General features: G+C 42.7%; 1 protein-coding gene across 1 annotated transcript; it reads right to left on the reverse strand.

The window, feature by feature from the left end:
* Window positions 1–33,880: 33,880 nt before the first annotated feature.
* si:dkeyp-59c12.1 (Ras-related and estrogen-regulated growth inhibitor-like protein) lies at window positions 33,881–39,822 on the reverse strand. The gene is made up of 4 exons (XM_063066543.1): window positions 39,642–39,822; window positions 39,511–39,564; window positions 39,338–39,414; window positions 33,881–37,520 (listed from the first exon to the last, which is right to left on the reverse strand). Exons 1-4 carry the CDS (start codon window positions 39,787–39,789, stop codon window positions 37,092–37,094), a joined length of 708 nt encoding a protein of 235 aa, XP_062922613.1. The 5' UTR covers window positions 39,790–39,822; the 3' UTR covers window positions 33,881–37,091.
* Between the last annotated feature and the right edge of the window lie 32,267 nt (window positions 39,823–72,089).

A 72,089-nucleotide genomic window follows, 5' to 3' on the forward strand; every position in this document is an offset into this window, starting at 1 on the left:
GACTAAGACTTCTGCAAATGAAAGAGTCATAAAAGAGAAATGCTACACCAATTGCAGTCAATAGACCACCCTGGAGCCCACATTCATCTCTTGGTGGTTCCCTGCTTTGCTCACAGCACCTCCTTTATCAACTTTATATTAAGTGGGCCCAGTCACAGTCAATAATGGAAATGTAAATTCAGTCTCAGTGATGGTGACCCTGAAACTATCTGATTAATCCAAAACCCACTTGGTTTATTAGCACTTTTCACAGAAGGAAATCTGTCCTTACACTGTTGTCTAAAAGTGGCCCCAGATCCATCCACACTACTGTGCAAAAGTTAGGGACATATATATGGCTAGCTTGCCTAAGACTTTTGCACAGTACTGTGAGAATTTTATGTATTGCACTGTACAGATGCCACAACAAAGACATGACATATGTGAGTGATGATAAACCTGATTCAGATATGGGTCTCTATTATGGACTGAGAGCTGGAAATGGACAGGGGATGGGAAATCATGGTTGGGTAAAGGGGAAGAGATAGTGGAAGGTGCAGGAAGCACCAGAGAGACATTCTGTACTGATGAATAAACCAATTGTTTGGAATCAAATGACCTTGCTTGGTGTCCCAGGGCTAGGTGTGTCTCCACCTATGCCACCCCTACACCTGGCACTCCTTCTCTGCCACCTGTCCCACACCTTCACACCCTCGTCATTCCCAGCATCTTTTGCTCCTGCCAGATTTACAAACTCGCTGTCTGCTCCACATTGTCAGAAAAAAGCATTGTGTAAAAGTCCTAGGCACATATTAGAACACATGGGTCAGTGACCTTAGCGCATAAAATATAGAACAGTACAGGACAGTACAGGCCCTTTGGCCTGCAGTGTTGTGTCAAACTAATTAAACTAGTAATCAAATGCCTAAGTAAATGAAGCCCTTCTGCTTATACAGTGTCCATATTCTTCCCTTCTCTGTACATTCATGTACATGTCTAAGAGCCTCTTAGACGCTGCTATCATATATGACTTCAGCACCATCCTGGGAGTGCCTTTCAAGTACCCATCATTCTCTGTGAAAAAAGTTTATCCCCTTTGAATTCTCCCAAGTCACGAAATGCATGCCATCCTGTATTAGACATTTCAAACCTGGATAAAAGATTCGGCTGGAAGTCCTGTCCATGCCTCCCATGATTTTATAAACACCTGTCAGAGCTCCCCTCAGCCTCTGTCGCTCCAGAGAAAACAACCCATGTTTTCCCAACCAGTCACACTCTTTAATCCAGACAGCATCCGGGTAAATCCCTTCCACACCCTCTTCAAAGTCTCCATATGCTTCCCATCATGGTGTGACCAGAATTAAATACAATTCTCTGGATGCGGCGTAACCAGAGATTTAAAAAGCTGCAACATAATTTTCTGACGCTGTGTTGATGCGACGAAGCTCATGTGTTGTGGAAGTTCCATTTGCCCCCTCATTGAAATGTTCTCAGATCCAATGGACTCACTTCCAAGGACTCTTCATCTCATATTCTCGATATTTATTGTCTATTTATTTATTATTATTACTTATTTATTTTTGTATTTGCACAGTTTGTTGTCTCTGCACTCTGGTTGGACGCCCAAGTAGGGTGGCCTTTCATTGATTCAATTATGTTTGTTGTTTTATAGATTTATTGAGTGTGCCCACGATAAAATGAATCTCACGGTTACATATGATGACACATCAGTACTTTGTTGATAAATTTTCTTTGAACTTTGGATGCTGCCCATTGCCATACTCCAGGCTGCAGAGTAGATACTGAGGGATGCGATGAAACTCGGTTCAGCCAATGCCAAGGCTCAGTGTGGAAGACGAGAGTCTGGGGTCCTTCCGCCACTGGACATGAAGAGGGCTGAGTCTGATGGGGAAAGCCCCTCATACAATGGAAAGCTGTACCACCCGAGGGGGTTGGGCACTATGTAAAAACCAGTAGGTGAGTTAGTCTGAGTCTGAGGCCTCCGGCGGTCGGAGTTGATCATGGACATTGCGTCCTAACTGTCTAGATACCAAGCCTGGGTAGTACAATATGGAGACCAAGCTGTTACCTATGTAGCAAGCTCTTCCTCTCCACGCAGCTGATGAACCAAAAGGTATAGCTTAGTACCAGCGGCATCGCAGAATTTGCCAGTCAGCTTTGAAATCAATATAGGACTGCCTTATGGTCTGCAGCTCCAGATTTTTCCTTCGGGGTTTACTCCCAAAACCTTCCCCATGAGTGGGTATAGCCACAAGGCAGCAGAGATTTGAGATCAGAGTTTTCCTTCTCCTAAATGAGCTGTTAACCACGGCTGACGAGCCCCATCTGCCCAAAGCGACTGGTTTTATGGCAGCAATAATCCGCCTTTGCCCCTTCTCCTGTCAGCAGAAACGGTTCCACCGGGCTTAGTAGCTAAGCCACATGTGAAGTCCAGGAGTTGGACTTGGTTGTCAGAGGCTATTTGAGGAGCCCACCACTGGAAGCATTTAATAGGTAGTGGGAGCTTATCCCCACACCATCTTAAGATGAGTTAACACTACCATATATTGAATCAGCAACACAGTGTACGGACCAAACAACACTAAAGAGTTTTCCACTGTTTTTATAAACTCAAGTGATTCTGCAGATGCTGGAAATTTTAAGCAACACACACAAAATGATGGAGGAAATCAGCAAGTTTGGCAGCATCGATGGAGCAGAATGTTGTTGTTCTTTTTCACGCCCTGTGGCACGTCACACTTTTGCTGTTTCTTTAGCATTTTTGTCTGTTTTTTCACAAGGCTAAGTTGCTGGCTCGATGCTCAACCCACCATGGATGGAAAACATGCTAGCGGCCAGTTGGATTCAAACTCAGGTCCACTTGCCTTGAAGAACTGTGCGGATGCCACTGGCTTGCTAATGAAGAGGAATAAGAAGTCGATATTTGGGTGATGAAGGATCTCGGCCTGAATGATAATTGTTTATTCCACTGCATAGATGCTGCCTGACCTGCTGAGTTCTTCCAACATTTTGTCTGTGTTTCATTTTGATTCGTTTTTTTCCATTATGATTAAAGTATATTCCATTATGTATGTTCTATTATGACTAAAGTTTATTTTTGAAATAAAATGAAAAGCTGGAGATCATCAGTTGATGAAAGGTGCTCTTTGGTCCGCCTGAAATCTGTTGGTCTTCCAGCACAGTAAGATGTCCATAGGGGAATGTTGTTGGCTGGCATAATTCAGATTTGCAGGAGTATGTGCTAAGGCTTGGAGCAGCCAACGTGGAGCATCAGTGCGTGAGACCCACAGTTTTGGGTCCTTCCATTATTGGACATCGAAGGGCTGAGGCCAGCGAGAAAATGCCTCAAACAATGGAAAGGTGTATCACCTCAGGGAGGCACATGAATAGCGATGGCATTATGCCATTCAGGACATAGAACAGTACTGCACAATTCAAGTCTTTCAGCTCATGATGTTGTGCCAACCTTTTAACCTACTCCAAGATGATCCTTTTCTCCCTCATGGCCCTCCATTTCTCCATCATCCAAAGTTCAAAGTAAATTTATTATCGAAGTGCATGCTATGTCACCATATACTACCCTGAGATTCATTTTCTTGTGGGCATGCACAGTAGATACAAAGAAACACAATGGAATCAATGTCAAACCGCACACAACAAGATGGACAAACAACCGAAGAGCAAAATACAACAAACTGTGAAAATATACTTTATACTTTATTGTCGCCAAACAATTGATACTAGAATATACAATCATCATAGTGATATTTGATTCTGTGCTTCCCGCTCCCTGGATTACAAATTGATAGTAAATATTAAAAATTTAACTTATAAATCATAAATAGAAAATAGAAAAATGGAAATTAAAGTATTGTTAAAAAAAACTGAGATGCAGGTCCAGATATTTGGAGGGTGCGGCCCAGATCCGGGTCAGGATCCGTTCAGCAGTCTTATCACAGTTGGAAAGAAGCTGTTTCCAAATCTGGCCATACGAGTCTTCAAGCTCCTGAGCCTTCTCCCGGAAGGAAGAGGGATGAAAAGTGTGTTGGCTGGGTGGGTCGTGTCCTTGATTATCCTGGCGGCACTGCTCCGACAGCGTGCGGTGTAAAGTGAGTCCAAGGATGGAAGATTGGTTTGTGTGATGTGCTGCGCTGTGTTCACAATCTTCTGCAACTTCTTCAGGTCTTGGACAGGACAACTTCCATACCAGGTTGTGATGCACCCTTGAAGAATGCTTTCTATGGTGCATCTATAAAAATTAGTGAGGGTTTTAGGGGACAGGCCAAATTTCTTTAGTTTTCTCAGGAGATAAAGGCGCTGGTGGGCCTTCTTGGCAGAGGACTCTGCTTCATTGGACCAAGTCAGGACATTTGTACAAAATGAAAAGAAAAATAATAAGTAAATAAATAAATAAACAATAAATATCAAGAACATGAAATGAAGAGCCCTTGAAAGTGAGTCCATAGGTTGTGGGAACAGCTCAGTGATGGGGCAAATGAAGTTGAGTGAAGTTATCCCTTCTGATTCAGGACCCTGATTGTTGAGGGGGTGTTCCTGGTGGTGTGGGTCCTGTACCTCCTTTCTGATGGCAGCAGCAAGAAGAAATCAGGACCTGGATGATGGAGGTCCTTAATGATGGATGCTGCTTTCCAGCGACAGTTCTCCTCGTAAATGTGCTCAATGGTGGGAATGGCTTTACCCGTGATGGACTAGGCCTATCCATGGCTTTCTGTAGGATTTTCCATACAAGGGCATTGGTATTTCAATACCCGGCTGTGATGCAACCAGTCAGCATATTCTCCACAGTACATCTATAGAAGTCTGTCAGAGTTTTAGATGACATACTGAATCTTTGCAAACTTCTAAGACAGTAGGGGTATTGTCATGGCACTTACACGCTGGACCCAGGACAGATCCTCTGAAATGAGGACACCAAGGAATTTAAACTTGATGACCCTCTCCATCTCCGATCTGCCGATGAGGACTGGCTCATGGGCCTCTAGTTTCCAACTCCTGAAGTCAATAATTAGCTCCTTGGTCTTGCTGTTATCGAGTGAAAGGTTATTGCTGTGGCATCACTCAGCCAGATTTTCAATCTCCCAAACACGAGGAAATCTGCAGATGCTGGAAATTCAAGCAACACACACAAAATGCTGGGGGATCGCAGCAGGCCAGGCAGCATCTATAGGAAGAAGTACCGTCGACGTTTCAGGCCGAGACCTTTCGTCAGGACTAACTGAAAGAAGGGTCTCGGCCCGAAACGTCGACTGTACTTTTTCCTTTTCAATCTCCCTCCTATATGCTGATCCTTTACCACCTTTGCTTCGTCCAACAACCGTGGTTCTATCATTTAACTTAAATATGGCATTGGAGCTGTGCTTAGCCTCATAGTCATAAGTATAAAGTGAGCAGAGCAGGGGGATAAGCACACATCCCTGTGGTGCACCAGTGCTGATGGCGATTGTGGAGGAGATGTTGTTGCCAATCTGAATGGACTGGGCCACTTTCCACGTTGCTAGCTAAGAGTTTCTTAAATATCCCTAATGGATCTGCTCCTGCGCCACCCCTGACAGTGTATTCCATGCACCTACCACTCCCTGTGTAACAAAACTACCTCTGACTTCCTACCTACAGTTTACTGTCCTCCAATCACCTTAGAAGTATGTCCTTTTGTATTCACCATTTCTGCCCTGGGGAAAAGAGCGCTAGCAGCTTACACTGTCTATGCCTCATTATTGTTTAAGTACACCTCTATCATCCTCCTTTCTTCCATGCTCTCTAATCCAGGTAGCATCCTGGTAAATCTCTTCTGCATCCCTTCTAAACCTCCCACATCCTTCCTATAATGAGGCAACCAGAACTGAACACAATACTCCAAGTGTGGTCCAACCAGAGGTTTATAGAGTTGCAACATTACACGATGGCTCTTAAACTCAATCTTCTGACTAATGAAGGCCAACACACCATGCACCTTCTTAACCACCTTATTAACTTGCACAACAATTTTGAAGGATCTATAGACGTGGACCCCAAGATCGTTTTGTTTCTTCATATTGCTACAAATCCTATCATTAGCCTTGTAAGCTGCCTTCAAGTTTGGCCTTCCAAAGTGTTTCTCTTCACACTTTTCCAGATTGAACTCCATGCACCACTGTTTAGCCCAGCACTGCATCCTATTAATGACCGATTATATCCTACGACGGCTTTGCACGTTATCCAGAATGCCACCAATCTTTATGTCATCTGCAAACTTACTAACCATCCCTTCCACTTCCTCATCTAAGTCATTTATAAAAATCACAAAGAACAAGGGTCCTAGAACAGATCCCCACAGAACAGCATTAGTCACAGGCCTCCAGGGAGAATAAGCTCCATCGACTACCACCCTCTGCCTTCTGTGGGCAAGTCAATTCTGAATCCACACAGCCGGGTTTCTCTGGATTAGATGCCTCCTGACTATCTGAATGAACATACCACGAGGAACCATACCTCTTTCACATCAGATGGTTGAAGTTTGGTATGGACCCCAGATTCCAAGAACTTTCTACAGAGGCATGATTGAGAGCATCCTGACTGGCTGCATCACTGCCTGGTATGGGAACTCTACTTCCCTCAATCACAGGACTCTGCAGAGAGAGGTGTGGACAGCCCAGCACATCTGTAGTTGTGAACCTCCCACTCTTCAGGACATTTACGAAGACAGGTGTGTAAAAAGGGCCCGAAGGATCATAGGAGACCCAGGTCACCCCAATCACAAACTGTTCCAGCTGCTACCATCCAGAAAACGGTACCACAGCATAAAAGCCAGGACCAACAGGCTCCGGGACAGCTTCTTCCACCAGGCCACCAGAATGCTTAATCCATGCTGATGCAACTGTATTTCTGTGGTATATTGACTATCCCGTTGTACATAATATTTATTATAAATGACTATAATTGCACATTGCATATTTAGATGGAGACATAACGTAAGGATTTTTACTCCTCACGTATATGAAGGATGTAAGTAATAAAGTCAATTCAATTCAATTCAACCTTATTAAAATTCATATACATGACATCCACTGCTCTACTTTCATTGATTTGCATTGACGCTTCCTCAAAAAAGTCAATCAGGCTTGTGACACATGACCGACCGTCCCCCCCCCCCCACAAAGTTATGCTGACATCTGCAAACAGTAATCAGCAACACTGATTGTATAGATCAAATAACATTAAAATATAAAGATCTGTGTTCTTCTTCAGTATATGTAGTATATCTATAATTATGAATAAAGTTTTGCTTTAAAATAAAAAAAAGTTTACCCATATGTCAAGTACCTATTCTGTGAACTCTGAGCAAAATATTACTGAAAAGTAATGGTATGTAATTCATGTTGATGTGGGTTTGCTTCAGTACATTGTTATCTCAGAGGTTTCATCAAATAAGAACAAATCTGTAATTCACCATAAGTAGTGAAAATTGCAATGGACAAAGTGATGCTTGATACTGTACAGAAGAAATAGGTACATCGCTGACATTTTCCAAGAATCTTTGTGCTGTACGTTCGAATTCAAAGGAAAAATGTTCCGCATTTCCATTTATCTGTTCTGAGCTGGGATGATTATTGTATCAAACACTACTTTAAAAAGTTATTATTGTTTATTGGTGTATCCAGATATTTCAGTATTAATTCTAAAGTAGCACTATGTTCTTTCTGTCTCACGCTACAAAATCACAAGCCTTGTATTCAGGGAGGGGATTAGCTATCTTATCCTCACTGTCCCTGTTTACTTTGTTGCAAATACACTCAGTGACCTCTTTATTAGGTACATCTGTACACTACTCGTTAATGCAAAAAATGTATTTATTTTATTTATTGAGACACAGTGCAGAATAGGCTCTTCTGGTCCTTTGAGCTGGGCTATCAACCCCTAACGTAATCATGGGACAATTTACAGTGACCAATTAACCTATCAACCGGTAAGTCTTTGTACTGTGGAAGGAAACTGGAACACCCAGAGAAAACCCATGTGCTCATGGGGAGAGCATACAAACACCTTACAGACAGTGGTGGGAATTGAACCTGGTACTGTAAAACGTTGTGCCAGCCACTACATTACTGTGTCTCATCAGCCAATCAGTGTGGCAGCAACTCAATGTGCAAACACAGTCTAGAGGTCCTGTTGTTGTTCAGACCAAAACATCAGAATGGGGAAGAAATGTGATCTAAGTGGCTTTGTACAATGATGGTTGGTGCCAGATGGGGTAGTTTGTGTTTCTCAGAAGCTGCTAATCTCCTGGGATATTAACAGTCTGCAGAGTTTACAGAGAATGGTGTGGAAGACAGAAAAAAGGCATCCAGTGAGTGGCGAGAGTACCTAATAGCGTGAACACTGAGTGTACATCATAGCTCAGTTGAGTTGTATAAAAAGCCTGTGTCTCTAAACTAAACAGGCTTAGCATGTCTGGATACTAATTCTTGTTCTTTCTGAATTTCCTTTTCCAGTAAGCGATGGATTTGTTTACCCTATTAACTTCTTCCTGGTAAAAAAAATCACATTGCTGTGACCTGCCCTAATATGAAAAAAAAATATTTTTATAGACCTTGACAGAGCCATTAATCCTGGAGATGATTAAATTAGTACATTGCTTTCAGATACTTTCTGTGAACCTCTGTTACTAAATACTGCGAGTTAACAGTAATCAGTACCGCAGGCAATTTCTGAGCCTTCTGTGCTGTGAATAAGCTGAGTCTCTGTCCCTGTTATGTCAGTACTGCAATAGTGCTATCAGGTCAAATTAGCGCATAATTCAATTGTCCAGGTTTAAAAGCATCTCAATTGTCAGAGTGGGAAGGTTGGAATATAAGATGCTTCATGTGAACGTCATGGCCTATTGTCAGCTATTTTTTGTGATATCGTGGCATTGGTGATTGTAGAACAAGGTGGAGAAATGGAACTAAAGATTCAGATCAGCCATGGTGTAACTAGTGGAGAAAAGATTAAATGGTGGCAGGTTGGGAGCACATAAGATGTGGTGATATCAACACTATGAACTTAAGAGGTACAGTATCATTATAGGAGAAAGAGAGATAACTAAACTGAGTGGAATCAGTTCAGAACACCATTTGCTTGTGTTTGCATGATTTGTATTTTTTCTCTCTCTGCACACTGCGTGTTGGGCAGTCTTCTCTTTTAATGTTTTTTGGGGGTTTTCTTTGTTTTGTGGCTGCCTGTTAGGAGATGAATCTCAAGATTGTATAATGTAGACATACTTTGATAATAAATGTATTCTGCATTTGAACTTTGAACTTTGAACATGCTTGTTAACTATAGTTCCAAATATCCCAAGAATGGAGTTGCTTTCAGTGTGTAGAATCCCTATTGTATTCAACATCATCAAATCTAAGAGAATATGTGATGCACTGTATTAGCAAACATGGGACTTCAAAGTCATTACAGTGTATAGAGTTTAGTTTTAATTGTCACATGCAGGTCAAAACATACAGTGCATTTTGCATCAACAGTGCGAGGATATGCTGGGGGCAGCCCATAAGTGTCACCATGCTTCCAGTGTCAACATAGTATGCCCTTAACTTATTATCCCTAACCATATGTCCCTGGGATATGGGAGGAACCTGGACCACCCGCAGGAAACCCAAGTGAACACTCTGGATGAGCTTTTGTTTCTATATATTCATTTTTCAGGATCTGACATTACTGACGAGGCCAGTATTCATTTCTCATCTTTATTAAACCTTGAGAGCCTATTGGTGACCTCCCTTCTTGGACCTCCACAGAGATGAAGGTGCTGTTGAAGAGCGAGTTTTAGGAAACAGATCCACTGAAAACATGGGAATAGTGATACAATTCCAAGTCATGATGTTGTGTGACTTGGGGGGGAACCTGGTGGTGAGTCCATATGGTAGCGGGGCCCCAGATTTTTGTGTGTGTTGCAGTGAGTCCGTGTGTTTCTTGTCCTGCTTGACAACAGAGATCATGGGTTAAGGTGATGTTATTGGGCTAGACAAGGTGAGTATTGATGATTACATTTGTTACTTTAATGGCCAGAAGATCCATTTTATTGAACTGGATGGAGACCAAGCCTCCTACTACATTTCAATGGTTTTCCCAAACTATATTATGTTTAAATTTAGAAAAAATCAGAAGTGACATTTTTGATACTTCAGTTAAATTTGAAGAGACTTGAAAACCATTTATTCAACATTTTTATATGACGTAATTTGACCTTTCCGAAACCTTCTTATTAACTTAAAATATATGAATAGAGGAGCGGAGTTGACGACATTACTGAACGTGTTTGATTTAAGATAATGGTCTAGCCTTGTTTTATTCCATTTGCTTTTTTTTGGGGGTTTAGTATTTAGTTTTTTTTGTTTCTTTTTTGGGTTTTCTTGTATTTTTTTCTTTTTGTTTCTTTTTCTCTATGATTAGTTATATCAAGAGTTTGGAAGTCTATTATACTTGTATTATTTGAAATCTTTTTTGTATATGCTTATCAACAATAAGATTATTCCAATCTCTCTGTATCAACATTGTTATTCTGTTTATAATTTTGGAAAATTAATAAAAAGGTTTTTTTAAAAAGTGAGTATTTAATGTAACAGTATTTTAGATGGTACATGCAGCCCCATAATGTTGGAATGAATATATGTTTTGTTGATGTGCTGATAATCAAGAGAAATTGTGACTGCTCCTTTTTGAAGAGGAGCATCTCTAATAGATTTTTTGGTCTTTATTATATAGTTCACGTGGAATTCCTCTGCATAAATTGGTGGCCATAATTATTGCATTATAAATGTGATTATGCTTCCGATATACACTCCCCACTTTATTAGGTACACCTGTACACCTGCTCATTAATGCAAGTATCCAATCAGCCAATCATATGGCAGCAACTCACTACATAAAAGCATGCAGACGTGGCGAGGAGGTTCAGTTATTGTTCAGACCAAACATCAGAATGGGAAAGAAATGTGAAACAAAATAAATTTGTAAAATGATTGCTGGTGCCAGATTGGGTGGTTTGAAGACCTCAGAAACTTCTGATCTGGGCTTTTCACACACAATGATCTCTAGAGTTTACAAAAAATGTTGCAAAACAAACCACAAAAAAATACATCTAGTGAGTGATTCACTGGGCAAAAGCACTTTGTTAATGAGAGAGGTCAGAGGAGAATGGCCAGACTGGTTCAAGCTGTCAGGAAGGTGACAGCAGCTCAAATAACCACACGTTACAACAGTGGTGTGCAGAAGAGCATCTCTGAATGCACAACATGTTGAACCTTGAAGTGGATGAGCCACAGCACAGAGAAGACAATGAATATACACACAGTGGCCATTTTGATAGAAGCATGAGGAAAGTACATAAGTGTGGAATAATCTGTCTGGACACCACACAAGCAAAATATTTGCAGTGTGAATACACGTAGTATATGTGACAATAATAATCCAAACACAGTAATATTTTAAAATCTTCCTCCAATCTAATAACATTTTTCTCCAAAGTGGAGCACTTCAGTTGTTCACTTATAAGGTGCTTTGAAAAAACCTTGAAATTGCTTTATAAAGGCAAGCCTTCCTTCTTTTTAGGGTAGCAGAGTACAGATATGTCTCTACCAAAGGAGGTGTAGGGCACTCCTTCCCTCAGCTGGCCAGCTGGCCACCCTTCGGCAAAGTGTGGCACCTGCTTAGCCCCCCCCCCCACCACACCTGATCAGGGTCACATGAAGCCATCGGACTAAGTGGTGGTCATCTGAGCAGCTTGTGCATATCAGAAATCCTGGTTATGTGACCACTGACACCAAGCAAACAATATCTGAAGAGTATTGATAGTGCCTGGAGTCACCAGTCTTGGAAAGACACTGCCCAGAAGAAGGCAATGGCAAACTACTTCTGTAGAAAAATTTGCCAAGAACAACAATGGTCATGGAAAGACCATTATCGCCCTCTTCATACGACATAGAAACATAGAAACATAGAAAATAGGTGCAGGAGTAGGCCATTCGGCCCTTCGAGCCTGCACCGCCATTTATTATGATCATGGCTGATCATCCAACTCAGAACCCCGCCCCAGCCTTCCCTCCATACCCCCTGACCCCCGTAGCCACAAGGGCCATATCTAACTCCCTCTTAAATATAGCCAATGAACTGGCCTCAACAGTTTCCTGTGGCAGAGAATTCCACAGATTCACCACTCTCTGTGTGAAGAAGTTTTTCCTAATCTCGGTCCTAAAAGGCTTCCCCTCTATCCTCAAACTGTGACCCCTCGTTCTGGACTTCCCCAACATCGGGAACAATCTTCCTGCATCTAGCCTGTCCAATCCCTTTAGGATCTTATACGTTTCAATCAGATCCCCCCTCAATCTTCTAAATTCCAACGAGTACAAGCCCAATTCATCCAGTCTTTCTTCATATGAAAGTCCTGCCATCCCAGGAATCAATCTGGTGAACCTTCTTTGTACTCCCTCTATGGCAAAGATGTCTTTCCTCAGATTAGGGGACCAAAACTGCACACAATACTCCAGGTGTGGTCTCACCAAGGCCTTGTACAACTGCAGTAGTACCTCCCTGCTCCTGTACTCGAATCCTCTCGCTATAAACGCCAGCATACCATTCGCCTTTTTCACCGCCTGCTGTACCTGCATGCCCACTTTCAATGACTGGTGTATAATGACACCCAGGTCTCGTTGCACCTCCCCTTTTCCTAATTGGCCACCATTCAGATAATAATCTGTTTTCCTATTTTTGCCACCAAAGTGGATAACTTCACATTTATCCACATTAAATTGCATCTGCCATGAATTTGCCCACTCACCCAACCTATCCAAGTCACCCTGCATCCTCTTAGCATCCTCCTCACTGCTAACACTGCCACCCAGCTTCGTGTCATCCGCAAACTTGGAGATGCTGCATTTAATTCCCTCATCCAAGTCATTAATATATATTGTAAACAACTGGGGTCCCAGCACTGAGCCTTGCGGTACCCCACTAGTCACCGCCTGCCATTCTGAAAAGGTCCCGTTTATTCCCACTCTTTGCTTCCTGTCTGCTAACCAATTCTCCACCCACACCAATACCTTACCCCCAATACCGTGTGCTTTAAGTTTGCACACTAATCTCCTGTGTGGGACCTTGTCAAAAGCCTTTTGAAAATCCAAATATACCACATCCACTGGTTCTCCCCTATCCACTCTACTAGTTACATCCTCAAAAAATTCTATGAGATTCGTCAGACATGATTTTCCTTTCACAAATCCATGCTGACTTTGTCCGATCATGCTGCATAACAAACGAATGAGTGATCCTGGGCTTAATCAACAATGGCTGGACCACCTGGATGAGAGAGTCCGATGATAAAAGACCTGAAACACCCGATGAGCCCTGGTTATATTACTGATGATGTCTCCTGGTGCACACTAGGATGTATCTCAGCAACATAAATTGGTTGTATGTCCATATAGTGCTGCTAGCTGCAAGAGTGTCTATACGTAAGCTGACTGACCATAGGTGACATAAGAGTGAACGGTGAAATATTTAAGCAGAATCTGAGGGAGATCTTCTTCCCTCAGAGAGCGGTGTGAATGTAGAATGAGCTGCCAGCAGAAGTGGTGGATGCAGGTTCGACTTCAAACATGTCAGAGAAATTTGGATAAGTGCACGAATGTGAGGGTTGAGGGGACCTATAGCCCAGGTGTGGGTCAATGGCACGAGGCAGAACAACAGTTTGGCATGGACTAGATGGGCTGAAGGGCCAGTTTCTGTGCTGTAGGGCTCTATGACTCTAAGATGTGCTCTCTACTCATTGCTATATGAGTAGAGGTCTAGTTTAAATCCATTTGATCCCATTGAGACAGAAAAGTCTGCTTCAGTGTTGTGACAACTTCAAATTCTCATGAAAGGTTTGAGAAAGCATGGCATAAATTACCCAGTTTTAACGTAACTTACATTCCAAATATTGAAGTCTTCTGATTTATTCCTTCTTGTTTGTTTTTTTTTGCCTCTCCGCTCTTCCAAATCCTGAGCAGATGCCCACTTAAATCTCAACCACATAACCCAGTGATCAACAAATTCAGGGACATATTGCTCTGTTTTACTGGCATTATTCTTTCATGCTGATTATAGCTTTTTTCCTTGCATTAACAGTGGAAATCTGATCAAAATTAAGATTCAAGATCTTGACCTTCACCTTGATTATATTTTGTTCTTGCATCAACAATGGAAAACTGCTTTTAAAAGCAATCCATTACTTAATCTTTTACTGTTTTCCTAGATTGTGAGGCCAGATAAGTCACCAAGTAAAACACTGCAGATGATGGAAACAGTTATTGTTGTGAGAGCAATATTTTTCCCTGATAACCACTTCTGATACTTAATCATAGCGCTTGATATCAAAATAGCAATGTTACTAATTTTAGATGATTCTAAAAATGGCACAGAACGCACAATCTTGATGAACAGTCCTGACGAAGGGTCTCGATCCAAATTGCCAAATGTTTATGCTCCTCCATTGATGCTGCCTGACTTGCTGAGTTCCTCCAGCATTTTGTGTGTATTGCACAGTTCTGCTGTTGCAAAACAACAAATTTCACGACATATGTCAGTGATATTTTTTACCTGATGCAGATTCTGAGAACACACTGAGAAATTAATTGTACTTCATAGTCACAGACTAAGTTCTATATAAGTACCTCGATGAATTTAGTCTATCTATCTTCCTTTGTGGGAGAGATAGGTATAGCTCGTGATTATATGGAAGTTTCCAAATATAAAACACGTTAAGAGTGTACTGATCTTCACTTACAAAGGTTCAAGGGTTCATTTATGATCAAAGAATGTATCCATATGTAACTCTGAAATTTGCCTTCTCCAGGTAGCCTCGAAACAAAGAAAGAACGTGAAGGTCATTCATTGAGAAACATGAACCACAAACTTCATCCTCCCCCCACCCTCCTGCACAATAGTCCTACAATAGTCAAAAAAAAATGAGTGGAAAAGCTGAGAGTGGGAAAAAGAATCTAATTTTGCTAAACTACGTAGGCAGCAGGCAGCACACTGAGCAAAGTGTTCAAGAACCGGTTGATCAGAGGTCCTAAGTCCTGCCACATCATGTTGTGGTTAATAATTGGCATGCTAAAAGGAGGAAGATACTCAACACCAATAACAATGATAGCAGGACCCAGCAGCTGAGTATGAATGACAGGGCAAGGATCCCCACCATCCAGCCAGAGTGTCTGGAAGAAAGCTCCAACTCAGCTTCTTCCTGCGTTTGCACCATCACAGAGATCAGTCTCCATGCAATTTGATTCACTTCATGTGATACCAAGAAATAGCTGAGAGCCCTGGACACAGAAAGAGTTATGGAACCAGGAAACATCCCAACTCTACTTAGTACTTAAGAATTGTGCTCCAGAATAAGTTGCACCTCCAGCCAAGCTGAGACATTCATCCAATAATGTGGAAAATTACTCCATTAAAATCCTGAACCAGCATTAATAACTTTACTCACCACAACTCTCAGCCGATTCCACAACCTTCACACTCACTCTCAAGCAATCCAAAACTTATGTTCTCGGTATTCCTTTTTCAATTTGCATAATTTGTCTCCTTTTTTACATTGGTTGTTTGTCAGTCTCTGTTTATCATAAGTTCTGTTGTATTTCTTTATTTTCTTGTAAATGCCTGCAAGAAAAGGAATCTCAATGTAGTATATGGTCGCATGCACTCAGTGGCTACTTTATTATGTACCTCCTGTACCTAATAAAGCGCCACAGGGTGTACGTTTGTGGCCTTCTGCTGCTGTAACCCATCCACTTCAAGGCTCAACATGTTGTGTGTTCAGAGATGCTCTTTTGCACTCCACTGTGGAAACACGTGGTTATCTGAGTTACTGTCAGCTTGAACGGTCTCCTCTGACCTCTCATTAATAACAGATGGGGAAAAGTGAGAGATGGTTTCACAATAAAGAGATCCAGAACAGGCAGAAGACCAGAGCGGGGTGTCTAATAAAGAGATCCAGATCTCATTAATAGGGTGTTTTCACCCACAGAACTGCCACTCAGTTTTTCTTAGTTTCTTGCACCATTTTCTGTAAAATCTAGAGACTGCTGTGCATGAAACCCCCAGGAGATCAACAGTTCCTGAGATACTCAAAGCACCCTGAAAGGAAGTACCGCACGTCGGACTGTGAGCTTCTCATTCTCTATCCGGCTGTCCATTATTTTCGTTTTCTTTTAGAGGGTTGCCATTTCACAGCAGTCGTTGACCACAAACCCCTCGTGCATGCGATGGCCAAAATATCAGACCCTTGGCAGCAATGCCACCTGGCCAACATATCCAAGTTCACAAGTGATATACAACCTATCGAGGGGTAAAATAATGTGGTGGCTGATTGCCTCTCACGGCCAGCCACTCAGGATGGACACATAGGGGGTTGACTATGCCAGCATGGCAGATGACCAAGTAACTGAGCCAGAGGTCTAGGCTTACCAAACAGCAGTCACGGGCCTGCTATTGGCTGACGCTAAGTTCGGAGAAGCTGGGGTTCCTCTCCTGTGCAATGTCTCAACCAGTTGCCCTCTCCCCGTCGTGCCCACAAACTGAAGACGGACTGTTTTCGGCTCCATGCCTGGCCTCTTGCATCCGGGCCAGAAGAGCTCACAGAAACTGATGGCACGAAGATTTTTTTGGCATGGCCTCAGTAAGGACCTGCGTGATTGGACTTCAGCCTGCGTGGAGTGCTAGCAGCAAAAACTAACCATCATGTTCAGGTACCGTTGGCACCTGTTGAGGTCCCTGAGCAATGGTTTGATCATGCCAATGTGGACCTTAATGGTCTTCTTCTCCCCTCCTGTGGTTTCATGCAACCTCTTTGCCGTGATGGGTCTGTACCACTAGGTGGCCAGAGGTCGTCCCTCTAGCATTGACAACGGCTGCAGACGTGGATTGGGTGTTCATCAGCACCTGGGTTGGTAAGTCAGGCATCACATCTCAGTAGGTTTCAATAGGTACATTTAACATCAGAGATTCTTTTTCTTCACAAACATCCAAGAAAACAAAGAAATGCCCCAAAGAATGAATGACAGTTAAACGTTAGAACCCCCAAAGCCCCACCCCCCCAGCTTCCCCTTCCACGCACAAGCAGCAGCAAGACAATGACCACCCTCCCGCAACAGTGCCCTCCACCGAGCACTCAAGTGTGCAGCAAAGCATCAGCAAAAATACAGACTTGCAGTACCCCAAGGACTACTCATTCACCCATTATTCAACATACCACAGGCTCTCTCTCTCCCTAATAAGGGAAAAAGAGGTGTCCCCGTTATACAGCGAGAGGGGGGACATAACAAACAGCTCACTGATTTATGACGTTAAAAGTCTGTTGTTAAAAGACAGTTAAAGTCCAATAGTTTTAGTTGGAGGGTCACATGCCCAAACATAGCCATTTCCACAGTGTAGGATTTTATATACCAGCTACTCTATATATCTCATTCATATTATTGGAGGTATGATTGCAAACATATAAGACAAAAGCCTGCCACTTATAAGCTTCCTACATGCAAAGATGTCCATGAAATTAACAGCTTTTGGTCTTTCTGAATTCTGAGTGTTTGGAGATTGTTAAGAAATAATAGCGGACGAAAAAGGCAAATTGAGATTGGGGAATAGATGATGAGCCAATCAACTCAAATCAAGTCTATTCAAGTTTATTTTTATATGCACAAATACAATGAGGTGCAGGTACTGTACAATGAAAACCCTGCATCGTAAGCATGTGTTTACATCCCATTATTCAAAACGGAACTACCAATGAATGAAAGTTTACATTATGAAGCCATAGCAATAAATACTCACTGGAGTTTAGAAGAATGAGGGGGCAGGAGATCTCATTGAAGCCTCTCAGGTAGTGAAAGACCCAGATAGAGTGAACGTGGAGAAGATGTTTCCTAAGTGGAGGAGTCTAGGACCAAAAGGCACATCCTCAGAATAGAACGATGTTCCTTCAGAACAGAGACAAAGAGGAACTTCTTTAGCCAAAGGGTGGTGAATCTGTGGAACTCATTGCTGTAGAGGCCATGTCATTGGGTATATTTATAGCAGAGGTTGATAGGTTCTTGATAGGTAAGGGTGTCAAGGGTTACGGGAAGGTTCAGAGTAACAATTAATCAGTCATGATGGAATGGTGCAGCAGAATTCAATGGGCCAAATGGCTTAATATTCCTCCTACGTCTTATGGTCTTATGACCATGCTGTATTCCTCATTGCTGTGTGTGAATTGCATTGTGAAAAATATTGCTTGGATCTTTTATAAACAGATTATAATTTAGTGAAGTGTGTGGTCGTCATTATTAGTATTCCACTAGCCAATATTTATTCATATTCTGAGCTTTATCTGACACAGTGAGTTCATGTATATAAATATCTAGGAATTCGAAGGTATACACACGTGAAAGAGATTCAATTTCTAGTTTATTTGTTTTAACGATACTGGACCTGTCAAGTAGTAACTGAAGGATCAGATTTATTATTACTGACATATGACATGAAATATATTGTTTTGTGGCAGCAGTACAGTGCAAAGGCATGAAAATCTATAAATTGCAAGAATAATTTTCCTGTGCAAATAGAAAGAAGGTGAGGTGGGGTTCACAATTTCATCGATTGTTCAGAACTCTGACAGTCAAGGGCTAGAGGCTATTTCTGAATCATAACTTACATTTTGAAGGGAATGGGGCGGGGGTGCAGATCTTTATCTTTTTCCCAGAAATATTTGTTTATGTCTTTAACTTGTTTGGAATGTTGGAAATTCCATCAATTCCATCACTATTTAGGTTGAGAAGATAGCCAGAACAGCTTTAGACACCATTATCATCATCATCATCATTATGTGTCATGTCATATGTCGTGGGCAATTATGGTCTTATTCATGACCATGATGGTTCTTGACAAAACAATCACTGCGTTTAAATTGCACACGTCATCTAACAAATGGAATGTCGATACCATTCACAAAACCAGTATTTATTGTCTCTTTTCAAAGAGAAGATAACTAGACTGGGTAAGAATAGCAGGTTTTTTCCCTTTGAATGAAAGTAAAGAATTTTGTGGGTCATTGATGCTGTTATCAGATTTTAATTTAACTTCTTGTATTTGAGACCCGGCTGGTAGCGTAGTGGCATCAGCGTCAGACTTCGAGACAAAAGGTCCCACGCTCGAATCCAGCCAGCTGGCTCCCCAGCACGCTTTCCATCCATGCTGGGTTACAAGCTGGTGATCTCTTTGGAAATTCACCCAGCAGAAGGCAATGGCAAACTACTGCTGTAACTTGCCTCGTATGCGAATCCCCACTACGTCAGAGAGGCGTGGAGGGAAATCGTCTGCTAACTGGAGAAACTCTGGATGTGACGTACCTTTCTTGTCCTTGTATTTAAATTCACCAGCTGCCTCTGAATCATGAGGTTTAGAACGTTAGTCCTGTAATTTCACAATGGTGTTATCAAAGCCTGACAAGTATTCACACTTAGTGGCCACTTGATTAGGTACATCCGTACACCTGCTCATTAACGCAAGTATCTAATCAGCCAATCATGTGGCATCAACTCAATCCATATGAGCATGCAGACCTGGTCAAGAGGTTCAGTTATTGTTCAGAACAAACATCAGAATGATGAAGAAAGATAATCTAAGTGACTTTGACCATGAAATGATTGTTGGTGCCAGATGGGGTGGTTTGAGTATCTCAAAAACTGCTGAACTCCTGGGACTTCCATGCACAGCAATCCCTAATGTTTACAGAGAAAGGTGTGAAAAACTTTTTTAAAAAGTCTCATGGAAACAAGTATACTAGAAATTATACAGTACATTATAGCTAGGTTGCCTGAGACTTTTGCACAGTTCTGTATTGTCAATGTGGAGCGGGGAGCAAGTTCAAAGTTCAAATTAAATTTACTATCAGAGTACGTACATGTCACCCAATGCAACCATGATATACTTTTTCCTGCAGGAATACTTGGCAAATCTATAGAACAGTAACTGTTAAGCAGAATCAATGAGCAACAAATGGTGTAAATGCAAATATAAATAACAATAAATAATGAGTATGAAATAACAGGATAAGAATACTTAAAGTGAGACCATCAGTTGTGGGAACACCAGAAATGGAATGAGTGTAGTTATCCCCTTTTGTTCAAGAGCCTGCTGGTTGAGGGATAGTAACCGTTCTTGAACATGGCAGTGCAGGTCCTGAGGCACCTGTAACTTCTACGTGATGGCAGCAATGAGAAAAGAGCATGGCCTGGGTGGTGAGGATCTTTGATGATGGATGCTTCTTTTCTATGGCAATGTTTCATGTAGATGCTCTTAATGTTTGGGAGGGCTTTACCTGTGACATGCAGGGCTGAATCCACTAGAATGATTTTCCACTCAAGGGAATTGATGCTCCCATACCAGGCTGTAATGCAGCCTGTCAGCACACTTTCCACCACGTATCTATAGAAGTTTGCCAAGGTTTGTAAATCTGGTGGGAACAAAGGATGTCAGGAATAATGAGGGTGGAGTGCTGTGGGAAATGTGTGGGACAGGTGGCGGAGAAGGAGTGTCGGGGGAGATAAAGCCTCCTGCAGCACAACTAAGATGCTCAAAAATCCTCCAAAGAGCTTTGGCATCCGGTAAACCCCATCCCCGACACATTGCCAGCTGTCCGCGTCAGGGATTATAAATGTTTCCAAACTTCCCTGACATTTGGAAGTATCTATAGGCTATTAAATGTACAGTACTCTGCAAAGGTCTGAGGCACATACATTATATATAGCTAGATTGCCTAAGACTTTCGCACATTACTGTATTTCTCACAGTGGAGTGGAGAGTTTGTAAATCTGGTGGGAGTAAAGCATATAGGAAATCGCGAGGTGGAGTGACACTGGAGGATTGGCAGAGAAGGAGTGCCGGGGCAGACGGTGGCACAGGTGCACACACCAATCCCTAAGGCACAGGACAAGTTAATTTGATCCAAGCAATTGGTTAATTGATCATTACAGGATGTCTCTCTGGTGCTTCCTGCTCCCTCTTCTCTCCCTTCCCCTTTTCCCAACCATGATTCCCCTCTCCCTTCCCCTTTTCCCAACCATGATCTCCTCTCCCTGCCCCCTTCCCACTCTCAGTCCACAATAGAGACCCATATCAGAATCAGGTTTATCATCTCTCACATATGTCAAGAATTTTGTTTTTTTTGTGAGGCAGCAGTACGGTGCAATGCAGAAAATTACTACAATATTGTGCAAATGTCTTATGCACTCTAGCGACATGTGCCTAAGACTTTTGCACAGGACTGTATTTCCATTGCCTGCATCCAAAGCACGTATCAAAAGATCACTATTAACCCATAATGTTGGATAAACAGCTATATTTAATAAGTACATGGTCACTATAGTGGAGGGCTGAAGGTGGTCTGCTTTGAGTTTGGCAGTGTCCACCAATATTGTGTCATAGGTCTTGGCCAATATTGTAAGCTTTACAGGAATAAGACTATAAGACCATAAGATATAGGTGCAGAATTAGGCTATTTGGCTCATAGAGTCTGCTCCACATTTCATCATGGCCGATGTATTTCCTTTTCAGTCCCAGTCTCCTACCTTCTCCCCGTAACCCTTCATACTCTGACTAATCAAGAGCCTATCAACCTCTGTCTTAAATATACCCAATGACTTGCATCTTGGAGAACTTGCCGCAGTTCTTCTGCAGATGTTGGCTTCTGTCTCTCCAGGTAAGCCCTGACAACCTCAATGATGTTGAGCTCCTGGCTCTGTGGACGCCATAGCATCTCAAACCATATAAAAAATCTAGGGTGCCTCAGACTTTTGAACAGTATGGTATTTTGACAATAAATTTACTTTGAACTTTGAAGTGGAAAATATTTTAAGCCTTCAAGAAGAGATCAGGATCAGGTCCTCAGCTACCATGCAGTGAAATGTGTGAGTATTTCTTTGTTTCACACTCCCTCTCCCTCCAGGGTTTGGTGACAGCAGCAGCTGGAAAATGAGCTAGTATCCTCACCCATACAGACTGCCACATGCTTTCTGACTGATAAAACTCCATTCTAAAGTTAGGGATAAATATCTGGCCAAATCAGATATTCCAGAGATGGAATGTTAAACATGTTATGCCTGCTGGGTGGCTGGTGCTTGATAAGCTGAACATCAGAACTCTAAAGAAGGTAATTTGTCCAAATGAGACAGAATGCTCTGCAAAGTTAAAAAAAATTCTGCCCAAAGTAATCAGTTTTTAATATTTGAGCAATTAATCATCTCTTTCCTTTATTAACCTTGTTCCAGTTACTCTTTATCTTCTATCTTTAAGTATTCTTTCCCTTTCCATCAATACTAGATGGAATGCCAATTAATATCAGTTTTATATTAATACCACAGAACACATTGGATTTAGGATCTGTTGAACCTGGTGATTTTACCCCATTACTTAAAGGATGTTGAGGCTTTGGAGAGGGTGCAGAAGAGATTCACCAGGATGCTGCCTGGTTTAGAGGGCATGGGCTATCATGAGAGGCTGGATAATCTTTGATTGTTTTCTCTAGAGTGCTGGATGCTGAGGGGAGATCTGATAGAGGTTTATAAGATTATGAGAGGCATGGATAGAGTACACAGGGAGTATGTGTTTCCCAGGGTTGAAATGTCTAATACTAGAAGGCATGCATTGAAGGTGAGAGGGGGTAGTTTCAAAGGGGATGTGAGGGATAATTTTTTTCACACATGGAGTGGCAGATGCCTGGGATACTCTGCCTGGTATATGTGGAAGAGGCAAATACATTAGAAGCTTTTAGGAGATGTTTAGATAGGCACATGGATGTGAGGAAGATGGAGCGATATGGACATTGTGCAGGTAGGAGGGAATACTGTTAGGTGCTTTTGATTTGCTTTTTAGCTGGTACAGCACAACATTGTGGGCCGAAGGGCTTGTTCCTGTACTGTACTGTAATATGTTCTAAAGTTTCTTCAGAAGTCAAGAATGAGGCATTAAACCTGTTGATTACCACCCTTTATTAAGTGTTAAAAGAACAAATAATAAGTGAAGAAAAAAATGAAAAGAACAACGGAGCTATGATCGCACTACGAGAACTAGATTGGTACAGTACATTTCAGAGAGAAGAAATAACTTCATACCTACACTGGCACGGTCACTGTCCTACTGTGTTTTCATATGCCCTGCTGCTACCAAGAAAAGTTCCTCTTGCCAAGGGTTACTTTGTCACTTTATCATTTCCTGTCAGTCACGTTATGTTCGGATAATCCAGCACTTTATGTCCATAGACTCAGTCCATGTTGAAAGCTAATCTTATATATATGGGTGTGTGTGTGTGTGTGTGTGTGTGTAGAGCACAGTAGTGTTTATGGTTTTTCAGGATGGTTCAAGGACCTGATGACAGAGGGGAAGAAGCTATTGCTGAACCTCGAGCTGTAAGTTTTCAGGCTAATGTCCCTCCTGCCTGAAGGCGGCATCGAGAAGAAGGCACAGCTCGGATATTAGGGAACACCAATAATGGATGCCAACTTTCTGAGACATCATCTTTTGTAGATGTCTTTGATGGAAGTGGGGAGGAAACCAATATACAAGAACTCCATCTCTAACTGCAATTCACCAATACTTCCATAGTTAAGCTGCTTGCTCACGGTCACACTTTCTGAGAGAATGGCATCAAATATCATCACTCCAGCTCAAAGTCAGAGACTACGGGAAGGAAAGGAAGTAATTAAAACAAAAAGAAATTCACACAGAGGGTAGTTGATGTCTGGAATTCATCGCTGTAGGAGATGGTGGAATCAGACGCATTCACTCTATTTCCACCCGCACTTTTGTAGCCAAGGCATAGAAGATTACAGCAAATGGGATTAGTATAGTTTGGAAAAAAATTAATCGAGTTTGGCGTGGATGTGGTGGATCAAGGCCCATTTCTGTACTGTCTCTCTGACCATGACTAATAAGGAACCCTGCATAATGAAAATATGATTAATTTAAAATAAAATGTTACCCACTGTAATGTTGACATTATTAATCAGCCATGATCTTAATTAATGACAGAGTTAGCTCAAAGTGCTGGATGACCTGTTTTGTATGCAAAAATATGCAATGATACAGAGTAATTTGAGCAATTTAATTACAAGGAATGATTGGATAAGCTGAGTTTGTGTTTTCTGGAGTGAAAGGACACTGAGAGGTGACCTGATAGAGCTACATAAAGTTATAAGAGGCAGAAACAGGGTAAGTAAGCAGAACACAAGGAAATCTGCAGATGCTGGAATTTCAACCAACACACATAAAAGTTGCTGGTGAATGCAGCAGGCCAGGCAGCATCTCTAGGAAGAGGTACAGTCGATGTTTCGGGCCGAGACCCTTTGTCAGGGTTAACTGAAAGGAAAGCTAATAAGAGATTTGAAAGTGGGAGGGGGAGGGGGAGATCCGAAATGATAGGAGAAGACAGGAGGGGGAGGGATGGAGTCAAGAGCTGGACAGTTGATTGGCAAAAAGGATATGAGAGGATCATGGGACAGGAGACCGAGGGAGAAAGAAAAGGGGGAGGCGGGGGAACCCAAAGGATGGGCAAGGGGTATAGTGAGAGGGACAGAAGGAGAAAAAGGAGAGAGAGAAAAACAATGTGTGTATATAAATAAATAAATAACAGATGGGGTACAAGGGGGAGGTAGAACATTAGCGGAAGTTAGAGAAGTCAATGTTCATGCCATCAGGTTGGAGGCTACCCAGACAGAATATAAGGTGTTGTTCCTCCAATCTGAGTGTGGCTTCATCTTTCCAGTAGAGGAGGCCGTGGATAGATGTGTCAGAATGGGAATGGGACGAGGAATTAAAATGTGTGGCCACTGGGAGATCCTGCCTTCTCTAGCGGACAGAGCATAGGTGTTCAGTGAAACGATCTCCCAGTCTGCGTCGGGTCTCGCCAATATATAGAAGGCCGCATCGGGAGCACCGGACGCAGTATTTCACCCCAGCTGACTCACAGGTAAAGTCTCTTACTAGCTCTTCTTTCAGTTAGTCCTGACGAAGGGTCTCGGCCCGAAACGTTGACTGTACCTCTTCCTAGAGATGCTGCCTGGTCTGCTGCGTTCACCAGCAACTTTTATGTGTGTAAGTAGGCAGAATCTTGTTCCCATGGTGGTGATATCAGAAGCAAGAGGGCACAGATTTAAAGTGGGATGAAAGAGTTTCAAAAGAAATTTAAAGAGAAAGTTTATTTTATACAGAGAGTGTTTGACTTCTGGAGTTCATCTCTGGAGGAGGTGGAGGAAAGAGACACATTAACTCTGTTTTGACTGCCAAGGCATTGAAGGATGTGTCTCTAAGGTGGACAGATGGGACTATTATAGCTGGACAAGAATGTGGTGGGCCAGGATGCCCATTTCCATACTCTAAAATCTCCGGCTCTATGACTAAATAATAATCCAGTATTAATACAAATACTGGGGAACATTTACACAGAGGAATGTGTTTTCGGAAATATATCTGCTCCTAGAAGTATTTTGTTCTAGTTACTGTAGTATCGAAAAAAGATATTCCAACAATTCAGACGAGGCTCTAAGCTGCAATTTAATCTTGGTGTTTTTTATTGTTCAGTTTATCATATCCAGGTACAACTTACTTACTGTGTTCCAAGTCACAGCAGCCAAGACCAGTGTGGCGCAGCCGGCCGGGACTACCTACAATCTGTAGATGAGAGCAACAGTTTAGAGGTCTCTGAAGCTATTCCCTCTTTCCTGTTGAATCTATCTAAAGTATTCCCCTGGAGTTTCTGTTCATTTGGGCTGTTCTGCTTCATTATAGGTTGCTTCATTGTAGGAAGGATATGGAAGCTTTAGGCAGGATACAGAAGAGACTTACCAGGATGCTGCCTGGACTGAGAGCATGTCTTATGGGGATAGATTGCGTGAGCCGGGACTGTTCTGTTTGGAGAGAAGAAAGATGAGAGGTGATTTGATAGAGGTGTATAAGATGATAAGAGGATTAGATTGAATAACTAGCCAGAGAATTGTTTTCAGGGCTGAAATGGCTAATACGAGGGGGCGTAACTTTAAGGTGATTGGATGAAAGTACGGGGTGATGTCAGAGGTAATTTTTTACACAGAGAGTGAAGGTGGTCGAAGATGCAGATGCATTAGCAACATTTAAGGGAATCCAAGAAAGACACATGGATGATAGAGAAATTGAGGGCTATTTAGGAGGGAGGAGTTAGGTTATAAGGTCAGCACAACATCATGGGCTAAAGGGCCTGTATTGTGCTATATTGTTCTATGTTCTGTGTTTAATGCTTCACTATTGGAATGAGCAACCATTACAAGATAACTGGTTGGAACTTGCCGCTACCCCGGTGGAAGAGCAAAGATCATGTTGTGGCCTCTGAGCGCATCGTTGGAGAGGTGTCCCTTCGTGTTCAGCATTTGGAACAGTTACTGCATCAACTGATATGTCTTTAGAGAACTGAAAATGGATCTATTTATAAATATTTGCCATTGATGCTATTCACGTGTTTTAGCCTTTCTGTCTCTTGATTTGCTAGTGTATTTCAAATGTATATGCTGTTCCTGAAAGCCATTTTAAGGGCAATTTAGAACATAGTTTGATTGCTGCAGCACAGACAATTGAAAGGTTGAATACATCTTTTTGAGGGATGTTTGTTCAAAGGTTTGTTTAAAGATTCCTCGGACTCTTATGAGTCAGGTTCAGATACTGCTGAGAGAGGCTGACCAGGAGAGGAATGAAGGCAGGAGGGTGAGTGACAGCTGTATCAAAGTAAACAATATATCTTCATTAACTCTGCTTCACCAGTAAACCCTGAGATTGCTCTCACTTTCCATCTTCAAGACATACCTTTACTATTATGTGCTTCAATCTTTATTTAGTCATACAACATCGAAACAGATCCTGAACCAAACGTCAGCTACTCATTTACGCCAATCCTGTTTGCCGCCTTTCTTTAGCAGTCCTTCGTGCAAAGAGCAATTTACATTCCATACGGTTCCACGTGTTTCGTGTCATTGTGGAAACCTGCCGATTCCATCACAGTTGGAGATCTCCACGCGCTCAGGTGATTGAATGAGATGTCGCACATTCCTTCAAGGTTTTGCTGGGGTTTCGTGCTCTCCTTGTGAAGACACTTGAGGTTCTTGGTTTCCAGTGCTTTTCTAAGGTTCTCTTCTCCAACTGGAGTGGTCAAATGCACCAGCTATCCATCAGTTCCTAATCGATAATTTTCTGACAATGCTGAGAGGCAACTTGATAGTTTTTAGATGCCTTTGGCATGCTGTTAAATTTGTTATACATACAATGAATTCTTATGCAAGAAGTACTTTTTTCAATAAAAAGAACAATTTTTAAATAGTCTTCTTTGTCTCCTAACCCCGAGGTGTAGAATCCCACTGAAATTAATGGGTGTGCGAGGATTGGCCTGTTGTAGGAGTTGAGCATTGTTCTCCCTGTGCAAGCTGGAAAATTCCAGCAAGTCTGCGATCTGCAGTCCGATTCCATACAGAAACCACCAGATTTAATGAGCCCAGACATTTCCGGCCAGGTACTGCTTGTGCAGAATCCTGAATTATATTGAAAGTAGACAGTTGTGCTCTGAACCACAGATACTTGTTAACAAGATTTACCCATCAATGTGCCTGGCAAGTTAGCCTGACTCTGCACTTTCTGCCGCATAAAACTCAAACCATCAGCTTTAAAAGGCCATATCCCTATTTTTTGCTGTGCTTCTTTTGACAGTTGCCTTCACATTAGTTGAAAATCATAAAGAATCACAAGAGTTCCTGCAGATGCTGCAAAAAATGCAGAAAATCTTCATTAGTTGCAAAGTGTTTTGCTGATGTACTCCAGAGAATGCAGAAAATAATGACCGTTTATTGGTGGGAGCCTGTATGGGTTAGGATGGTCCCTATTGTGGATTTAAACCTTCTCTTTGGTGGTATTAATTGGATAGAGGTTCTTTTGTTTCCTCTGTTAAGTTTGGGAGAGTTACTCTGGAGAACTCATCTGTGGAAAATATAGCAACTTTTACTTCTGTTATGCCTTTGATGACACAAAACTACCCAAGGCATTTTTCAGGAAAGCTATCAAATGTTTCTGGCACCAAGCCACACAGGAACATTCAAATATTTGAGAGTGTCAGGGGGCAGAAGTGAGTGTAGTTGCTATTACGAAGGAGAAGGTACTTGGGAAACGGAAAGGTCTGAAGATAGATAGGTCACATGGAACAGGTGGACTACACTCTGGGTTCTGAAAGAGGTAGCTGAAGAGATTGTGATGGCATGAGTAGTGATCTTTCAAGAATCACTAGATTCTAGAATGGTCCTGGAGGGTTGGAAAACTGCAAATGTCAAATAAAGGAATTCAGGAACTAAAGACCTTGTCAGCTGAAGACACCGCCACCAATGATGGAATGTTGGGTCAGGTTTATGTTGGAACATGATCCAGGGTGGGGTGACTTGTTAGTCAAGCATTAGGAGTCATGGCCAAAATCCTTTGCTATATTTCTTTGAACTTCAGGGATTTATGAGGAATTTTCCTTCAGAGCAATTGCTGCAGGAAGCCAGGGTGCAGTCCATCTGTTACAGTTGACTTATCTACCTTCAGACCTTTCAACTGCCCAAACCAACTTACTAACAAAACCATGAAGAAATAATTCCTGGAGTGTGTACGGAGTGGATTTTTTTTTTGGACAGTTTGTTGAGCAGCCAAACAGGAAAGAGGGTAATGTTGAATTCAGTACGACTGAGAGGAGTTAGTTAATAACCTTTGCTATGAAGGCTCCATTGGAGAAGAGTGACCACAACATTATAGAATTAGCAGAATCAGGTTTAATATCACAAGCATATGTCATGAATTTTGTTGTCTTTGCAGCAGCAGTACCATGCAATTCATAATAATTGAGAAAAACATGAATCACACTAAGTATGTATATATTAAATAATTAAATTAAATAAGTAGTGCAAAAATAGAAATTAAAAAGTACTGAGGTAGTGTTCATGGGTTCAATGTCCATTCAGAAATCAGATGGCAGAGGGGAAGTGTGTGTCTTCAGGCTCCTGTACCTCCTTCCTGATGGTAGCAATGAGAAGAGGGCATGGAAATAAAAAGTTAAGTAGATTAGATTGAAATTAGGGACCTAAATCTGAATATTATGAAGGTATGAGGAGGGACTTGCCTTCATTAAAAAGCAGTGGATAAGTAATAGTTAAATATTTAATTAGTATGCCGGAACCACAACAGTTATATATTCCTTTCTAGCATAAGGGTACAAAGGACAAAGGTCACATGAGTGACAGCAATACTATTGGTGTGGAGGAATATAATAGAACAGTATTGAAAGCATTGACTGTGAATGTAAAAAGTGAAAAGGTGTTGCATGATTTATTCTTGTAAATATATTTATTATGAATGAAGTTTATTTCGATACAAAAAAAAGAGTACAAAGAAACACAACCATAGCTGAGGCTCGGAATTGTAGTGCATTCAAAGACTAATCATGTTAGATTACCTGAAAGAACTGCTTACGGCCCAGGGTGGTGGGGCAGGGACAGATGTAATACTTGTCAAGCTTAGTGCCAGGACGGAGCTCATTAGGGAGGGTTGAGTGGACAAGGGAATTAGTAGATAGTACAGAGCAATTGAACTAGCTATCCTTTATCTGTGCTGTTGGAATATTTGTACTTTCTGTTCAATTACTCACGTAACTCACGTATAATGTGATCAATAATTTGAAAGTCATTGATAAGCATTTTGCATTTGCTTCTGGTAGCTTTAGACTGAGGATATTTCACAGCCACCATTTTATTGAGGTTGTGGGTTTGATATTCAATACAGGACAGAGTTCATTAGAGCAAATGGATTCACAGCTGAGCTGTAAACATCCTGTCTGAGGCCAGCTCTGAGATAGGGACAAACAGTGAAGAAGATTCTGTTTAGATCTCTATCAGATCTCTATCGTCACAGATTTAAAAAAGGAAGTAATTTTCTCCTAATTGTTATTTGTCCACTTAACTAATGACAGTTGTAGTGGTTAGTATTCTATTAAACTGCCAGTCATATAAACCTTTGAATTTATACACCGCATGATTCTGTTCACGTCTCCCTTTATCTAATGCAACATAGTCTTTGGTTCACTTCCTTATAAGGGCAGTCAGAAAATTGTAACAACCTATCAAATCGAGGTTCATGGATGAAAAGGAAGAAGCAATCCACCACTCAGATTTGCACTGCATTCATTTAGAATGTCGGAGATCTATGCCTCCACTCTACCAGCTGCAAGAGGAGGAGGGTTAGGCAAGGGGCTAGCAACCCCATCCCATAAAAACCCAGAGCTACAGAAACACCAACAGAAGCTTGAAGGACCTCATTCCTAGGAGGGGAGTGATCTTTGATGATGGGCTACACCTGGAGACAAATTGAAAGACTGGCCCAGGACAGAGAGCTCTGGCGAGCTGCCAGCACCCTATGCCCCAGCCAGGGTGATAGGCTGAAGAAGAAGAGATCTATGTCTTACCCCTTCTTGTCCACCCAATCTTTAGTTCCCTCCCCAGCAAAAATCTTTCAACCTGTACAAGAAGGTATTTTAAGATCCTCTTAGACAGGTATATGGAGCTTAGAAAAATAGAGGGCTATTAGGGAAATTCCAGTCAGTTTCTAGAGTAGGTTTCAAGGTCAGCACAATATTGTGAGCCGAAAGGCCTGTACTATGCTGTAGATTTGTATGTTCAATGTCCTATGTTAACCTCAGTTCTGAACCTTGAAGTTGAAGCTCACCCACAACCCTACCTTCAGACTTATTAGTATTGTGGGAGAGACAATAACAGATTTTGTCTGTGCTTTGAAATAAAAGAATAGTTCTTGCAGTCACCCATGAGTGGCCCACCCAATGCAAGACCTCATTAAGTCCCCTTTTCAGCCTTTTCCCACAACCCAGCTCCCACCTCCAAAGGAAATAGTGTCCTTCCATCTATTTCAATAAGTCCCATAATAATCTTTGATTGGACTTTGATTATATCATTCTCTGTTCTTCTTTTAATTAAAACCAGGAAATCACTCTCATACTGAGTATTCTGTATTGGCTTCCTGTATCTTTCAGAATTGATTTTAAAGTTCCCTTACTTGATTTAGAACTCCCAGTGGTCTGGGACTGGAGTACATCACATAATCATTTTCGTTTTATAATCCTGCTCATGTCTTCTTCGACCGGTCTCTTAAATTTAAACAACCTCCCTCAAAAGATAAGTAGCAGGCCAGATTTTTTGAACCATGCTCCTAAACTGTGGAACTCAATACCTAAAACTATAAGGGACGCAGACTCAGTTGACACTTTTAAATGGCAGCTCAAAACCTAGTTATTTAACCTAGCTTTTAACTAACTTCATTTTGTCTTTTATTTTTAAATTTGCACTTTATCCCATTGTAAAGCACCTTGAACTTCAATGTTGGTATGAAAAGTTTTCTATAAATAAATTATTATTATTATTATTATTCTATATGCAAGGGGGTCATCTGTCATTATGGTATAACTTCTCTTCCTGGTTCATACTGCTGAATCTCTGTCATAGACAGGTGACAATTTCATCTGAGGGTCCTGTCTCGTCTGGACAATGATCCACCAGTTAGGAATACACTTACTGAGACTCAATAGACAGCAGATACTGGAATGTGGAGCAGAATAACTTTACAGTGCCTGATTGATGGCCATTCTTCACATCACTTCACGTACAATTCACCTCTTGGGGTGACACAGTAGTGTAGTAGTTAGGGTAACGCTGTTGCCGGGTCAGCGACCTGCTTGTCTGTAAGGAGTTCGTACTTTCTCCCCCGCCACTGTCTGTAAGGAGTTTGTATATTCTCCCTGTGACCACGTGGGTTTCCCCCGGGGAGCTCTGACTTCATCCCACAACCCAAAGATGTACAGGTCAGTAGGTTAATTGATTACATGGGTGCAATTCGGCGGTATGGGCTCATTGGGCTGGAAGGACCTGTCTCCGTGCTGTATCTCGGAATAAGATCATGGACAGCAGCTGGCTGCTGGACCACAGGAGGCATCACTGCTCCCTGCACTCAACTTCTCCCTTCTGCTGCCTGACACGAAAGAGAAACAAAACTCAGCGGGCACCAGGGTGGCATGGCGGTTAGCACAGCTTGTGACATCGCAGTTCGGAGTTCAGCTCCGACGCCATCTGTCGGGAGCTTGTACCTTCACCCCATGAACTGTGTGGGTTTCCTCCCACTGTCCAAAGAAGTACCAGTTAATAGGTTAATTGGTCATTGTAAGTTGCCCCGTGAAGAGGCTACTGCTAAATAGGGGGGTTGCTGGGCGGTGTAGGAAGGGTCTGTTCCATGCTGTGTCTCTAAACGAATACAGTAAAGTAAAAATAGTTAAAATTCTGCAAAGGTTGGAAATATGAATTCTAACAGGAAATGCTAGAAATCCTTTGCAGGTTAGGCAGCCCCTGTGGTGAGAGAATGATACTTAGATGGCCGAGCTTTCACCAAATCAACCTACCCATCCGAAATGTTAACTCTGCTTCTCTCCTCTTCCGCAGAGGCTGAAGAAACTGCAGTATTTACCGTTTTATGCCAAACTTTAAAGAAGTGTACAAAGAATGAGATTACTTCACTCATGACACTAAAGGAGGCAAGTCCATCCATCAGATCTATGTAGTTCAATCCTGTCACTTGCATTTCTACTTCGTTACTTCCTTGTACCCCTGCAACCTATTTTCTTCTACACAGGCTTATCAACTCCCCCTTGATTCCTTGGCTATCTAACTGCACTAAGCTTAACTTACAGTGGTTGATTCATCTAGCAATCCATCATTCGGTTCCCCTCCTCATCATTTCCTCTGGTGCCCCTTCTCCTTCTCTTTCTCCCATGGTCCACTCTTCTCTCCTATCACATTCCCTCTTCTTCAGCCCTTTACCTCTCCCACCTTTCATGTCCCAGCTGCTCACTTCATCCCTGCTCCCCCACCCACCCACCTTTCCCCCCCCTCACCTGGCTTCACCTATCACCTGGCAGCGTGTGCTCCTTCCCCTGTTCCCACCTTCTTATTCCGGCCTCTTCCCCTTTCCTTCTCAGTCCTGATGAAGGGTCTCGGCCCAAAACGTCGATTGTTTGTTCCCCTCCGCAGATACTGCCTGACCTTCTGAATCCCCGCCAACATCTTGTGTGTTCCATTGGGATGTGGGAGAAAACTAGAGCGCTTGGAAAAACCCCACGGTGTTGCAGGGAGAATTAACTCAGGCAGGGCCTGACTCAGGCTGCCTGAGGTGAGGATTGATCCCAATTCCCTGGAATTGGGAGGTGGCAGCACTGACTGTTGTGTCAATGTGTTCCCAGCAGTCATACCCCTCCCCTCTGCCCTTAACTAGTGCAAGCTCAAAGATCACTGTACTCAGGATAGACTGGAAATGGCACAGTAGTATAGTGGTTAGCACAACACTTTACAGTAGAGGCGACGCAGGTTCAATTCCCACTGTGGCCTGTAAGGAGTTTGTACGTTCTCCCAGTGACCTCATCGGTTTCCTCTAGTTTCTCCCACAAACCAAAGACGTATCATTAATAGGTTAATTGCTCATTGTAAATTGTCCTGTGATTAGGCTCCGATTAAATCGGGGGATTGAGGGTGGCATAGCTTGAAGGGCCGGAAGGGCATATTCCGCGCTGTGTTTAAAAAAATAAAAGACTGGAAACGGAAGCCAAGACCTGTTGGCTGACTTTTGTCTTTTTGCACTTGACTTTCACAGGGAAGTTCACATTTCTTCCAACATAGAGTCTGCAATTTATTTATCACGCAAGCTTCAAGAGAAAAGAAAGGTCTGCATATTTTTCTCCCCAAGAGAAAACGTTTATTGTTAACACAGTAGTCTCAGCAGCAGGCTGAATGAAATACAGCACCAGATATAGCTTCACACATACTGTGCATAAAACCTTGTGTATTTACAGTTAACATTTTTATATATTACTACTACAATAGTTTCATATGTGCTGATCAACTTTGACCAGATTCTATAAATAAGCTGCAAAGGCCCAGACAGAAACTGTTAAGAGTATAAATATGTTTTTTCCTAACACTGTTTAATATCAGGCAAAAGTTCCATGTTTGAACATTTACAGGAACTCTAGGCGTCGTCTTACCACAAAAGTTCTTCTCAAGTTAGCATAAGAATCTTGAAGAGCAGAGGAAAAGGTCATAAGGCCTATAAAGCCCATCTCTTTTAGATGGATTGAACTCAACCCACCTTCCCGTCATTTACACTCCACAGAAAATTGCTTCTCTTCTGAACCCACTAATATATCAAGGACCTCCACCATCCAGACCATGCACTCTTTTTTTCGCTACCATTGGCAAAGAGCTCCAGGAGCCTAGGGACAACACCACCAGATTCAGGAACAGTTATTTCCCTACAACCATCAAGCTCTTTGACCATCGTGGGTAACTTCACTCACCCCAACACTGGACTGATTCCACAACCTATGGACTCACTTTCAGTGACTGTACAACACATCTTCTTAGCATTATTATTTGCACAGAGTGTCTTTTGCACATTAGTTGTTTGTCAGTCTTTGTTTAGGTAGAGTTTTCATAAATTCTATTGTATTTCTGTAAACGCCTGCAAGAAATGAATCTCAAGGTAGTGCCGTATATGGTGATGTATACGTACTTAGATAGTAAATATAGTTTGACATTCATTTCCATTCACTTCCCTGATTAGTGTTTTGGATGAAAGGATTCCTCCACTTTTTAACTTCACAATCCTTTGCCTGAATCAACCATAATTTTCCTCAATCCATCTGGAATAGCTCAATGTTTTGTCCATTGGGAACAAGCCCAACTTCAGGCTGAAGTGACTCAGAGTTAAAGAAATGTCCAAGAAGGTAAATGCAGTGTGCTGATGAAGGGTCTCAGCCCAAAACATTGGCCTTTATTCCTCTCCATAGATGCTGCCTGACCTGCTGAGTTCCTCCAGTATCTTGTGTGTGTTACTCTGTCCAAGAAGATAAGCCGGTCTAACCTAGGTGCATTGGAACCATTTTAATATATGTGAATAAGAAGTTGATCTACTTCAAGTGAGCAAGAATGAGAAAATACGAATGAGTTAGAACTATTGTAATATTTAGAAGTGGATTAATTATTCAAACTCATGATATATTAGATAGTTGTAGATTGGAAAAGATAATGTTGGAATATTATAAATCAAGATGTCATTTTTTCAAGATTAAGTCAAGGCAGCTATCACAGAGTTCTTCATATAGAAATAAACTTTTTACACGAAGTGTCTGGTTAGAGTCTGGAATGCATTTCTGGTGATAGTTTAAGAGGCAGGTTCAATTGTAGCATCCAGAAAGAAAAGGATGATTATCTAAGAGGAAAGAATTTTCAGGGCAATGGGGAAATGACGGGGAGTGAGACTAAGTGGATTGCTCATACTTTGTGCTAGAATGGACTTGAGGGGCTGAATGGACTCTTTCTGTGTCATGGCCATTGTCTAATTCTGTGATATGTATGAAGAGAGTCAGGCATAAGAACTTGAAGCTTTTAGTTCCTTGTGTCTGTTCCAACATTCAATAAGATGATTGTTGGTCTTTTACATCAGCTCTACTTACTTACACTAACATGATATTGCTAGATTCTCTTAATATCTAAAAATCTATTAAGCTGTGAGTAAGGTGAGGAGTGAATTCCCAGAAGGACCAACGGTGGTAAAATCCCTTCAGTTCTTTATGAAACAAGTTGTTGGTTCAAAACTGGGTCGTTCAGTGGTTCGAATGGACTTTCTCACCCTGATCTTGCTATCAAGGTGGTGAACGTCTTCAAGAGTAAGAAGGAGAATGCTATGGCCCAACATCATTGGTGAGTTAATGATGTCACTTCATCCATTCGCCAGAAAAGGAGGAAACCAATGTAATCGTCTCTACAGCTCATGGTGAACGCTTTACAGGAAGTGACTGTCAGACAACATAATGTGCAAATTCAAATAAGCTAAGAATAATTTTCATTTATCATGCTAGTCATTTATGTCATACTACAAATGCCCAAATGAGCCTCAACAGCAGCACCACGTGAGGGTAGAAGTACGTTATTGGGAGGTTTTCATCGGGCACAATGACCATAAGACCATAAGACAAAGGAGCAGAAGTAGGCCATTCGGCCCATCGAGTCTGCTCCGCCATTTTATCATGAGCTGATCCGTTTTATCCTATTTAGTCCCACTGCCCCGCCTTCTCACCATAACCTTTGATGCCCTGGCTACTCAGATACCTATCAATCTCTGCCTTAAAGACACCCAATGACTTGGCCTCCACTGCTGCCCGTGGCAACAAATTCCATAGATTCACCACCCTCTGACTAAAAATTTTTTTTCGCATTTCTGTTCTGAAAGGGCGCCCTTCAATCCTGAAGTCATGCCCTCTCGTACTAGACTCCCCCATCATGGGAAACAACTTTGCCACATCCACTCTGTCCATGCCTTTTAACATTTATCACCCACTTAGAAAGCTAACATTCACTTGGTTCAAAGCGGACGGATTTCATGGTCGCCAAGCAAGCTTATTCAATGAGGAATAAGGCTGTGTCCAAGAGCTCAACAAGATCAAGAGGAAGTGGGCTAATCTCTCTGAAACAAGCCATCTGAGACACTCTCCTAAAAGCAGCACACTTATCAGATTGGATCATTAATCTGCTGGCGTTATAGCAGTTCAGTACCCCACGAAGGGGATATGAAGGATGGAATCAACAAAGGCCCTTGTGCTTGGTTTCCACCCATTATACTGTATAATGGGCATGGGTGGTGAGGATAGACTACAAAGGCCAACGGGCCACATTCATTATTTAGGCTCCCAATGTGAAGCTCGACATCTAGCTCCATCTGTCCCCACAAACTGTGAGAAAGCAGAAAAGGAATCTTTAAAATCCCAAAACGTATATTAAATTCTGACCATTGATGTAAACCTCATGACAAAGGATGTAATACAACCCGAGGCAGAGTCCACGCTAAAACATGCAGCACAGCGCTGTGCTGTCGATACGATGTCAAGTTCACAAGGAATCTGTTCTTCTTCTTGTGAACACAGCAGACATACTCCGAACGATGCTCCTTATCCCGGCTGGTTTTCTGATGGTCAGGAGCTTGGACTCCTTGATTATGTCCACCAGACCGTGGAAAACCACCAACGCGCCATGGTAAGTTTCTGCTGCGGAGATTTCATAGAATTCGCAGTGGGTTGCTAGAGCCAAGAGTCTTCCTTCCTCACTGGAGACCGTCCTGCGGTGGCAGAGGTCCCTCTTATTTCCCACAATGACGATGGGAGCTCGGTCTGCGCCAGGATAAGCTTTCATTGACTTGATGAACTGGATCTGTTGCCGGACTATGTTGAAACTGGCTCGGTCACAGATGCTGTAAACCAACACAAAGCCATCTGCCCATTGGATCTGTTTCTCCTTTCCGTTGTTATTATTCAGTCGATCCTTCAAAGGAAACAAAATTGGGTCATTCCAAACTCTTTAACGCTTGGTTTAGAACATAGCCCAGTACAGGATCTTCATCCTATGATGCTGTACTACCCCTTTAACATATTCCACAGTCAACCTAAACTTTCCCTCCTACATAGTCCATAGCCCCTCATTTTTCTTCCATCCATGCCCCTATCTAAGAGCACCTTAAACATTGATGCCTCATTTCCAACCCATTTTTCCTTAAGTTACTACTTATGTCACAGCATACTGGAAGAACGGCCGGTTTTCTCTGTCACGGAGGTCCTGGCACCGACTCAACCCAGGAGCTGCGAAACATACTGTGACAGAATGGCTCCGCTAAGGTGCCAAACGAGAGTTCTCTTAGAATAATCATAGAATGCGGGAAACACGTGCCAGTCACAATTAACTTGACAAGATTAAAACGAAAGCATAAGGGCTTAATGGCTCTAGTTAAGATAACGATTAGTAAATATAAGTGCTCAAGAACACTGAAAGCTTAACGCTCTACAGCAAGCCACAGAGCTCATGACACCTTGGGCTACAGTTCCATGGGTACTGGCACTCTCTGTGCATCAGCTAGGTGACTATTCTCATACAGTAAATAAGAACATTCAATTGTAAGTTATGTACTGAAAGCAAAATAAAGGCTTGGAAAAGCCTATGTGATTAAGAGAGAGAGGTGAGAGGAAGATAAATTTTTAAAAATTCCAACAATAACTGAAACTTGTTTTTTTAAGTTTTATGCCAAATACATCTGTTAAAAGTAATTGAAATTTATCGTGCTATTAAAAGTTAACTTGCTCTTGAATAAACAGTTTAATTCTAGAGAGTTTAATGGATCTCTGGATGCGTGCCATACACTGAAAGGTTCTTCAGTGCCAAGGTTAACAACAAAACACCTGTATTTATGGAGGAGCAGGGCAAAACAGAAAAGAAGTTCCAGATCTCCATGCTCTGTTGTCTGTGTATGGGGTGCAGAAGTTCAGGCAGGAGGTAGAGAAATCTGAAGTCCCACACCACTAGGTTTAGAGACAGCTATTTTCCTACAACCATCAGTCTCTTGAACGGACCTGCACAATCCTAACCCTACCTCTTCAAAGGAAAACTGTAGACCGCCGCTTGCACTGCCATGGGGTTCTCTCTGATTGTGTTTATCTTTTGGCACTAATGTTTTGTTCAGCACTGTCTTTTTTCTGTCTAATATAGTTTATGTGCTGTGTGTTATCTGAACTTGCATGCCTGTGGTGCCGCGGCCAGCAAGCTTTTATTCTATCAGTACCTCACCTTCCCTTTGCATAGGACAATAAACTCAATTTACCGTGAATTGGTTTACTCCTCGCTCACACTGAATGTAGATTGCCTCTTCCATATCCATGCACAACATGGACCAAGTGTATTGTGCTAATTCACCAGGAATTATAAAGATTATAAAGCTAAATGAATATTAGAACTGGTTTTAGTAAGAGGACAATAAAGCACTGCTGTCATTTAGAACATTAGAGATATGGCAATTATATGTGTAACCAAAGTAGCTAGGAACTGGTTAAACTTTTAACAGCACTAAAATAGTGTTAGCTTCCAATATAAACAAATGACAGATGGAGTTTGTACTCAGTCTAAGGCAAGGGTCCCAAACTTTGGGTCCACGGACCCCTCAGTGAATAATAGGGTCTAAAGGAACGAAAAAGCTGTTTGGGTTAGTAAAATTAAAATCTATCCACTTTGGAAGGTTCATTAATATTGTGACATAACAAGTCCATGAAAGAAAACAATTGAGATAGTCAGAGTTTTAATCTTAAAAGTTTTACCTGAGAAAACGGAGAGTCCCAAATATTGAAAGCAACCTGTATCCCAGCAACAGTCACTTTGTGATTGTAGACAGATTCTAGAATTCAAATAAACTTCATATTAAACACGGCCTTTCAACAACAAAGAAAGTATTGTTTGAAACCAGATGAAAGATTTAATGCAAAATGTTTACCTATATCTCCATATTCACCGATGAATCTTCTCGTCAAAAAGCGAACGGTTAAAGCTGCAAACAGAAATACTGTGATTAAAAATTGAACTGAACAAACATTGCATATTGCCTCTGTTGACTGATAAACTTACCAGATTTTCCAACATTATCTGCCCCCAGTACCACAACATTGGCTTCCATCCTTGACAGAGGTGGTATATTCATAGGAGAAAATACTTCACGCTCATTTAGGGAACCTGTCGAACCATTTGCAGCTTTAAGCTTCAAGTCAGCCCACATCTCTCCAAGTTGCGGAAATGAACTGAGCTGTGAGCAAGAATGCTGCTGTTTGATATACAAAGAGTGAGGTGGAGGGGAAGAGAGAGAGTGAGAGAGAGTAAGAGAATTTAAGAGCAGAACCACAGCCCCCTGCTGGCCCCACTAACACATTAAAGGATCTAGCATCACCGAAACTCAAAAAGAAGGAATGTTTTTCGTTGAAAGTATCAGTTCTGTCTTTAAAATTATTTCTGCAGAATGACGAGTTTGAAGTATTTGCCCAGCGTTGTGACGGTATCGGAATACGGATTTTCCAAGGGAAAAAATTCATTGAAATATTTTCACTGGTGCATGTCTTTGAAGCTATTTTTAACTCTATACTGACAAAGCCATGAAACATTTCTTATTTTAATCTCTCTGGGACCGACTTGATGGGACTTTTTGGGTAACATTCAAGCGATCTGCTTAAATCACTACAGAGTGGTAGAATCACAAAATATGTCAAGAATTTCTTTTTGCGGCAGCAGTACAGTGCATGGCACGGTAGCGTAGTGGTTAGCACAACGCCTTACGGTATTGAGGACCTGTGTTCAATTACCGCCACTGCCTGTAGGAGTTTGTATATTCTCCCTGTGACTGCGTAGGTTTCCTCTGGGTGCTCTGGTTTCCTCCCACAGTCCAAAAACCTACCGGATTGTAGGTTAATTGGTCATTGTAAATTGTCCCGTGATTAGGCTTGGATTAAATCGGGGGTTCCTGGATGGCGTGACTTGAAGGAGCAGAAGGGCCTTTTCCAAGCTGTATCTCAATAAGTAAACAATAGACATGGAATCATGGTACAGTATATCCATACCAACCAGAGGATCCCCATTTTACAACACTTGGCTCATACCTTTTATTCCAAGGTAATCCAACTGCTCTTTGGGACACTTTTTAAATGCTGTCAGCATCTCTGCTTCAACTGGCAGCATATTCCAGCTACTCTCCACTCTCTAGGTGAATAGTGCCCCCCCGAGATCTCTTACACCTTACCCTAGATCTATATCCTCTACTTTTATCCCCCTCTGATATGGGGACAAGGTTACCCTGTCTTTAACCCTCACCATTTTATATACTGTACCTCAGAAAACCGACCTTCTCCAGTCTCCCCTCATAATTAAAACACTCCACCACAGGCAACATCTTGGTGAATCTCCTCTTCACCCTCTCCAGTGCTACTGTAACATTCCCACAGCATCATGACCAGAAGTGTACAGAACAACGTTTCGTAAAGTTTGGATACAATCTCTCTGCTCCTGTACTGAAAGCCTCAACTAGTAAAAGCCAATATCTCATATATCTTCTTAATCACATTGTCTGAAGTACTATACAAGATTCTAAGGCACATATATCTAGAGTACCTAAGACTTTTGCATAGTACTGTAGTAATTTTATGTATTGCACTGTATTGCTGCCACAAAAAAAATCATGTGACGTGTAAGTGTGGCTAAACCTGATTCTGATATGGGTCTCTATTGTGGACTGAGAGTGGGAAGGGGGCAGGGAGAGGGGAATCATGGTTCAGAAAGGGGGAAGAGAGAGAGGAGGGAGTGGGAAGTACCAGAGGGGCATTCAGTAATGATCAATAAACCATTTCTTTGGAATCAAATAACCTTGCCTGGTGTCTCAGGGCTGGGCGTGTCTACACCCACACTACCCCCAGCCTCTGGAACTCCTTCTCTGCCACATGTCCTACACCCCTCCCACGGCACTCCACCCCTTCCATTCCCAACATCCTTCACTACCGCCAGATGAACTTGCTCTCTGCTCCACATTGGCAAATACAGTACGGTGCAAAAGTCTTAGGCACCCAAGCAATATATACAGGTTTGTGCCTAAGACTTTTGCGCAGTACTGCAGCCATGTTGCCATCCTCAAGGATCTTTGGACTTGCACACCAGGGTCCCTTCCTTCACTCAATAGTCCCTAGGACCTTACCAATCATGGTGTACATCCATCCATCATTGATGACCCTCACTATCCAGACATGCCCTCTTTTCATTACTTCTTCACGTGTTGGGCACGTGGCCAAGTGGTTAAGGCATTCGTCTAGTTACCTCAAGGTCACTAGTTCAAGCCTCAGCTGTGGCAGCATGTTTGTACCCTTGAGCGAGGCACTTAATCACACGTTGCTCTAGTCTGTGCGAGGAGACTTTCGCCCCACACAGACTTCCAATCTGTGCCTTGTAAGGCATGAAAATGCCCGACACAGGCCTCTCATGGTCTGAGTCGACATTCCCTCCCTCCCTTCAAGAAGAGGTACAGGAACCTAAAGACTGCCACTCAATAATTCCGGAACAGCTTCTTCCCTTCTGTCATCAGATTGAATACCATCTCATTCTTTATGTTTTGTGCATTTTATTAATTTTATTATTTATAATATGTCTTTGCACTGTACTGCTGCCACCGAACAACAAATGTCAAATCATATAAGACACTGATAATAAACCTGATACTGATTCAAAATAGTTCACCTCACATTTATCTGGATTAACTTTTATCTGCCTTTTCTCAGCCCATTTCACTGACATAATATCACCCTGTAGGCTAAGATTACCTCCACACAATCAACAACTCCACCAATCTCCATGTTATCTGTAAATTTAGTGATTGTACCTCTTACATCCACATCCAAATCATTCACTTATGTTGTAAACAGTAATAGTCCTGACACTGATCTCTGTGGAAGATTGCAGGCTTCATATCACAAAGGCATCCATCAATTATGACTCTCTGACCTCCATTTTAAGCCAAGTCTGGATCCAATTTTAATATACCCTGTATTCCATGGGCCTGAAGCTTTTGGAGCAGTGTCCCATGTGGGATCTTGTCAAAAACTGAAATTCATGTCAGTCATATTTTCTGCATTGCGGTCATTTAAAAAAGATCTTTGTTAACTATCGGGAATTTGTTAATTCTAGGATATCAGTCCTCATTTACAGTAAACCAGATCATCTGATGCATTCCAGCTTCTGAGGTCTTTGGCCTTCCTCCAGACCAGGCCTGGAGTTTGACAAGTTCCAGATCTCAGGCTCCACTGCAAGTCCTGCCAAACAAGCTAGTCAGGACGCTATGTTATTTGTATGGTGCCAAAGTCCATGTTCTAAAGTTCTATATAGGTGTGTATACTGTAATTGTGGAAAGGACGTGTCAATATTGCTGATGTCACTCCAGATGCTACCACAGTGAGTGTCCTTTATTCTGTTTCAACGACAGCTGCACAAGGAAGTAACCAAATCCTCCTAACATTTGGAGTTAGAGAATTTGTGCAACACAGAAACAGGCCCTTTGAACCACAATATCTCCGCTGATTTTTTTAAAATTCACCTGCGTTAGAACTACTTTCTTCGATGTTTTGCCAGATTCTATAAGCCATCAAAAACTCGGACAAACTTCGACAGTGGAGAATATCCTGACCGGTTGCATCACGGCCTGGTATGCAAACATCAATGCCCAAGAATGGAAACGCCTGCAAGCAGTAGTGGATACGGTCTAGTCCATCTCAGGAAATGACCTCCCCACCACTGAGCACGTCTGCAAGGAGCGCTGCCAGCATTCATCTACAAGAACTCCCAACCATCCGGGCCATACTCTCTTCTCGCTACTACCATAGGAAAGGAGGTACAAGATCCTTAGGTCTTACACCACCATCAGGTTCAGGAATAGTTATTAACCCAAGCCTTCTGCTCCAGCATAGATAATTTCACTTACCTCAACACTGATATGATTCTACACCCTATGGGCTCATTTTCAAGGAGTCTACAACTCACGTTCTCAGTATTATTTACTTACTAATTATTTTTAAATTATTCCTTTTTTTGTATTAACACAGCTTGTCTTCTTTTGCACATTGGCTGCTTGTCAGTTGTTGAGTGTAGTTTTTCGTTGATTCTTTTCTATTTCTTTGGTCTATTGTGAATGCCTGCAAGAAAATGAATCTCAGTGTAGTATATGGTGACATGTATGTATGTTGTGTCCTTGAGCAAGGCACTTAATCTCACAGTGCTCTGCGATGACACCGGTGCCAAGCTGTATCGGCCCTTGCCCTTCCCTTGGATAACATCGGTGTCGTGGAGAGGGGAGACTTGCAGCTTGGGCAACTGCTGGTCTTCCATACAACCTTGCCCAGGCCTGCACCCTGGAGAGTGAAGACTTTCCAGGTGCAGATCCATGGTCTCGCAAGACTAACGGATGCCTTTTTTAATATATATGTTGATAATAAATTTACCTTGAACTTTGAACTTTAACATTAGTCTCATTTGCCTGCATTAACCCATATCCTATTCTGCCTTAACTATTCAAGTGTCTGTCAAACATAGCTACAAGAACATACAAGAAGCCGGATACTTGGGGTGAATGACTCAGGTCTCGACACCCTGAAAAATTTGTACCATCTACTGGATATTGGTGACAGTGTGGAGATATGTCTCTACCAAAAGGGGTATAAAGTGCTCCTTCCCTTTGCCAGCCTGCGGGTCATGCTTCGGTAAAGTGTAGCACCTGCTCAGTCCCCTGATCATGGCCATGTGAAGCCACGGGAGAAGGTGGTGGACGTCCTATGAGCAATTGGTACATATCACAAGTCCTGGTTATGCAACCCACCGATGCCAGGCAGACAGTCTCTGAGGAGTATTGATAATGGCTGGGATCACCCGTCTTGTAAAGACACCGCCCAGAAAAAGGCAATGGCAAACCATTTCTGTAGAAAAATTTGCCAAGAACAATCATGGTCATGGAAAGACCTTGATAGCTGATGTCATACAATGTGGCACATAACAAACGAACAGACCAGAAATGATAGGGACACAATAGTTTAACACTGCTGTTTTGATTGATGCTTCCATTGGAAAACACTCCATCGTGTTCCATGAGTTCAGCTAGTACATTATGTATATTATGTATTTGTATTATGTAATGTACTAAATATTTGTATTGGTTTATTTTTGTCATGTAAAAAGATACATCGAAAGCTAGTAATGCGCACTGTTCAGACAGATCAAAGCATTGCACAATGGATTGAGCTAGATCATGGTAAACCAGATGTCATGTAACAAACATTTGAGATGAAACGTTCAAGGATCTGAAGGGTTTGAAAAGGGGAAATGTTATGTTTTGTAACTTCAAACCATTAAACTAATTCAAAGGAAAATACAGGAGTCTGAAATGTGAGTCTAACCGAGTTTACTTTAAGCGTGGTGTGCACATACCATGTGGTGGCATCATGACGTATTCAACTCACATATTTTTACATATAGCCCAGTAATGAATTATATAAATGAACAAGAATATACAACATATAAAATATTACTGAAATATTAAATACACAACAGGGCAAGTACTGTACACTCAGTTTGTGGAGCACAGAAATGAACCCTTCAGTCTTTCATATCCTTGCTGGCCTTTTCATTAATCTTCACTAATCCCATTTGCCTGCATTAGGTTTGTATTCATTCATTCACTCACTCATTCAAGCGCCTGTCTAAATGTCTCTTAAACATTGTGACTGTATCTTATCTCTATCACCTTCTCTGCTGGTGGGTTCCAGACGAGAACATTCTCTGCACATAGAGAAAAAAACAACTTACCTCTTCGCTCCACCTTAAAGCTCCTCCTCTTCAAATGAGAATGATTCCCTCTTGTTTTTCATACCAGTACCATGGGAAAAGCTCTCTATCCGGTCAGTTCCCAGCCTCCATAACTGCAAGAAAAAGAAGTGCAGTCTATGTAATCTCTGATTAAAGATTCTCATTACCTGAAACATGCTCTCCTCACATTAGCACCATCAGGGAGCAAGTGTAGGAGCCTGAAGACTCACACTTATTATTTTAAGAACAGCTTCTTTCTCTCTCCCATCAAATTTGTGAAAGTCCATGAACCCATGAAAATTTCCCCATTGAACTTCTTTTGAACTATTTATTTTGATTCTCATGAATTTCGATGTCTTTCACTTAACTGCTGCAGCAAGACAAAACATTTCATGTTACTGCATATATCAGAGGTAACCCTCCAAGAGGACCACAACCTTGTTGTGGTTTGGAGGCTTGTGTGCCTCAACACCTGGAGAGCTATGTTGGCTGGAGTCAGGGCTTCATGCTTTGGCTCTTGGTAGGGTCACCCATGCCAAACAGACGATAGGTTAGAGGCCAGACTAAGAGTGGTCCACTGGTCCTCCGAGTTTTGGGGTTCGATTCAAGGCTAACAACCCAGACTGGTCAAACAGGACTGTTACAGATACAGCAGCGAAGAATCCTTCGACATCTGAGTGGTCAAGGACAAACAGAGTTGGAGGACCTTCATTGCTGCTCTAAATGCCAGCAGATAACGGGCAGTAAGTAAGTATCAGTAATAATAAACTTGATTTTGACTCTGATTCTTTAACAATGATCCTCCAATCCAGGCAAAATCTTGTTGAGTCTCCTTTCCACTCAGGAAAATAAATGGAGAATATTCTACAAGTCCTGATGCTTTTGTAAATTGTGGTAAGGTTTTGGGATGTTGGGAGATGCATCATCTCCCAGCATTGGAGCAGCATGTAGCATAGTGGTTAGCACAATGCTTTACAGTACAAGCGATGCGGGTTCATTTCCTGCTGCTGCCTGTAAGGAGTATATACGTTCTCTCTGTGACTGTCTGGGTTTCCTCTGGGTGTTCCGGTTTCAACCCACAGTCCAAAGATGTACCAGTTCATTGTAGATCATCCTGTGATTAGGCTAGGATTAAATCAGGGTGATTGCTGGTTGGCATGGCTTGAAGGGCCTATTCCACACTATATCTCAACAAATTTTAAAAATCATTTACAGCAGAAAATCCAGCCCATGTCTTTCCTGTGTAACAGTAATATTTATGTGGGTAATCTGATTATGTTCCTGGCCAGTGACAATGGTGAGAATTCAGCAAGGAAAATGTTATTAAATGCCAGTGTCAGTGATTAGGCTCTCTCTTGTCAGAGGTGTCATCTACTGTCACTGTGTATGCTTGTCAGGCAACTGATACCCTACTCTCACCACACTGCACTACATTGATCGGCCTAATCTCAAGCAATAACGAGGTGGCCGTCAGGGAAGAAATCATCTCTCTGACACAGTGGTGTCAAGAAAACAACTTCTCCCTCAACGTCACAAAAACAAAGGAGATGGTTGTGGATTACAGGAGGAATGGAGACGGGATAACCCCTATTGACATCAATGGATCTGGGAGTGAGACGATAAACAGCTTTAAGTTCCTCGGCATCCACATCACTGAGGACCTCACATGGTCTGCACACACCAGCTGCGTAGTGAAAAAGGCACAACAGTGCCTCTTTCACCTCAGACAGTTGAGGAGGTTTGGTATGGGCCTCAAATCCTAAGAACTTTCTACAGCAGCACAATTGAGAGCATCCTGACTGGCTGCATCACTGCCTGATATGGGAACTGTACCTCCCTTCATCACAGGATTCTGCAGAGAGTGGTGCGGACAGCCCAGTGCATCTGTAGTTGTGAACTTCCCATGATTTCAGACATTTACAAAGACAGGTGTGAGAAAAGGGCCCAAAGGATCATTGGGGACCTGAATCACCCACCCAAACCACAATCTATTCCAGCTGCTACCATCTGGGTACAGCAGCATAAAAGCCAGGGCCAACATGCTCCGGGACAGCTTCTTCCACCAGGCCATCAGACTGATTAACTCACGCTGATCTGAGTGTATTTCTATGTTACATTGACTGTTCTATTTATTATAAATTACTATGATTGCACATTCCACATTTAGACGGAACTGTAACGTAAAGATTTTTACTCCTCACGTACATGAAGGATGTAAGAAATAAAGTTGGGCACATGGCCAAATGGTTAAGGCTTTTGTTTAGTTTCCTCAAGGTCGCTAGTTCGAGCCTCAGCTGTGGCAGCGTGTTTGTGTCCTTGAGCAAGGCACTTAAACACACATTGCCCTAGTGTCTGTGCGAGGAGTGGCGCCCCACACAGACTTCCAATCTACGCCTTGTAAGGCATGAAAATGCCTGCATCAGGCATTTTCATGCCTTACATGGTCTGAGTCGACATTCCCTCCCTCCCTAATTCAATTCAATTCAATTCAAATCCAAATTAATCCTTTTGATGAGTGATTAAATCTAACTTGCCATACTCTCAGGCATTACATTTTGTGCTATGTCTCATTACAATGTTTGGACACTTCTCTAGAGATGTCATCACATAGAGCTCCTGGTTCTAATAGCTCCACCTTCACACTCCTTCCCCTTGGTCACCCAACAGATTCCACATCACCACCCACCATCAATCAGAAAGCAAAGAGAATTTTGTTATCTACGTGAATAATTTTTGCCTGCCAACTGGACTTTATTTACTCTGTGTCAAATAGTAGTAGTAGTAGGAGATCCCAGGGGATCATGGGTTTGCGCCTCTGGTGGACTGTGTCCCCTCCAGGGCGCACGCCTGGGCGGGAAGATTTGAAGAACCGGCTGTTGCCCATGCAGCGGGTTCCCCCTCTCCACATCACTGATGTAGTCCAAGGGAAGGGCAAACGCCGATGCAGCTTGGCACCAGTGTCATCCCAGAGGCTGCCAGAGTGAATTTGTAAACAACTTCAAACTGCCTTTGGGACCCCGGCTCTGGATTTCTTCCTCAGGGTTTATTCCCGAAGCCTCTCCCGTGGGTGAGTCTGGCCGCAAGGCAGCGGAGGTTTAAAATCCAAGTTTTCCTTCTCCTAGGCGGGCTGCCGTCCAAGGCTAACAAGCCCACCTGCCCCAAGCAACTGGTTTTGAGGCACCAGTGGTTCGCCTTTGCCCCTTCTCTTGCCAGTAGAAACAGCTCCGCTGGGCCTAGTAACTAAGCCAGATGTGAAGGGCAAGAGTTGGGCTTGGTTGTCAGAGACTGTTAGAGACGCACACCATTTGGAGCACTTTATAGGTAGTGGGAACTTATCCACACTACCACCTCTGCCCCCCCCCCCCCCCACCGGTTATGACAACCTTAGGAACCTGTGTCAAGTATCTTTATAATTAAAGCACTATATGCCCGTAGTGTCTTCCCTGTCCTCTTTCAGGACAACTCTAGAAACCTTTTTACAGCCAATGAAATACTTCTGGAGAGTGAAGTAGTTGTTATAACGTAGCAAACATAGCAACCAATCAGGATGGAGAAAGCCCTGTAGCCATGCCACATGGCACAATGGTCCAGAAGCATTTATTCAGGAATGATTCAGGATTTATGAATAATTCGCAATCTTTGAAATAAAGCTTCAGAATCTATCTAAGAAACATTATCAGTTAAGATAGACTGGCAAATGACACTTAAAGGGTTGACGGTGGATATGCAATGGCAAGCATTTAAAGATCGCATGGATGAACTACAATTGTTCATCCCAGTTTGGCAAAAGAATAAATCAAGGAAGGTAGTGCATCCGTGGCTGACAAGGGAAATTAGGGATAGTATCAATTCCAAAGAAGAAGCATACAAATTAGCCAGAAAAAGTGGCTCACCTGAGGAGTGGGAGAAATTCAGAGTTCAGCAGAGGAGGACAAAGGGCTTAATTAGGAAAGGGAAAAAAGATTATGAGGGAAAACTGGCAGGGAACATAAAAACTGACTGTAAAAGCTTTTATAGATATGTGAAAAGAAAAAGATTGGTTAAGACAAATGTAGGTCCCCTACAGACAGAAACAGGTGAATTGATTATGGTGAGCAAGGACATGGCAGACCAATTGAATAACTACTTTGGTTCTGTCTTCACTAAGGAGGACATAAATAATCTTCCCGAAATAGTAGGGGACAGAGGGTCCAGTGAGATGGAGGAACTGAGCGAAATACATGTTAATAGGGAAGTGGTGTTAGGTAAATTGAAGGGATTAAAGGCAGATAAATCCCCAGGGCCAGATGGTCTGCATCCCAGAGTGCTTAAGGAAGTAGCCCAAGAAATAGTGGATGCATTAGTGATAATTTTTCAAAACTCTTTAGATTCTGGACTAGTTTCTGAGGATTGGAGGCTGGCTAATGTAACCCCACTTTTTAAAAAAGGAGGGAGAGAGAAACTGGGGAATTATAGACCGGTTAGCCTAACATCAGTGGTGGGGAAACTGCTAGAGTCAGTTATCAAAGATAGCTGACTAGATGAGTCAGTTATCAGTTATAACAGCACATTTGGAAAGCAGTGAAATCATCGGACAAAGTCAGCATGGATTTGTGAAAGGAAAATCATGTCTGACGAATCTCATAGAATTTTTTGAGGATGTAACTAGTAGAGTGGATAGGGGATAACCAGTGGATGTGGTATATTTGGATTTTCAAAAGGCTTTTGACAAGGTCCCACACAGGAGATTAGTGTGCAAACTTAAAGCACACATATTGGGGGTAAAGTATTGATGTGGATAGAGAATTGGTTAGCAGACAGGAAGCAAAGTGTGGGAATAAACGGGACCTTTTCAGAATGGCAGGCAGTGACTAGTGGGGTACCGCAAGGCTCAGTGCTGGGACCCCAGTTGTTTACAATATATATTAATGACTTGGATGAGGGAATTAAATGCAGCATCTCCAAGTTTACGGATGACACGAAGCTAGGCGGCAGTGTTAGCTGTGAGGAGGATGCTAAGAGGATGCAGGGTGACTTGGATAGGTTAGGTGAGTGGGCAAATTCATGGCAGATGCAAATTAATGTGGAAAAATGTGAAGTTATCCACTTTGGTGGCAAAAACAGGAAAACAGATTATTATCTGAATGGTGGCCGATTAGGAAAAGGGGAGGTGCAACGAGACCTGGGTGTCATTATACAGCAGTCATTGAAAGTGGGCATGCAGGTACAGCAGGCGGTGAAAAAGGCGAATGGTATGCTGGCATTTATAGCAAGAGGATTTGAGTACAGGAGCAGGGAAGTACTACTGCAGTTGTACAAGGCCTTGGTGAGACCACACCTGGAGTATTGTGTGCAGTTTTGGTCCCCTAATCTGAGGAAAGACATCCTTGCCATAGACAGAGTACAAAGAAGGTTCACCAGATTGATTCCTGGGATGGCAGGACTTTCATATGATGAAAGACTGGATGAACTAGGTTTATACTCGTTGGAATTTAGAAGATTGAGGGGGGATCTGATTGAAACGTATAAAATCCTAAAGGGATTGGACAGGCTAGATACAGGAAGATTGTTCCCGATGTTGGGGAAGTCTAGAACGAGGGGTCACAGTTTGAGGATAAAGGGGAAGCCCTTTAGGACCGAGATTAGGAAAAACTTCTTCACACAGAGAGTGGTGAATCTGTGGAATTCTCTGCCACAGGAAACAGTTGAGGCCAGTTTATTGGCTATATTTAAGAGGGAGTTAGATATGGCCCTTGTGGCTACGGGGATCAGGGGGTATGGAGGGAAGGCTGGTGCAGGGTTCTGAGTTGGATGATCAGCCATGATCATAATAAATGGCGGTGCAGGCTCGAAGGGCCGAATGGCCTAATCCTGCACCTATTTTCTATGTTTCTATGTTTCTATGTTTCTCAAAACAGACATAGCTGTTCAAGCAGGAGGTCAAACAGAACAAAGTTTTAAAAAGTTCAAAGCAGATTTATTATCAAAGTAGGTATGCAGTATACAACCCTGAGATTTGTCTTCCCGCAGGCAGCCACGAAACAAAGAAACACAATGGAACCTGTTTAAATTAAACATTAAATGTACAACGTGCAAAAAAAGGAATAAATCACAAATGGCCAAAGTCAAGCGAATATCAGACAGAATATTAAATATTGAACTGTAGAGTCCTTGAAACAATCTAGGAATGTTCAATTTCCTTCAGTTCTGTTCAAGTTAGCATTGTGTCATTCTTGACTACAGGCCGCAGATCTTGTTCATGTCAAAATACCCCAATCAATATCACATGAAATAGTATCTGCAGAGACGGGCACAAAGTTGAAGTTTGAGGGCAATAACCCTTGATCAGAACTAGAAAAGTGAGAAAAATACATTTCAAATCACAAGGATGGGAAATGGGGAAATGAGGGAAAGACTGTGGACACAAGGGAGGGACTATGACTGGGGAGAAATGAGGGCAAGACTGTGGAAACAAGGAAGAGACCGTGACTGGGTGGAAACAAGGAAAGGACTACGGAAATGAGGGAAGGACTGTGACTGGGTGGAAACCAAGAATTGCCCAGTGACACATTTGCTTTCAGTGCTTTTTTTAGTTTTGGTCAGACCATTCCTCGTGCAAAGGCCAACAAGACGATGTGGGACATTACTGGTCCCACAGGTCAGTGTAAACATAATAAATAAATTTGCATTTTGAATCTTCTAGCATATAGGAATGGACGCTAGTTAATAATAGCTGATCCATCCACAGAGGTCCAAGTAGAGGAAGACATAGCTCAAGTGAAAGGAAGAAACAAACTGGAACTGTGAGATGCAGAACACAAGAACATATGGAGATGTGGACTGATCAGCCCTCTCAAAGCTGCTGTGCTCTTCTATCATGAATTGGCAGATGCAATCATGACCTTAACATCATCGTCCTGCACTCTCTGCATGTCTTTGGCTCCCTTATATTTAAAATATATGTGAACTTGCATCTTGAATACAGTCAGGAGTCTTAGAGTTGGATCAGCCTTCATTAGAAATGGCAAAAACAGGAAAGGCTGGTCATCTGAAAATGACAAATCCTGAGAATTGCAACTTTCTAGAGCATAAGAAGAAGGAATTGCATTAATTTTACATGAATTTTCTATCCCACTCATTCTCTAACCTATTTATCCATCTATCTAACTATTTATTGATTTAGAGATTGAGCACTGTAACAGACGCTTCCAGCCCAGTGAGCTCGTGCTACCCAATAACACCCAAGTGGATATTGTCTCTGTTGGGCTTAATCCCCTGTTCTACTGTACAGGGCAGTTTCTACTTCCAGCAAAGCCAGCTACAGTTCCTAGAATCAAATCCCAGACTGTATAGCTCAACAATGCACTCAACAGAACTAAAAATGCTGTTTTAAACAAAAACAAATACTTTTAGCCTCATATTTCATCGTCTGTGCAGAATTACAAATGCAATTGTATCGTCGCCGCCACCTGCTGTTTGCTTCCATTACTGCATCTCCCAGAAAAATCCATCAAATTCAGATTCTGATTCAGTTATTTATCACATGTACATCGCACAAACAGGAAAGGCTGGTTATCTGAAAATGACAAATCCTGAGAATTGCAACTTTCTAGAGCATCACATCACACTTCAAGCATGCAGTGAAATGTGTCATTGCATTAACAACCAACACAATCTAAGGGTGTGCTGGGGGCAGCCCGCAAGTTTCACCACACATTGCAAAACCAACATAGCATGTCCACAATGTTCAGCAGGACGGCACAAGCAAGAACAACAACATAAGAACAGCAGCAAAACAATCCCTTTTTCTCCCTCCCACCCACCTACCCACCTACCCACCTACCTACTTGCACACACAGAAAAGCTTCCATCCTCAAGAGAGGCTGCCTCAGGCTGCACACTGTGTGATCAATTTATTAGGTATAGGATGTGTCTAATAAAATGGCCACTGAGTATATTTCTATATGTTCATGGTCTTCTGCTGCTGTAGCCCATCCAATTCCAGGTTTAATGTGTTATACGTTCAAAGGTGAGCTTCTGCACACCACTGTTGTAACGTGTGGTTATTTGATTTCCTGTCACTTTCCTGTCAGCTTGAACCAGTCTGGCCATTCTCCTCTGACCACTCTCATTAATTAACAAGGCATTTTCACCCACAGAGCTGCTGCTCAGAGAATGATTTTTGTTTTTTGCATCATTTTCTTTAAACTCTACAGAGTTTTGTGTGTGAAAATCCCACTAGGTCAGCAGTTTTTGAGATACTCAAACCACCCCATCTGACACCAACAATCATTCCACAGTCAAAGTATGTAGATCACACTTCTTCTTTATTCTTATGTTTGGTCTGAACAACAACTGAATCACTTGACCATGTCGGCATGCTTTTATGCATTGAGTTGCTGCCATTAGATTGGCTGATTAGATCTTTGTATTAAAGTGCAGGTGTACATAAATAATTGGCCATTAAGTGTATAACTCACAGATACCTATAATAGAAAAGGTCTTTCTACAGTACATCATACGTAATACAATGGTCCTTCGTAGGAGTTTTGCACTGGAGAATATTATGACAGTCAAAGAATTAGGCCATTTGGTTCATTGAGTCCACTATACCCATCTGCCTAACATTTAAAAGAATGATCCAATTCATCAGACCCTACCATTGGTAGCATATGAGTTTCTGCTTATCACCTCCCAGCTGTCCCTTCTTCACCATCCTCTGCCCATCATTCTTCATCCAGGCTTGATCAACCAATCACTCACTAGCCCCAAGCTTGATCAACCAATCACTCACTAGCCCCAAGATTGGTCAACCAATCACTCACTAGCCCCAAGCTTGATCAATCAATCACTCACTAGCCCCATTCTCACCGCTTCTACTCTCCTCTGTATAGTGGCCACCTTCCCTCTCCACTCTTAGTCCTGACCCAAAACATGAACAATTCCTTCCCCACCCCCACAGGTGCTGCTCAACCAGCCAGATTTCTCCAGCAAATTGTTTGTTGCTCCAGCGCCTGGGAGGCACCGTAGCATTTGTGGCAGCATGGTAATGTAGCGGCAGCTTTAAGATCAGGGTTCAATTCCTACCACTGACTGTAAAGAAATGGTTCGTTCTCTCTGTGACTGAGGGTTTTCTCCAGGTGCTACATCTCCTTCCACATTCCAAGGGCATAGAATTTAGGGTTAGTGAGCTGTAGGCATGTTATGCTGGTGCTGGGAGCATGGCAACACGAGTTAGCTAGCCTGCAAGTCACCGTTAGGCAAGGTGTACCACCTGCCTAGCAACGCCCCCCACCGAGTCAGGGTCACGTGAAGCCATGGCAACAGGTGATGGATGGTGAATATCACAAGTCCTGGTTATGTGACCACTGACACTCTCTGAAGAGTAATGATAATGGCTGGGGTCACCCATCTTCTAGAGACACCGCCCAGAAGAAGGCAATGGCAGCTACTTCTGTAGAAAAAGTTGCCAAGAACAGTCATGGTCATGGAAAGATCATGATTGCCCATGTGATACAACACGGCACATAACGAACAAACGAACGGATGTTAAATGGAAGGAAGGACATGGAGCAGGCCCTTTAGATCACCATGTGTTGGTTGTCCATTGTTAATCTGACGTAACCTGTGCGGGAGGAGTTTTATACTGAAAAAGCCATTGCACTGAGGCAGTTCCACTTGCTCGGCCTCAAAAATCTTGGTCCAACGGTACGAAAAAAATCACCACGAGTGGCGGCTTCCTCAGCTGCGGTGGATAGCCATGACACCTTCTGTGCCTTGTCGTGTCCTTCGCTCTCCACAAAGCATTGCAATGCCGCCTTCTGGGCCATTGGATCTTGCAGTTGATCTCATCCGCCCGGTCCACCGGAACTGGCTTCGCATACTGGGGTGGGCATATCCCTCTCTCACTGGGGTTGGAGGTTCCCGGCCACCCTTACCTGGTTTAGCCCACCTGTCGAAGCGGTGTGCCGGGGTGTCGCATGCAAACAGTTACTTGGAGCCGCAGGTGTGAGCTGTGTAGCAGGTGGGAACCAAAGGCGGACAAGCTGACCCTGGGTGGAGCACAGCAAGCCCGCCACCAGAGGAACTACCCCTCCCTGGACACCCCACACACCCCAATACTGGCAATATAACAGTATATTGCCAATATATTGTATATTAGACCACCATGCTGGCAATATAACACATCCCATCCGCCTGCACATAGACCCTATCCCTCTATTCCCTGGAAATAGCTCGGAAAATGGGTAGCTCGGGTGAAGATGGTTGGGCTGAGTTGTGTTGTCCAATCTTGGCAATGGATTGTCAGACATTTCATCACCTTACGAGGAGATATCATCAGTGTGTTGTTAATTGTGGTGTGTCCTCCGAATGCTTTATATACTTATCAATCAGTTGGCTGGTCGCCATTACAGAAACTCAATTGTGATGTAGGGAGGGATGAGATGAGAAAGGGAAGGGGGAGGTGATAGACAGGTGAGAAGAGGCAAAAGGCCAGAGTGACAAGTAGATGAAATTGCGGAGGTGGGAAGGCAGGGGAAATATATTACCGGAAAGAAAGATCAACGATGAAACTCCCTCCCTATGTCACAATTGAGTTTTGGTAATGACGAACGAGCAACTGATTGATAACTATATAAAAGCCAAGTGTTTGGAGGACATATCACAAGTGAACAGCGCACTGATGATGCCTCCTCGTTTGGTGATGAAACGTTAGCAAATGGATTGCCAAGATCACAGAACAACTCAACCCAACCTCTATTCCTCCTTGTTTGTGTGCTTGTCACACTGCTTCCTGAACATTGCCTTTGTCTTTGCTTCAACCACCTTCCCTGCCAGTAGGCACCTACTGATAGGCGTTTGGTGATAGCCCAAGTGCAGACAGAGAGAGAGAGAGAGAGAGACATGTGGACTTGGAAAGAATAGTTTGCTCAGTTTTAATTAGAGCTCTACAGATAAAGAAAAATAATAGATGCAAACACGAGGAAATCTGCAGATGCTGGAATTTCAAGCAACACACATAGAAGTTGCTGGTGAACGCAGCAGGCCAGGCAGCATCTCTAGGAAGAGGTACAGTCGACGTTTCGGGCCGAGACCCTTCGTCAGGACTAACTGAAAGAAGAGCTAGTAAGAGATTTGAAAGTGGGAGGAGGAGGGGGAGATCCAAAATGATAGGAGAAGACAGGAGGGGGAGGAAAGGAGCCAAGAGCTGGACAGGTGATTGGCAAAAGGGAAATGAGAGGATCATGGGACGGGGAGGCCTAGGGAGAAAGAAAGGGGGAGGGGGGAAGCCCAGAGGATGGGCAAGGTGTATAGAAGTTCTAGCTGTCACTGTGGCTCATAAGCAGTAATTTAGAATTAAATTAATACCGTTCCTTTAACAGTGTCTATTTGAAGCACTAAATAATAAACACAAGAAAGTCTGCAGATGCTGGAAATCCGATACAGTAACACACACAAAATGCTGGAGGAGCATTTTAGAAATGAATAAACTGCTGACTTTGCGGGTCGCGACCCTTCGTCAGGACTGGAAAGGAAGGGGGGAAGACAACAGAATAAATAGGTGGGGTGGTGGGGGGGGAGGGGAAGGGGGCTAGCTGGAAGGTGATAGGTGAAGCCAGGTGGGTAGGAAGGATAAACAGCTGGAGAGGAAAGAATGTGGTAAGAGAGGAGAGTGGACCATAGGTGAAATGGAAGGAGGAGGGGACCCATGGGAGGTGATAGGCAGGTGAGAAGAGGTAATAGGCCTGAGTGGGGAATAGAAGAAGAGGGGAGGGGAAGATAATTTTTTTTACCAGAAGGAGAAATCAATATTCTTGCCATCAGGCTACCCAGGGCACTAGTCTTCTTCCCAGAATGTGGGCAAAGATAAACAGAGAGCTTGGTTGTCGCTGTGCTTCGATCAAGACTTGACAAGACTGAAATGAAAGGAAGGGAGTTAAATGTAATTACAAAGAAATCCTAATTGTTTGGAATGTGCGTTCTCACATGCGTGGTCGCTGTCTTCTTTCATCTGTTCGCCTGGGAAGGGCACCCAGACTCCGCAGCAGAGTCCATGATTGTGACACCTACACTCAGAATGTGAAAATAAAACTTCCCTTGTCTATCTCCTTTAAATGTTCCCCATCTCACCTCAAACTTATGCCCACCAGTTTGTAACATTTAAACTAGGAAGACGAACCAAAACAAAGAAGAGCTTCTGTATGTGACAAAAGTGATTTTCACTCGAATGGAGAGAAGATCTTCATCTGCATTACTTCACATTTTACACGAGAGGGCAGCAAAGTATTGTGATCAACTAATTAAATTAAACCTTATAGTGACTAGTGATCAGGAGTGCTACTGTCTACAGTGAGTTAGTTCAGCTTCTCCAAGTTATTTAAAATTACAAAAGATACTGTGGGATAAGCAAAGAGAAAAAAAACTTTATGAGCCCCAAGTCAAAGAAATATTTGGAAAGATAGTCATTAAAGAGACATTTGCACTTATGAGTTGGAGGGATGAGTTCACAAACAGATGGGATATAGTGGCATGAGGCAAATGAAAAGCATAAAAAAAGGGGTAAAAATAAATCAAAAATCAAACTGAAGAAGGCCATCAAGCTAACATCTTAAATTGTTTCTTTTTCCACAGATGTTGCCTGACCTGCTATTGTTTCCGGCATTTCCTGTTTTTATCTTCAGCTTCTGCTTTATACAAAAGCATTAATATTGCAACAATTTCATGCAGATTTTACAATCAATTCCCACATCAAACTCCCCCTTCTGGAGAAGTCATTTGGTTTTTAACATATACTAATTAACTTTGCCCTGGGGGCAATAAATCAATTCCAAACCGGATCAACAGAAGGAGCTGATGGATATCTTCAGATTTAGGTTTGGCACCATGTAGTGAAAGTCCAATAAAATAAAATCTAAATAAAAATGATTATAAGTTTTGGAGGATATAAGCTGTTTTTTTTATGTATACAGAAAATTTAAAGGGAAGGGGTTGGACGAAGTCCTCGCGTGCTAATCCTTGGGAAACTGCATTTGTTTTCTGGGAATTGGTGACGAGTTTCAGTGTAAATACAAAATTGGAGTACATCAGGAAATTAAGGAGTCTGGGATAGAGGAGAAAATCTGGAGCTCTGGTGCATGTGAGTGACACTGGACAGAACACAGAACAGTGCAGCAAGTAACAGGCCCTTCAGCCCACAATGTGTCCATCTAAAAGCCGCTGAGGCAACAATTCCGCTGTTCCAACACTACCTCTGGCAGCCCCTTCCACACACCTACCACTCGGTATAAAAAAAACCTGCCCTGCACATCTCCTTTAAACTTTGCCCTCTCACCCTAAAAGAATAGTTTCTGGTAGTTCAAGTTCCTAACCCAAGAGAAAGATTCTGACTGTTTACCTTATTTGTGCCTCTCATGGAAAATAGAACAGTACAACACAGGAACAGACCCCTCAGCCTACCATGTAATGCTGAGCTGATTAAACTAGTAATTAAATGCCTCACAATTTTATGAACTTCTATCAAGTCACGCCCACCACTTCCCCCCCCCCCCACAGCCCCCAACACTCTAGACTCAGTAAACAAGTTTGTCCAGCTTCATAGATCATACCCTCACAAAGAGATGGTTTCCATTATAAAGGACCTGGACTGGGATATTTTAAAGGACAAGTCCTGATGCCAGGCAGACAGACTCTGAAGAGTATTGATATTGGCTGGAGTCACCCGTCTTGTAGAGATACAGCCCAAATCAGGGCAATAGCAAACCACTTCTTTGAAAACAATTACCAGGAACAATCATGGTCATAGACCATAATCGGCTACATCATAAGCAGGGCACATAACGAACAAATGTTTAACATCGACAATTGCAAAGTGATGAAGGTGATGGTAGCTGGTGTAGGTACCAAAATGGCAAATGCAGGATCCGATCCAAGGGATCTAGACGAGGGCCTTGGAACCATGTTGTCCAACTGGATTAGATAGAATTTATCTCAAGTCAAGTCAAGTCAAGTCGTTTTTTATTGTCATTTCGACCATAACTGCTGGTACAGTACACAGTAAAAACGAGACAATGTTTTTCCGGACCATGGTGCTATCTGATTCATAACAGAAGTGTGGCAGGTTAATTCTATTTAATTTGTTTAGAGATAAGCTTACAAGCTTACTGATTGGAAAAGCCTTATTTTTGAAGTTTTCCTTTTCAGAAAATTAAACCATTAGTATTAAAGCTGGGGACCCCTGTCAACACTTAAGTCCTTGGGAGGGCCAGGAGGGGAAGTACTGGGATTTAGGAAGGCACTGCCAGAATTTGATTTGAGGTTAAGAAGGGAAAGGAATCAAGAATTACCTGCACACAGTGAAAATCCATAAAGAAGGAAATCCATGGGGAAAGATGAATCGCCCACAGGATGGGAAGTGGATAATTCCGGTACTAATTTGTGAAATTTGGAGATCAGTATTCAAGATTCATATGATTATTCATCACACACACCAGGCAATGTTGACTGGGGAGCCCACATCCAAGCAATTTTGTGAATAATCCATCTTGCTGAAGTTAACTGGTGCATGTTTTTCATATTTAACGGCTGCTTCTTGTGGAGATTTACAATGTACCAGCTCGAAATTCTTGCTTAAGCTGATGTTGTTCACTCAGACAGCAAGTTCAGGTTCAGCTTCAGATTATTGTCATTCAGCAAATGGGGCAACGTTCCTCCGGAACAAGGGGCACACCACAATACGTATAACTCACACACATAACATATGAAGTAATATTACCACAGATAAATTGACAAATAATTAGGTGCATTATGACTCAAGTTAAAAAGTAAACAATATAACGCTGCTGATGCTTTGTGCAGTAATTGATGAGACTTGGGTGGTGGCAGGGAATTCAGTAGTTCTCAGGGGATTCAGTATTTCTCAGGGGAAGAAACTGTTTCCCATCCTAACAGTTCATGTCCTAATGCTACGATACCTCCTGCATGATGGTGGTGGACTGAGGGGAGGTCAAAGAGATTGTTGGACAGATGGGGGGACTCATTGTCAACGCTGAGGGCTCTGTGCGCTCTCTATACCTCTAATGGGTGAAAGAGAGACCCCGATAACCCCCCAGCAGTTCTCGCAATCCTTGTGGTCAGGTACTTGTGGTCAGGTGCCTTGCAGTTCGTGTACTGGACAGTAATGCAGCTGGTCAGGATGTTTTCTTTGCTGCTCCTGTAAAAATTGGTTAAAATGTGGGGGGCGGGGAAAAACCTCCCTCCCCTCAATCTCCTCAAGAAGTGGAGATGCTTTTGTGCTTTCTTAACCAAAGAGGTGGTGTTGAGGGACCAGACGTTATTTGCACTCCCAGAAATGTGGAGGGTGTTAAAGATGGCACTGGCGAGTCACAGCAAAACTTTACAGGCAGCAAACAAAAGTACTACCTACTCTATTTATAACATTCTTTCTAGACTACAATCACTGTGATCCACAGTTTGTTATTTCCCTTTGGGAGCTGTGCTTTTGAACCATCTGTACGACCCGATGTTTTTGTGGTACCCTGAAGGACTCAGCGAACTGGAATCTCGAGAATGCAGGTGCAGGCACAGTGGCCATTGCTGGAATGGACATGGGCCCAGATCAGAGCGGCAGGGCCCAGGCCCGAGAATGAAAAACAAACCAATGTTTGGCTTATGCTGGAGCTGACTTGGGACCGGATTGAGGCCCGAGAGCGAAAAATGAACTGAGGTTTGGCTAATTCATGCACTGAGCCAGATTAAAAAGATCAGGATGTCAAGGCCAAGGGTGAAGGACGAGCTGGTGTTCAGCTCACCCCTACAGGAGGTTTACATGCTTCAGTGCTGAACCGACTCCCCGGCTATGACCTGCAGCCATCAGGCTCCTGGACCAGTTTCACTACCCTCAGTGCTGAACTGACTCTGTGGGTGTGGACTCACGTTTGGGGACTCCGCAGTGTACATTCTATGTGTTATTTGTTTACAGTTTTTAATCATTTGCACGGTTTGTTTTTTTTTCCGCACATTAGGTGTTTGGCGGTCTTCGTTCTGTGGGGTTCTTTAATGGGTTCTATTGTGTTTCTTTGTTTTGTGGCTGACTACAAAAAAACGAATCTCAAGGTTGCATATAGTATACACAAAGCCTTCTCCTTCCAGCCCTCCCCCACCTTCTTTATAGGGCCCCTGCCCCTTCCCTCTTCAGTCCTGACGAAGGGTTCCAGCCCGAAACGTCGACTCATTGTTTCCACGGACGCTGCCCGACCTGCTGAGTTCCTCCAGCGTGTTGTGAGTGCTGCATATAGTATAAATACTTTGACAATAAATGCACTTAGAACTTTGAGCATACTGTAACTCTCTCCACAGAGGAGACGAGTATAGTGGTCAGCCTGTAAAGGAAGATGCACACTTCCATAAATGAAAAGCCAGCATTTTTTCTCTCTCTCTTTTTTGTCCCTCTCACTATGACTCCTTGCCTGCTCTCCGCCCTCCGGGCTCCCCTCTCCCCTTCTCTCTCTCCCCAGGCTTCCCGTCACAGGATCCTCTCCCTTCTCCAGCTCTTAGATCCATCCCTCCCCTCCTGTTTCTCCTATCATTTTGGATCTCCCCCTCACCCACCCACTTTCAAATCTCTTACTATCTCTTCTTTCAGTTAGTCCTGACGAAGGGTCCTGGCCCGAAACGTCGACTGTACCTCTTCCTAGAGATGCTGCCTGACCTGCTGCCTTCACCAGCATTTTTTGTGTGTGTTGCTTGAACTTCCATCATCTGCAGATTTCCTCATGTCTGCGTATTTAAATAGCTCCTTCCACATCAGGATACGGCAAAGTGGTTTACAGCCAATGAACTCCTTTTGAAGTTTACTTTCTGTTAACACATGGCAGCACTAAATGAGAAAATATTCCAATGCACTTAGGTGATACACACAATAAGAAGTCTCATAATAGCAAATATGTAGTCATTCATATGCTTGTTTGCTGTTGTTCCCATTGGTAATTGGTTTACATAAGACCATAAGACATAGGAGCAGAATTAGACCATTCAGCTATTGAGTCTGCTCTGGCATTCTGTCATGGATGATTTATTATCCCATTCTCTTGCCTTCTCTCTGTAACCTTTGACACTCTTTCTAATCTTCTTTCATTGGCCACCACAGCCAGCTGTGGCGAAGATTCAGCACCCTCTTGCTAAAGGGCTTCCTCCCCGTCTCTGTTCAAAAGGTGTGGTGAGAAACTTTGTTTTTCACATAGATCATGTCTCAACATCTGTACGTCAAGGTAATACGGGGAAAAAGCAATAACAGAATGCAGAATAGAGTGTTGCAGTAACGGAGAAAGTGCAGTGAAGGTGCACAGTGAGGTAGATTGTGTGTCACATCTTATCAAACAAGATGTTTTGTTGTTTCAGTGTGAAAACGGAATTAGAATGTTACTTGTCCTCCTTCTTCAGCTCATAACCCCGACTGGGGCATAGTTCACCAACAGCAGCTCCCCAGAGTTCTCTATGCTGGGCCAAAACTTGATTGGCCCTCTGGCTTCAGCTTGTGGCACACAACTTCATACATCTTCTAGGTGAAGATTTTTCCTTTCCCGGGGATGAAGTCTTTGGAGATTTTGTTGGCGTTTCTTTAGCTCTGTTTTTTTTACTGGTAGGGCCGCCCATCCCTCCTCCTTTCATGGCCAGCCTCGGGACAGTCTTACATGTCCTAATCAGCCTCTTATAGATCAGTCCACAACAACCCAATCTCAGGGCAGACAAGCAAGGCAAGGCCCCACCATCACCTCCAGACCTTCTCAATCTCTCTCTCCTCATTGCTGGACCTCATCCTCCGATTCTTGCTGGAGTAGACCTAATCTACAGGACTCCTGGCAAACCGTTCAACCATCGTCACCTTTGTACTACATCGAAAATCGTGCAACCGTGTGCAGACAATGCTTGGGCAAAGATTGGAATGCCACCACCTGTAATTTGACTCTCTCTCTCTCTTTATATATATAAAACAGTAATAAATATTCACATTTTTATTGCATATTGCACTGCACTGCTGTCACAAAAAATGACAACTTTCACAACATGCATCAAAGGATATGGCGAGAAGGCAGGTGCATGGGGTTGAGTGGGATCCAGGATCAGCCATGATGGTTTGGCGGAGCAGACTCAATGGGCTGAATGGCCTAATTCTGCTCCTGTCTCTTATGGTCTTATGCCGAAGATATTAAACCTGATTCCAAGTCACGTGCCATCATTATCTGAATTATATCACTGGTCCTTCATTGTCACTGGGTCAGATTCCAGCAACTCCCTATCTAACATCATTGTGGGAGAACCTTTATATGAGCAGCTACAGTAGCTCATGAAGATGGCTCACCGTCAGGAATATCACCATTACATTAAATTTCTAATCCTTCATAAACCCCTGGAGAACCAGCTATCATAACTTTTTTGTTACAAAGCTATAGACGTTTATTTACAACACATGTACACAAGGTACAGACATTCAATATTTACAAGACAGTAAGTATAGTCAGATTAAAATATGATTACTACTGTTTATAAAACAGTCAATACCCCAGGGGGCTCACTGCTCCTGGAAGTCCCCCATGGTACCCATTGCGACCGTGTCCTCCCTCTCCAATGGCCGCCGGGCATGGACGTATCCTCGGAAAAGGGTCGGACTGTCGGCCCAGGCAGCAGCCTACACTTACTGCCGCCTAGACCTGTGAATGGTGATCTTGGCCAGGCCCAGGACCAAGCCCACCAGGAGATCCTCCTCATTCCCCACCCACTTCCGTACTGGGTGTCAGTAGATGAGGAGTGCAGGACTAAAGTGCAGCCAGAACCTCAGTAGCAGCTCTCTGAGAAACTCAAGGAGGGGCTGCAACCTCTCACATTCCACGTACGCATTGTACACTGACTCCTCCCGGCCACAGAATGGACAGGTGGATGGGGTGTCAGCGAAACTGCTCAAAAACCTGTTGTACCATACTGCCCGATGCAACACCTTCCACCTTCCACCTCTGCATAAAGAGACTTCCACTGGGGACCTCCTCCACTGCCAGATGGTAACACAGACCACCAAGGCAAGTCTGGTCGGCAGATTCTGCGCGGTGACCTTCTCAGGGGTGGCTAGAGGTGGGACAATAACTGCCAGCCTTTACGGTGATGTCCAAATGCAGAAGAACGATAAATGAAAAACAGATTTAAAAATTACTTAATTTTCTTTGAGTGACCTAATGATTGTGAAAAGTATTAAGTCATTTCAAGCCTTTCCTCTTTAATCTGGGTCTACAATGGGCCTGTAGATATTTTCTCTTCAATTAGGGCCTCTAAGAAGGAAATAGGAATCCTCTCTGTGAATTACTATTCAGTACCTTTGATAAACAGACACCAGATATTCTCTCCTGCTAAGCAATTCACAATTGTATCACTTTGTTTTCAAGGAACGGCAATTCAGTTAAAATATCAAGAGAATCCCCTGGCAGTGTGAATCTTTTCTCATTATTTCCTAGCTCCCTTTGAAAACTCCAAGATAAAACATCGTGGATTTGCAGAAGATGGGATGCATACGAAACTTAGTGCAGGAAAATGCAGCGTGATGCTTTTTAATGCGCGCACAAAACCCGTTGGGCTTCAGCCAAAGATCTCTCACATGTCTGGACTTAACAATTTTCTTTCTTACTCCAAGAAGAATCTTTTTGATATCCTACCACTTCCTGAAACTGCAAGAAAATGGAGTCACTCATCCATCAACAAAGTCACTCAGCTGCACATAGGAATGTGATTAATAATCACGTCCCCTGGGAGATTTTAGCAAAGGTCACTCTGCGCAGAAAGAAGTGATAACTCTCTACAGAAGTGATGATGTCTGATACTCCAGAGGTTTATGGATCATTAGGAATTAAATGTAATGCAGATACTTCTAATTTTGAAGTTTGTCCAGTTGATGGTTTGGGATTAAGGTGGGCATTGATCAAGGTCCATACCAAAGGAAGAAATTATGAGAAGGTTATAATTTACTAAGAGAAATTAAGCTGAGAAACTTTGTGCTAATCCTTGCTGGATGGAAATGGAAAGGAAGAAGTCTTTAAGGCATTCAGGATTGCCCGTGTTTTATTTGTAGAATCAGAGAATCGAGATCTTCAGCCCACTGAGTCCAAGCTGACAATCAAACACCCATTTCCATTAATCCATTTTTATTTTGTATTTTAGTTCAGAGATATAGGCCCTTCCAGCTCAGTGAGGCCCTACCACCCAATTACACCCAGAAGACCAATTAACCTACTAACCCCTGCACCATTGCAACGTAGGAGGAAACCAGACCACCTACAGAAGAGGTTCCTGACCTTTTTATGCCATGGACTCCTACCATTAACCAAGGGGTCGGTGGACCACAGGTTGGGAACCCTTGACCTAGAGGAAACCCATGCAATCACAGGAAGTACGACAAATTCCTATAGACAGCCATAGAGTTGAACCGAGGTCACTGGCACTGTAATAGCAATACAGAAAACTGATGCACTAGTGCCTCCACAATCTCTCCCCTCATTGTTTTCATTTTCGTTTCAACTCCCCTCCCATCCCCTCTCCCCTGATTCTACTGCTTGCTACACACTAGGGAGGATTTACAGTTCCCATTTAACCTTTCAACCAGCTGAAGAGTCTTAATGCATTCTGAAGGGTCTCTTACCCGAAATGTCGACTGTCTATTTCTGTCTATCATTGCTGCCTGACTCTCTGAGTGCTTCCATTACTTTTCTTTCTTTCTTTCTTTTTCAATCTTTTTATTAATTTCAAAATACAGAAACAGAACATAGCCATAATACAAATAGAAGGAGATGTAATGTTACACTTAAAAAAATTAATTGCAAAACCAAGTAGTGGAAATTAACAAAGCTCCCAAACATGTAGAACTAACCACGGATAATACAAAATAAAAAAAAACTGGAAAAAAATGAAAAAGAAAAAAAAAACCCATCCCCAAAGAAAAACAAAACTCCATCACTTTTCAATCAGCAAGTCTTTGAGATGCAGGCAGAAACAAGAACAGTCTAAGAAAACCCAAGCAGCCACAGCAAAAAGCTTGCCTGTGCTTTGAACAAGTATATGGAGATTAGCTTTACTTGTTACATGTACAATGAAACATCTGAAGATTCAAAGGTTCAAATATTCAAGATTCAAAGTACATTTATTATCAAAGTATGTATATAGATTACAACTCTGAGATTTGTCCTCCTGCAGGTAGCCATGAAGCAAAGAAACATCATGGAAACCATCTGGAAAATATCAAACACCAATACATGGAAAAAAAAGAATTGCACAAATAGCAAAATGCGAGTGAACAACTCATAGAATATCAAACATCAGAGCAGACCCGCAGCATTCACTTTAGTTCAGGTCAGCGCCACGCCAACAGCCAATGCAGGCCAGGCAGACATTCTTCACCAAAATATCCCAGTCTGCATTGACTGCCCCAATCAAACTGTTCAAAAACAGCAAAAGAAAGAGTAGCCATAATCCAGGAAAACATGCAACATGAACCTCAAAGTCCCCAAAATAAATCCGCAGCCTGGTCAATCAAACCTGGCACTTTCCTCCCACAGCAGTGAGCGAGAGAGAGCGAGGAAGACCGGTGAAATGCACCTGCCCGTCCTCCACTCTCATCCTCACCGTCCTCAACCTTGCTCGATGCCCCAATTGGAGAGAAGCAATGGAGTCGATCATGAGCTCACGCACTCAACGCCATAATCAGAGATAAGAAATAGAGTTGATCGTGAGCTCGTGTCCCTTCTCCAGGCTTCCAGGTTTCCAGGCCTCTAGGCCACACACTCCGCTCCAATCGTCATCTAACTCCCTCAGAGACAGCGAAGCGCCAGATCACTGAATTGGCCCCAAAACAGACCATCAAAATGTAAATCACAGGTTCCAATCATATGTAGCTTAGTAGCAGAATCATAGTTGAAAGAAGAGAAGTAAGAGAAGTAGTTTCATTAAACGTCAGCAGGACGTCGCCATTGGTTACATTGTTCACTGGCACCATCTTGCAAATACATACAGTGAAATACATTATTTGCGTCAATGACCAACTCAGTCCAACGATGTGCTGGAGGCACAGGAAACGTGCCAACATAACATGCCTACAATCCTAATTACTAATCCTAACCATAACCATCGATTTTAATTGCTAAACAGTGATGCTCAATTTCTAACGGGTGTAGAAAGAATGCAGCCTCAAAAATTAATAACTTGCTTCCAAATTCTGTTGGCAGATTAGAAGTGGTAATTCAGACAAGCTAGTGGAGACAAAAATCACCCATTAACCATATCTTGTATGTGAGCAAAACAGAGGGGGAAAGAAAAATAAAGGCTCCTTTAAGGTGACCTACTTAAATTTCCATCTCCCATTCTCAATTAAAGGAAGTAATCTGGAGTGATTAGATTAGATTAGATTATGAGGACACTCAGTCCTCATTTATTGTCATTTAGAAATGCATGTATTAAAAAATGATACAACGTTCCTCCAGAATGATATCACAAGAAGATACAGGACAAACCAAGACTAAAACTGACAAAATCACATAATTATATCATATAGTTACAACAGTGCAAAGCAATACCATAATTTGAGAAAGAGCAGACCATGGGCACAGTAAAAAAAAAGTCTCAAAGTCCTGATAGATTCATTTCATGCAGGCGGCAGAAGGGAGAAACTCTCCCTGCCACGAACCTCCAAGCGCCACCAACTTGCCGATGCAGCACCATTGGAAGCACCCGACCGCAGTAGACTCCGAGTCTGTCCGAAAACTTCGAGCCTCTGACCAGCCCCTCCGACACAGCCTCTCCGAGCACCATCCTCTGCCAAGTGCTTCGACCCCACCCCGGCCGCCAAGCAACAAGCAAAGCCAAGGACTCAGGGCCTTCCCCTCTGGAGATTCTGGATCACACAGTAGCAGCAGCAGCGAAGCAGGCATTTCAGAAGTTTCACCAGATGTTCCTCCGTACTCTCACATCCGTCTCCATCAAATCAGGATTGTGCACAGCACCCTACTTGACAAATAACAGACATCACCACCGGAGTGGCCGCTGCGAGCTGCGTCGCGCCGCCATCTTCTCCTCCTGCCGATGGGAGCCCAAAACTGAGAATTTTAGATTGAGAGTAAAAGAGAAACAGACCTTCCCCTGATGATGCCAGACAGCTGGTAGCCATGGAAGCTGTTTGTTCTCTTGAGACGTGAAAATTTTTTCACACCAGGGCTGAAAATTAAACCAGATTAAGGGCTCAGAAAGTTTTAGATTGACATTTGGAGCTTGAGAATTGACATTCTCACATTAACCTGGCCGATCTTAAAATATCTAGCACCTTCTGTCCGATCAGACGCGAGATAAAACTCTTCGTGGGAATAAGCGATTCCTCTCCAGTCCAGGTGCTGCCACATCACATTGGGAATCATGGCACTCCTGGGCAACAGAAGGATAGTGGAGGCAAGGCTGCTCTACGACCACATTTTCTGGCTCGAGGAATGAACATAACAAGAGGAAAGTAACTGAGGAGAAGCCTTTGAATATATTGGGAAAATAAAAGGAGTTCAAAGTTCAATGTGTAGTAAATTTGTTACCAAAATATGTATATGTCATCATATACTAATTTATTTATTTTCTTGCAAGCATTTATAGGAAAATAAGGAAACACATAAGGACTTTATGAAAAACTATAAATGAGCAAAGACTGACAAACAACCCAATTTGCAAAAGAAGGCAAATTATGAAAATAATTTAAAAAGTAAATTAATCATAGTTATAGAGTCCTTGAAAGTGAGTCCATTGACGGTGGAGCCATTTCAGAGTTGAGGTGAGTGAAGTTATCCGTGCTGGTTTTGGAGCCTGATGGTTGTAGGGTAATAACTGTTCCTGAACTTGGGTGATACAGAACCTAGGATCCTGTACTTCCTGCCCATTGGTAGAGGCGAGAAGAGAGTATGTTGGGGGTCCTTGATGCTGTTTTCTTGCTCCTTTTAGATGTGCTCAATGGAGCCTGTGATGGGCTGGGCTATATCCACTATGAACAAAATGGTGCAGCAGGCTGGAATGGTAAACTACCCCCAGGTCTGAGCAGCTAGATGATGAAACGAACTTCCGATTGCCCTCAAAGCACAATGAAGGAAAGCACCAGGGAAAGTTTGGAACTTGTTGTACCGCCCTTCCCCCAGAGTTGAGATGCCCCGTCAACACTCACTGCTAAATAAATAGCCAGTCAAATGTCAGGCCTGCAATCTTCATTAAACTGCAGCTCTGTGAAGCCCAAGTGGGCGAGGTTTTATTTCCTCAAGATGTTCTCACACTTAGCACCCAAACATGACTCGAACTCAGTTTTGTATTGAAAAATGGGAAAGCTGAAAACGCACTTGCAGGAAAACAAACTGAAGCAGTTTAGTGAGCCAACAAGGGCTGGAAACTCACGTTAGTTAATAATGTTCCAAAGAAACTAAATAAACTCTTTCCACACACGCTTTGGCTGCACTCCGCACATCAATGACAAAGACAGATGCAAGCGGGCTGAGGATTGTAAGGGGCCAACAAGTTTTTTTTCAAGGAGGTAATATATGCAGCACAGATGTTGAGAATTACTAACACAAGGGGCCCGTGTATTTGCTAAACTCCGCTGCCTGCATTGTCGAGGAAATTTCAAGCACAGAATTATTCCTTGTCAACAGGACACTTAGCTCTGCATATTGCTTCTGGGCTTGAAGTCAGGGATTTTTGCCTCCGAATTCAGTGTGCTGTTTTATCTTCTGCAACCAATACGCAGGCGGCTGAGCTGGGGTGCACCTTCAACAGACCAAGGTCCAGCCGAAAAGGGAAATTTCTGAAATAGCATGTGAATATTGGATTCTTCTTTCCTATTTCAGACAAGTTATCCATTCTCTCTGAACTAAAGCCTCTAGTGATGACCGCACTGTGGAGCAACACACACAAAATGCCGGAGGAACTCGGCAGGCGCAACAGCAGCTATATTTCACTAGGAGTTTGAGGAGATTTGGTATGTCAACAAAGACTCTCACAGATTTTTATGGATGTACTGTGGAGAACATTCTAACTGGTTGCATCGTCGTCTGGTATGGGTGGCGGGGGGTGGGGGAGGGCTCCTGCACAAGAACGATATAAGCTGCAGGAAGTTTTAAACTCAGTCATCTCCATCGTGGGCACTAGTCTCCCCAGCATCCAGGACATCCTCAAGAAGCGATGCTTCAAAAAGGCGGCATCAATCCTTAAGCATCCCCACCACCCCAGGACATGCCCTCTTCTCATTGCTACTATCAGGAAGAAGACACAGGAGCCTGAAGGCACACACTCAGTGATACAGGAACAGCTTCTTCCTCAATGCCATTAGACACAGTTTTTATTACTATGCTGCTGCATGACCACAAATTGCATGACATATACCGGTTGATATTAAACCTGATTCTCATTCTGATCTATGCAGAGGAATAAACAGTCAACATCTCAGGCTGAGACTCTTCATCAGGACAGAATATGAGTATAACCAGGCAGTTGATAGGTGAAGCCAAGTGATGGGGAAGATAGGTGGATGGAGCGGGCGGGGGGAATGAAGTGAGAAACTAGGAGGTGAATGGTTGGAAAGATAAAGGGCTGAAGGAGAAAGAACCTTCTTCAATATCTTCTTCTTGTGGATATTTTTACAGTTAGTCATTCAGCAATGAAGCATGCCTTGCAGCCCACCACTATGCCTACAATCAAGATCCAAGTTGAAGTTCAAGTTTAATTGTTGTTCAACCATCCATTAGTACCTTGAATACAGCCAAACAAAACTGCGTTTCTCTGGGGCCAAGGTACAAAACACAGTACCAACAGTTATCCGCAGCACAAGGCACATACAGCACATATAAGATAGCAGTAAAATACAGTCCAAGTCCCTGAGTCCATATACGTTGCAGCAGGCTGCAATCGAGGAGCAGGCAAGATCATGGTCCGCACCAAGTCCAGATCCTTCAGTTTGTCTGCCAATGATCTGATGGGGTAGTCCTGCAGTACCCGACAATTCTGAGACACAGTTCCAACCACGTGCTCAGATCCTCCATCAATCAATACTGCTGCAAAGCCAAAATCCATCAATTTCAATCTTTTTTTCAATTCTACATTGGCTTGGGCTTGTTTTTTGTCTGATTCATTTCCCTCTGAACCCCATTATCCTGCTTTCTCCAGTAACCTTTAACGCCCTCACTAATCAAGAACCTATGAACCTCCACCTTGAATGCACCCAATGGCCTGGCCACCACATCCACTTGTGGCAACAACTTCCACAGATTCACCAGCCTCCGGCTAAAGAAATTCCTCTTCATCTCCCTCTATTTTGAGGCTATGCCCTGTGGTCCTAGACTGCCCCACCATAGGAAACATCCTCTCTACATCCTCTCTATCTAGTCCTTTCAACATTCAGCATGTTTCAATGAGATCCCTCCTTATTCTTCTAAATTCCAGCAAATAAAAGCTCGGAGATCCTCGCATGATAAACCTTTCATTCTCGGAATGATTCTCACGAACTGTCCCCAGTGTCAACACATCCTTTCTTAAATAAGGGGCACAAAACTGCTCACAATATTCCAAGGGAGGCCTCACCAGTGCCTTATAAAGCCGTAAAATTACATCCTTGCTTTTATATTGTAGTCTGGAGACGTGCATTTGGATAGTGAACATATGAGGGAACACAATTTT

Source organism: Mobula hypostoma, chromosome 13 (genome assembly GCF_963921235.1).
Source record: "Mobula hypostoma chromosome 13, sMobHyp1.1, whole genome shotgun sequence".
Classification (NCBI taxonomy): Eukaryota; Metazoa; Chordata; class Chondrichthyes; order Myliobatiformes; family Myliobatidae; genus Mobula; species Mobula hypostoma.

Excerpts from the sequence above, each read along its gene's own strand:
- si:dkeyp-59c12.1 (XM_063066543.1), bottom strand. The coding sequence starts at position 39,789 with ATGTGGGCTGACTTGAAGCTTAAAGCTGCAAATGGTTCGACAGGTTCC. Across the intron at positions 39,415-39,510 it reads CGGTGAATATGGAGATATAG|AATCTGTCTACAATCACAAA; the intron begins GTAAACATTTTG and ends TTTGAATTCTAG. Across the intron at positions 37,521-39,337 it reads GGGACTCTCCGTTTTCTCAG|GATCGACTGAATAATAACAA; the intron begins GTAAAACTTTTA and ends TTTCCTTTGAAG.